Genomic DNA, 72,089 nt, shown 5'->3' on the forward strand with positions numbered 1-72,089 from the left:
TGACTTCGTCCAGGTGGATTAAGACGGGTTTTTACAGTGGGTAAAGGATGTCCATTACGTGGGACATCTGGTCCTCGAGCTCAGTTACCCGAGCACGGAGGATCTCCACTTCCCTCATCAGTTCCTCGACGGAGGGAGATACTGGTGGGGCAGGCGGTGCAGTCGGTACAGGTGGTGCATGTGGTGCAGACAGTCCAGCGCCAGAAGTGGATGGTGCATAACGGTAAGCCTTACGCACGAATGGATCGGTAGGATACGGCACAACCCGCTTGCGGGCGGTGACCCTAGTCCTCAGTCCATGTGCGTTAACGGACGACCTCCCTCCATTAACCTCTGGAATAACGGTACCATCGAAACGATACCGCTTCTTCGGCGGGGTAGAGGGTGGCTGCACGGGCGCCTCCTCAGGGTCCTCGTCGGAATCCTCGTCACTGGAGTCATCAGAGGATGAGTCGTCAGATGATGAGTCGTCGAAAACAGCTGGAGGTGGCTCTGCTCGGCCGGTAGTCATAATCCAATATCTGAAAGGTGGGATCGGTACGACAAGCCCATCAAGAAGGCTTCTAGCCCAATGGTTATGCTCATTACGGAACGGAACATCCCCGTATTCCCCAGGAATCACAACAGCACCGGAATGGTGCTGTGGCTCCGAGGGTCCTGGGATAAGTGGAGCTGGAATCTCCGGTGGATCCTCGTATCCATCTGAGGTGATCACTGGGTCGGGTGCATGGCTACTGGCTCCAGAGGACGAAGTGCCAGAGTCACTAGAGTGTGTCCACGATGGGATCTGTGAATCGGCAACAATGGCAGGCGAGGTGGAGGGTGAGTCTGAGTCGCTCTCCAAAATGATAACGGGCGGGACATCCGACATCTGAACAGGGAAAAATAACTTTTTCCATGTCAGTAAGTCATAAAGCAAGCACGTATTAGGCAAAATAACTACGACAGTCTAGATCATCTATATCAGTAATTAGCATGGCAATAATAGCAAATCGTACAGAAGTATCATGCAATCGAAAGCACATAATAGCATGCAGTAATGAAAATCAAGTAGCAGTATACGTCATATAGCAGTAAAAGTAAGCAGCAGCATGCAGTAAGTTTCACGGAAACAAGTAAACTAGCAAGTTGTAGATTAGTCCTATTAGTGAATCCTACTTGGTCCGGTCTAGACTCACTAATGCAACATAATTCCCTACAACCAATGCTCTGATACCAAATGTGATGCCCCATACAAAACCACCGTGTACGATTCGTCAACAACAGGATCTTTACACGGTTGAATACTACATGCTATTTGAAAACCAGTTTTGCATTCATAAAAGATAGTGTTTACAAAAGATAACGTGACACAAAGGTCGTTACAAAGTCATTACTTGAAAATAACATAAACTACGAATGCAAAAGAAAAGTTCCATGATTGAGACATCTCTAAGTTATGCAACGGAATTCTAGCACAGCAGGTCCTTAACAGCAAGTTTAACACCAAGACAGCAAGTCTAAACAGCGAAAGCAATAAACCTCTAAGCAACTGAGAAAACATGCTTAAAAACGTCAACAATAATGTTGGTGAGCTATAGTTTAGGTTTTAGCAGTAATGTAAGGTAGGCCACAAGATTTCAGCGTTCCAAAACAGTATGAAAAGTATATGTTTAACCGTGGGCACTTGGTAACTAACTTAAAGTTTATAACCCCCTAAAAGTACACTTGGCGAGTGCGTATGTTTACGAAGTATTAAACACCCGTTAAATGCTAGCGCGACTAGCCCAAGTGGGGATGTCAAACCCTATGGATCCATATCTAAGATTCGCGTTCACTGGTTCAAAGACCAATGACTAAACGTTACCGAGCTAAGGGGAAAGTTTATGCCGTTGTATAACCCACACATATATAAAGTTTAAGTACTCGTGCCTAGTATGTAAAACATAAAAAGCGCATGTATTCTCAGTTCCAAAATAGTTAAAGTAAAAAGGGATGCTATAACTCACAGTGATAAGAGCGGTAAAGTCGATAATGAAAGTATGCAAGTAGTAAGTCGTTCCGAAAGGTCGTCAACCTAAGTCAAAGGTCACTAGGTCAGTATGTTATCCTCATAAGTTCTAATAGTGCATAAAATAAGTTTAAGTGTCATCATCATCATCGTTCATCATCATAAAAGCTAAGTAAGTTTGACAAGAATAGAGATCGAAACAATAGGCTGACTTCGATCAGCTGCTACGACCTCTATACAAAACAAAAAGATGCGTAATCAGTGGCTATGGCTTCGTATATGAGTCCCCTAGTTGCTGACCAATTTCCAGAACCAAACTCTTCTTCTTTTGACCGTGGAGATGGTTTAAGTGCGAGTAGGTCAGAAATTTCAGCACAACGGTAATAGGGTGTAGTGACTTTCGGAAGGCCATAAATCCTAAACCATAACTCGGATTAAGACGAGGTCTAAAAGGAAAATCATCTACTCGAACCGAACTAAATGAAAATTAACTTTCCAGTAGCCCAGGTTGTCTGATCAGATCCTGAAAACAGTAAGCAAGGTGCTCCGGTGGGGTTCTTAGTGCTTGATGCTCATCACGGTTCTCATCCTTGATGCTTGTAGCTTCAAGTGTACAACTCGTTGAGGGGTTAGCATCACCTTGACCAAGATTCTACCATCAACACACAATATGTTAAGACCAAGTAAGAACACAACTCATTTAAGAGTCTTAGATGGATGATGAACCAATGTTACATCTTATCCTTAGTCTTAACACAATTACAAGTTACATTTATAACTAAAGCTACAAAATTTACTTCAATCAAGCAAGTATGAACATAATCTAAGTCAAATAAAGTGATGGAACCCTATGCAAGAGAGCTTGGATCCTTTTCACACAAGTTATAAGGTCACAAAGCTAGAAAGCTTGAACCTTAGTGTTCTTGAAGAACTTGAAGCATAAAGCTTAGATCTTTAAGTTATATGAAGACCATAAACACAAGTTTTGATCTATACAACAAAATAATGAGATCATAAGTTAGGAAACTTAGATCCAACAAAAGATATGAAGATTCAAGCTAGAAAGCTTGCATCTTGGTTGTTCTTGAAGATCTTGAAGCATAAAGCTTGAATCTTTAAGTTATATGAAGATTACAAACACAAGTTTGAATCTTTATAACAAAATAACAAGATTAAAGTTGAAAGATATAGATCTACAAAGTAGGTGAAGATTCAAAGCTAGAAAGCTTGAATCTTCCATGTTCTTGAAGGATTCAAATCCATGTTTGAATCTACAAGATGTAATCAAGATCAAAGCTAAAAAGCTAGACCCATGATGATGATGATGATGAATTCGTGAGAGAAAGAGGAAGTATACGAATAAAAATCAATACTTATACTTTTTAGAGAGAGAAAGAACTAGAGAAAGAATTAGAGAGTGAGTGTGTGTAAATTACAAATGAAAGCAAGTGTAAAATGGATGGAATGAGGCTTGTATTTATAGGTGAATGGGGTGAGGGGAGGGGGTGTTGGTCGTGATTTTTGGAGGGGGACAAGGGAGACCAACTTTTACTTTTTGGTTAATGGTTGTCTAAAGTTGGTGCTTATGTTAGGATCCCATGCAACATTAAGGATAATACTTGACATAAATGCTAGTATGTTCCCTCTAATAAATGGGCATTTGTCTTACATATTATTGGGTCACTAGCTATTAATAATTGGGCTAATTAAATAGTCGACTAACTAGTGTAGGGTGGGCTAAGGCCCAACAAGGTAGAAAGTCCAACAAGACTAACTAGTAAGCATAAGTAAATTACTACGCGTAATTAAGCATCCAAAAACCCAAGTAATTATTATTATGAAATAATAATTAAGATTTTGTAGTCATAATATTCCGATTATGACAAAAGTTAAACGTGTACGCAGTACGCAGTTTGTTCGTAACGTCAAGTGACAATAACGGTCATAAAGGCTTCCGGTGATCAAGTTAAGTATCCTACGTACTTAAAGGCACGTTTTAACACATAAGTGAAAGTAAGCCATGTGTATAAAGATCTCAGAGTATAAAGTAGCACAGTACGCACAAATACGCAGTTTCGCAAAAACACAAGGCACAAAAGCAAGTCGAAAAAGTCGGGTCGTTATAGCTTATCATCCACATACAAGTGGACAAGTTGAAAATACCAACCGAGCTTTAAAACGTATTCTAGAGAAAATCGTAGGATCAAATCCGAAGGAATGGTCCATGAAATTGGAGGATGCACTCTGGGCTTTTAGAACAGCCTACAAAACTCCAATTGGAACCACACCTTTTAAACTTATTTACGGAAAAGCTTGTCACCTTCCAGTAGAAATTGAGCACAAAGCATTTTGGGCTTTGAAGACATGTAATCTTGATTTACATGAAGCCGGACGTCTACGGTTAAGTTAATTAAACGAATTAGAAGAATTAAGACATGAAGCATATGAAAATTCGTTAATCTATAAAGAAAGAATGAAGAAATGGCATGATAAAAGAATCAGAAGTTCAAAAGAATTTAAAGAAGGAGACAAAGTTCTTCTTTTCAATTCACGATTCAAGCTATTTCCTGGAAAATTGAAATCAAGATGGTCTGGACCATTCATAGTCAAAAGAGTTTTCCCGTACGGAACAGTAGAATTAATAAATTCAAACGGGGTTGAATTTAAAGTTAATGGTCACAGAGTTAAACATTACATAGATAATCCAATGGAAGTTGAAGATGAAGTTAATCACAATTTCGACACCACAGCTAACTAAGTGTGGGGAGAATCAAGTCTTTTTAAGGATAATATATATTTCTGTTAGAGTTAGATTTTCTGTTTTCGTGTAGTTCTCGAGAATGGAATCCAAATGGTCTTTCCCTAGCAGACCCTAACGAACTAGTCTTCTCCCTCCATTCTGAATTTTTATTTTTTTTAGGTTTTATGAGATGAAGAATTCCTTTGATCTGAACCAAGGTCTACTACTACACGCTATGATTACTAAACGTAATAATAACATCTTCCCGAGTGAATTGGTATCATTCATAAGAGGAAAAATGGACGAAGTGAGGAAAGAACTCAGGAAAGATCATCATAAGACACATTTTGGTAAAGGAAAATCAAAATCCGCAACAAAAAGAAGAGCACGACACCTTGAAAGATGTCATAAATGCGAAAAATGGTCACACGAAGGTAAATGTTCGAACAATCAAACATATTCAAATACCGAATTTGTTACTCTATGCAGAGAAGGACCGTTCATATGTTTAGAAGAAAAATTATTGAAGAATCGAGGTTACGCTTATGTAGCTATGGAAAACCAAATCACACGACTCTCCTATGAGTCGGCTAAAGCAGGTCACTGAGAATTCTTTCTCACGGGTAAGTATGTACAGTTTTTATTTGTTTTTATTGCTTTTAACCTTTTAATAATAAACGCTGAATCGTTCACTATAAAGTATTAAATTGATATTCAATAAAATTAGGTATGCGAAACCAAAATTATTGATATCATACAAAAAATTTATTACATCACTGCAAAATTTACCGTTTATTCATAATGTATAAATATCTTTAATCAATCAATCCAAAATATTTCAAAAATTCGTCAGGAGTAAAACTAGGTAAAATAGCAGAAATTACTTTACCCAAAAGAGGGACGTATATTTTTGATGATATTTGATTGATTAAAGTGGGATAAAAGACCAAAAAGATTTTTAATTTTAATTTTTACCTTGTTTTTAAAATTAATATATAAATATTAAATTAATATTGTAAATTTTTTAAATCAATATATTTAAGTTTGTAAATATCTTAAAAATTAATATTTTTAATATAAGTTTGTAAAACTAATATATTTAAATATTAATGATATTTGTATGAAAGTTTTAATTTTATGCATTTTAAATTTAAGTTTGGTGTGAATTTAAAAATAAAAATTTACTTTATTTCATTAAGTTAAAAATTTGATATTTAAAATTCGTTGTGAGTTGAAGACTAGGTCATTGAACCGAAATTGCTTTACCCAAGGGCGGGACGAGAAATTTTGTTATCATTATTTTTAATATTATTGATCTAAAGTATACCAAAAAAAAATTAAAAAAAAAACCCAAAAATCTTTGCTTTTAAAACAATCGCTTTAAAAACGACAAATTTTAAATTTTGTCGAGGGACGGACTAGGTAAACATACCGAAACTACCTAAAGTAAAAGGAAACAAAATTTTTTAAAAAAATTATTCATTTAAATTGTTTTAATAAATAAAGGTTTTATAAAAAAATATATAATAAAAATATTATGTATGTTTGTATTTTATCTCATGTACACAACAGGGTAAAACAGCGCATTTTCAAATACTGGCATTAAGTTCAGCAAAAGCTATTAATTTTGATGACAAAATAAAAAACAAGTGTGATGTAACAACAGACGGAATGAACAAATGATGTGCAACATTTATCATTCAACACAAACAACAATATGTTTGAAAACTTTGGTAAAATTTAATCATTTTTCTACGCTAATCACCCTCAGTAATTTAAATTGCTACTGATTTCTTGCAAATGAGGGCATTGCAAGATCTTAAGTGTGGGAAGGGGTTAAATTCTTTCAGGTTTTAAAATTTTAATTTAAACACTTGGTTACCATTAAAAATACTAGTAACGCAGTAGTTGTATTAGAATCTAGTGCTCTCTGATAATAAAAAACAGCCCTAGTCTTATATACTGACTACCCAATTCTAGTAAAAATTTTAAAAATTTTCAAATAAATGAATTCAAAATCATGTTTATACATATTTATGAACGATAAAACTAGGTGTTAACACCGAAATTATTGTTACCTCGGAAAGGACATAAATTGAGAAACAACCCAAAACGCTTGAATTCATTTAAAATGGAATAGAGGAGAATAAAAAGGCAAAGAAAGGAAAATAAAAGCCAAGTGTGGGAAAAATTTACCAAGTTATTTAGAACATATATCACATATTTTTGTACAAATAATTGAAGATACTTTTGTTTTGGATGATATTAATCAGTTTTACCCAGTTTATTGTAATATAAATGGAATTTAAAAGGAAGTAAAGTCTTTCGAGAAAAAGATACGCGCTTCTTGATTTAGGTCAGGAAGTTGTCGTCCAGACCAGTTGTAGAGTCTACGAAAAATCTTGAAAAGTTTTCCCAAAAATTAGCTGAAAATTCACAGACCCCAGCATCAAACAGGGTCGCCAAGTAGTCAGACTTATCGTAACCATGAAAGGATCTATCTCGTACAATGGGGGGCACCGTGCAAATTAGTTTATAAGACTAATGAATCAGATCTCCAGAAAGGATAATCTCCTTAAAGATCAAAAATCAGCTTTTAAGCCTGATATTACTCAATCCTTGAGATTGACCTTAAAGATTGAGAATTACAAACTCATGGAATTCAATGATATCTAAACTCAAGCTTGAACGAGAAAATATTTTGATCAAATTACAAACCGATTTGTTTTCTGAAAACCCATTTTTAATGCGTTCATTACCATTGAAGGTAAAATCCTAGGAATTCACCTGGAATTCATTAGGTCACCTGAACCAAATCGGATGTCAACCGTAAGAACGGTGGTTGCATAGCATGGTCGAAGACAAGACCTTGTGCTAGACCAAAAAACTATAGGGTGATCTTTACTATTGCTCCTACAAAGGATAGTAATTGCATCCGACACGATATAGACCATAATCAAAAGCATGTCACGAGACATTGCCTTAATAGTTGCTTGTTCAACGCTTTCCTTTACAACCGGACGGTAGTTTACCGAAAGGTAATATACGAAGCAAGTAAACTGGACATGTTGTTTTCCTAAAACAAGGTTAGCAAGTGGGTGACACAAAACCGCAAGTTTTAAGCTAAAATTTTCAAATCTGAAACCCACCAAACCCACAAAAACATTTTGCAAATACCGGTGAAGGGTTATTCCGAAAAACTTATCTAGGGTAAAAACTAGATTGAATTTTCAAAAGATCAAATGTTTTCATAAAGATCCAATTTCCTAACGGATCTAAAATTTTATAGTCATGAGAGACTGTAAACCACATCGTTACTACCATTGTTCATACCGCCGTATTAAAATCACTGATGTAAAAAGTGTGAAGAATAAAGAAGTGATTCTAGTAAAGTTATATTCAAGTTCTATATTGCTTGAGGATAAGCAACGCTCAAGTGTGGGAATATTTGATAATGCTAAAAACGAACATATATTTCATAGCATTATCCTTCAAGAAAGACAAGCTTTTAGTTGCAATTGTTCTATTTACAAGTGATATTCGTTTAAATATTAAAAGGTGAAGACAAAAGATAGATTCGACGATTTGAAGACGCAAATGACCAAAACGCTAAAAAGTACAAAGTACAATCAAAGTGATTCAATTTATTGATGAGAAACGTCTAGAAATTACAAGAGTACGAGCCGCAAAATGCAAAGTACAAGATATTAAATTGTACGCAAGGAAGTTCGAAAATCCGGAACCGGGACATGAACCAACTATCAATGCGCGACGCAACGGGCCTAAAATTACAAGTCAATGATGCACAAGAATATAATATAATATATATATATAATTATATAAAATTATATATATTATATTATATAATATATTAATACGAGCAGCCCACGTTTAAGTTGCATTGTGAGCAGGGAATGGCGGTCATGCGATCGCATGGCCTAGAGGAACAAACTCCATGCGATCGCATGGAGTGAAAAGTCTGGCCACATCTATAAATAGCCAGCGAATTCGACGTAATTTTTACATCTTTTTCTAATCTATCATCATATTCTCAATATATATTTATATTTATATTTTAATTATAATTTTAATATTAAAGTTTAATAATAATAAGGTTATGTTAGCGAATATTTATTAGTATTTGTATTACAAATATTTATTACTATTAATATTTATATGAACTATTATTATTACTATTATTTGTATTACTATTACTATCGTTTTTATTAGTTTTATGTACTGTTACTAATATTATTAAATGAGTATGTTTTTGGTATCTTTGGTTTTGGATGTATGCATGCTTGCTTGGTTGTTTGTACGTATGCACGTAGGTCCTTGTATGTTTGTATGTATGTATGCATGCATGTAGGTTTTGTAATGAAGGTGTGATGCAGTTACACACGTTTTTGTATGTGAGTTTGTTTTTTATGTATGTATATTTGTAGGTAGGTATGTATGTATGCTTGCTTTTTACTTGTCTGCAGGTGTGGTATATTCACTCATGTATGTATGTTTTGCTAATAGGTTTATGTAGGACTTGGTGTTTATGCTATGTATGTATGGTTGTATGTGTGGCTTTATGCATGTATGTATGTACGTAGGTATGTTTCATACTTGTACGTAGGTATGTCTCATGTATATACGTAGGTATGTCTGGTGTGTATGTAGGTTTAGGTATGTGTGTATGTATGTACGTATGTATGCATGTATGTATGATCAGGTGATTCGCATCGCTCGGTGCATCTTGGGACCATTATGGCTGAGGACGACTTCCCTTGCTCTAGAGCTTGGTTGGTTCCTTTTAGTTGGGTGGTTTCGGGGGTGTCTACCGTAAAGGTGCATGAGTGGTTTTTGGTTTGCTAAGGGTGGTTGGCTCTTTGCTTGCGCAACAACTTCCACCCGGCATGCCCTCGAGTTGCTGTCCACAAGGTCTTTTGGCTCTATTTATTGAGGCAACGACAAGCGTCGTTTTAGTGGCGTCTTGACTGCCGCTCAGAGCCTAAATTGATTCTTAGGCATGCTTTAAACCCCATGAAAATCTGATTCTACCATTTTCATGGCGTCCCCCATGAAAATAAATTAAAAAAAATCTGATTTTTTTTATTATTATTTTTTATTTATCTTTGTATTTTTTAATTTCTATTTTTTAGTTTTAAATTTAAACAAAAAAAAAGTCTTTTTTAGCCGGAGGTCCTCACGGAAGCAATCTCTCTACCCTGGAGTAGAGAGGGGGATAAATTTCCTTTCCCGTGGGTGGAGAATTCTCTCGACTCGTGGTAACAGAAACGACTTCTCTTCTAGTTTAGGGTAGAGGAAGGATTGTCTACATCTTACCTCCCCCATACCTCGCAGGCGCGGGATTGGGTATTGTTGTTGTTGTTGTTGTTGTTGTTGTTATGTTAGCGAATGTTGTAAGTTTGTAAGTCGAAATTCTGTCCGTGTAACACTACGCGATTAATACTCATTGTAAGTTATGTTCAACCTTTTTAAATTAATGTCTCGTAGCTAAGTTATTATTATGCTTATTTAAGCCGAAGTAATCATGATGTTGGGCTAAATATTAAGATTGGGTAATTGGGTTTTGGACCATAATTGGGGTTTGGACAAAAGAACGACACTTGTGGAAATTAGACTATGGGCTATTAATGGGCTTTATATTAACTAAACGATACCTCGTTAATTTAATATAAAAGTTATAATTTGACGTATTTATATATAACCACATACGCTTAATCGGGTACGGTGGGCGGGATATCTATAAATACCAATAATTGTTCATTTTACCGGACATGGGGATGGATTAATAGTCAATGGACTCGTTGAAACAGGGGTGGATTACATTCAAGGGTAATTGGTGTAATTGTTAACAAAGTAGTAAAACCTTGGACTACACGTAGTCGATAACCTAATACATTAAACAAAGTATTAAGACCTTGTTAAAGTTCGAATCCCCAATTAGTTGGAATATTTGACTTCGGGTATAAGGATAAATTGACGAAGATAATCGCACTTTATATTTATGACTGATGGACTATTATGGACAAAACCGTATGGACATATCGAATAATCCAGGACAAAAGACAATTAACCCATGGTAATAAATTAAAATCAACTCGTCGAACATCATGATTACGGAAGTTTAAATAAGCATAATTCCTTTATTTTATATCTCATCGCACTTTTATTTATTGTCATTTTATTTATTGCACTTTTAATTATCGTACTTCTTAATTATCGCAATTTTATTTATCGCACTTTAAATTATCGCACTTTTATTATCGTTATTTAATTTACGCTTTAAATTAAGTCATTTGTATATTTAATATTTTACATTAGATTTTAATTGAGACTTAAGACATAAAATTGACAAACCGGTCACTAAACGGTAAAAACCCCCTTTTTATAATAATAATAATACTACTACTTATATATATATATATATATATATATATATATATATATATATATATATATATATATATATATATATATATATATATATATATATATATACACACAAATATAGTTTAAAATAAAAAAATATAGCGTTAAACTTGGTTAGCTCCATGCAGAACGAACCGGACTTACTAAAAACTACACTACTGTACGATTAGGTACACTGCCTATAGTGTTGTAGCAAGATTTAGGTATATCCACTCTATAAATAAATAAATAAATAACTTGTGTAAAATTGTATCGTATTTAATAGCATTTCGTAGTAAAAATATAACTATTTCGTATACACCTCGCATAACATCAGTTTACTTGTACATCAAACAACTTATACGGAAAAGATTTTAAAACGTTTCAATATGGACAAGGCAAAACCATTAAGTACTCCTATGGTTGTTAGATCACTTAATGTTGACACTGATCCATTTCGTCCCTGTGAAGATCATGAAGATATCCTGGGACCAGAAGTACCACATCTTAGTGTAATTGGAGCTCTTATGTATCTTACAAATTGTACAAGACCGGACATTTCTTTTGCAGTTAATTTGTTAGAAAGGTTCAGCTCAGCTCCTACCAAAAGACATTGGAATGGGATCAAACACATATTTAGATACCTTCGAGGAACTACTGATTTAGGATTATTTTATTCTAATGAATCAAAACAAGATTTGGTTGGTTATGCAGATGCAGGTTATTTATCTGATCTACATAAAGCTAAATCTCAAAATGGATATGTATTCCTAAATGGAGGTACTGCAATATCATGGCGTTCTCAAAAACAAACACTTGTTGCAACATCATCAAATCATGCCGAAGTGATTGCATTACATGAAGCTACTCGGGAATGTTTTTGGTTGAGATCAATGACACAACTCATTACTGATTCTTGTGGACTAGAATGCGATAAAAGTCCAAAAACTATCTATGAAGTTAATGCAGCTTGCATAGCACATATGAGAGAAGGGTATATCAAAAGTGACCGAACAAAATGTAAGACCCGAATAATTATCTTGCTTGCTTGTGTATTAAGACATTCGAGAATGGGCTTCGTGGTTTAATTATATGGAATTAAGATGCACAGGAATCTGGTTCAGCTATGTCGCGCGCCGCGCGGGGTTGGGGCGCGCCGCGCCGTTTGCTGCTGACAGACCCCTTTTCTTTTAAGTGTTTTAAATGAAGGGCAAATGGGTAATTTCACTTGAGGCCGGATTTGTGAGGCATATTAGCTACTTTGGATCAGTTTTGGATCTCATTCACATCCACTCATCATCTTCACCCATTTTTAGAGAGAGAGTAAGAGTTTAGAGAGAGATTGGAGGTTTTGGTGAGGAAGGAGCTCAAATCGTTCAAAGTCTCGGTTTTTAAAGTTGTTCTCCTCGTTCCTAGCTACGTCGTGGTGGTATTGGTAAGCTCAAACTCCGAATTTCATTTGTTTAATTTGATATTCGATTTAGGGTTTTGAGTTAATTGTTGTGTAACCCTTTTAGGTGATGAAATGGGTTTATGGTGACTAGTTATTCTTGTCACTTGGCGGGTTTTGGGTTGGATGACGATTTGGCCTTGATTAGGCTTTGGTTTGGAGTTTAATCACTAGGTATAGTGATTATTGAAGTATTGGAACCCATTTAGGGTATTATGGTTGACTAATTGTGACTTTGGGTCAAATTAGGGTTCGGTGGTAATTATGACCCAATTGGCGATTTAATTATGTTTATAAACTTAAAATGGATTAAGTTGAAGTATAGAACCGAGTTAAATGTGTTTAGGTGTCAAAACTTGTAAAGGATGAGATTTTGACCTTTATGGGTCAAAATTAGGGTTTAAGTGTCAAATGGGTATGACACGTGTTTAACACTTGAGTTCGAGTTTAATTGACATATTGGGACCGTTCTCACTTGTGTTAGTGATTATGGGTTAGTTTGGGCACGGTTTGTGCTTGGAAGTGCATTTGGGTCGAAATTGCACTAATGGTTGAATTGGGTTGATTTGTGAATCCATTCTAAGTGTATTGTTGTAATTATGATAATGGAATAGGTATTTTCCATTGGCGAGTTGCAGATTATTTGGAAGCTTTCATCAAGACTTCAAGGTGAGTGTTAATATCCTATATGCATATGTATGTGTAGGATGGGTGCGGGTCGGGTGAAGTGATTCTCGGCTATAGAGCTCACTTCACATATAGGTGGATTTGATGGACTTGTGCATAGGTCCAATTGGCACGGTTGTGCATTTTGGTTGACTACCTTTGGCAAAGTACACATTTTGGGTGTACGTTATCACGCGTGGTTGTGAGTGGAATAATTATGCGTATGTGTATATAATGTATTTATTTGTGTCGTATGAATGTGGCATTGTCGCGTTGCTTAAGACACCACATTGTAAAGAAGTGGATGTCGCGTTGTTTAAGACACCACATGGTAAAGAAGTGGATGTCGCGTTGTTTAAGACACCACAATGTAATGGAGGGGATGTCGCGTTGTTTAAGACACCATCCATCGTATTGAATGGCATGTGGAATCGTCGCGTTGTTTAAGACGCCACATTGTAAAGGGTGAGTGAGTCGCGTTGTTTAAGACATCACCCGGGGGATTAGTGACTACGCGTTGATTAAGTAGCACTAACGGATGTTATGAACTCCAACGGACTTTCATGTACCGTTCCCTTGTGTACTTGGTTAACCATGGTTGTATGAATTATGTATTGGCATATTTAATTATGAACTATATGCTTTTGGTATTGCTAGCTATTGTGGACTTGCGGTTATTGGTATATGCACGATATGTTGCATGATTGTCGAATTGCTAATTCGTGATTAATGTTGTGTTGTCGTGATGTAGTTAACCCTCCGGGGGTAGTTATTGGCGTTGTTCACATTGACGTTGGTGAACTTACCTTATTGATGGTATTATTAGCTTGTTGCTTAGTGATCGTATGGTATACTTAGGTTAGCTTGCCTTTAGGCTTGGACGCTCCGGTATGCGGTATTTGTTTATTTATGTGGCGTGTCCATTTTATGCATACATATGTATGTAGTATATTATCATTCACTAAGCGTTAGCTTACCCTCTCGTTGTTGACTCTTTTTATAGATCGCTTGTGGATTGGTGGCTCGGGTAAGCGCGAGGACTAGAAGACGTGCATAGTTGCTTTAGTGACTTACTTTTGGATCATTTAGGATTGGGTAGCGTATTCCCAATCGCCATGCTCGGCTTTGTTGTATTAAAAGTCTTTTGGTCAAATATTGTATTTCGGTACTTAAGGTGGTAAAATGGGTCGTTGTGGGACCCGCTTCGTAAACTCAATTTTATTAATTAAACGTGCTAGTTTTATATATATGAATTTATGGTTAAAAGCGTTTTGGCTAAAAATGTCGGGAACTAGTCAAACATTTTCGTTAAATTGACTTCCGGGGACAGCGGGCTGTCCAGGTGGTTTGGCGCGCCGCGCAAATGAACTGCACCAAATTTTTTTTTATGTTGTGAAATTTAACGGGAATTGTCGTGGTTTGGTTTGGGTTGTTATAAGTGGTATCAGAGCATGGTCTAAGGGATTTAGGTGACTTGAGATAGGTGCCTAGACTTAGACTTTGTGTGTGCTTACATTGTTGCGGGACTTGTAGGATTTCGGGTCGGAATGGGTTTAGTTAGTGCCTTGTTTATAGGTCGACTAACGTATATATTAGTAATGCGGATATTATTAATATGCTTTTGTGTTGTGGTAATAATTCTCGCGTGTGTTTGTATCGCGTAGAATTTTGGTTGTGTTTGTTCTTATCATCGAGCGAGGCGGTCGTTGTACTAACGAGTCGATGCGGCGTGTGTGCGTAATAAGAACTTGCAAACCTTATTACGGGTACAAATCGTGTCTAACGAGTGATGTACGACGAGTGTTTAGCAAGAAGGGACGGAGTTGTGCGTGCGATTTTATACGTTCGTGATCTAATCGTTTTGCATTTTGAGATTGACGACGCGAAACGAGATCGAGGCGAATAACGTGGAGTTTAACGCTAGAGTTGCGGCCGCCGTTGCGGAGCAAATGAGAGCGTTTCGAGAAGAAATGGATAGGAAGTATTCCAAACTTCAAAGTAGTGGCGAAATGAAGCGTTATCTTAAGAGGTTCATGAGGACTAAACCACCGATGTACGACGGGAAACCGGATCCATTGGTAAGCACAACTTGGATTTCGGATGTCGAAGGGCGTTTTCGCACGATTGATTGCCCTCCCGAGAAGAAGACGAGGCTCGCAACTAGTTTGTTGCGGGGTAGGGCAAGGGATTGGTTGGATGGTAAGATTGATCTTGTTGGTGGTGAAACGTTTATGGCCTTATCGTGGGACGAATTTAAGGAGGAATTCTTCGAGGAATTCCGGACTTCGGCCGATTTGTGGGAATTGCGTAATGAGTTGCGAAACTTGCGACAAGGATCTATGGATTTGAGTACTCTCAAGACGACCTTTATGGCGAAGGCTCGTTTTTGTCCGGAGTATTTGGGAAGTGATCGTTTAATTAATGGGGGATTTCTATCGGACTTTGAATGACGACTTGAAAAGAAAAATTAGACGTGGTCAAGCGAAATCGTTTTCGGAATTATTCGACTTGGCTAGGGGTTTCGAGTCGCATACACGATCGAAGAAGGGTGAGCCTTCAAGGGATAGAAGGGTTGTTTCTTATGGTGCTCCGAGTAAGAGGACTAAGGGTCCGAGTGTGAGCACGGGTGGTACGCGGACGAGTATATCGAATTCTAGCGCGTCTAGATGTTACAATGGTGGCATGAGGGGTCACAAGTCTTGAGAATGTTCGATGCTGTTTGAGTTTGAGTTGTTAATGCCTTGTGTTGGGCATATTGTTGTTATGGGTGACGTTCCTAATGGAAATACCCTATGGTGACGTTTGTTTGTCGGGCGAAGGGCGTAAGACTTGGTGCAACCAAGCATTCCTTGATATTTGAGAAATGTTTCTACCAAGCCACGGAAATGGTTTTGGTGTTCGATTGTTAAGCGCGCGTTCGCTTTTATGCTGAAGTGATGAACCATGAGGTTCGTCGGGTGGTTGGAACCCTTGAGATCGAGTGTTTTAAATCTCGATGTGTGTTGGTAATGGAGTCTTTATGACGCGACATTAGGTGCCTCTTTTATACCTACTAGCGTGGTGTTCGACTCCGATTGTGTTGCGGTACGCTTTCGTTCAAAGTGTATAAGGATTGGTTAAAATCCTTCGTGTGCTCAAGGTTTGGAGCAAGGTATGGTAACGGGTCGTGTGAACCCAATTGTTTGTAAAGTCTACCTTTGGTAGCATTGTACGGTTGTACGAGTTGTGGATATGGAACGTAGTTCCAAGTGAGGGAGTGGCACTCCCGCACGAGGAGGTTTTAGTGTGAGATTTCGGATGATGCTTTTGTTAGATCCGGAAATTTGGTCGAGACCTAGTTTTGGTCAATTGGTGGTAGAGTACAATTTTTGGCTCATTGGTACTTATGATATTGGATTTGTAAATTACCACCGAGGTGGTAAGTTTGGTGAATCTCTTCGAGAGATAATGGACGTGTTTTGGCGAGCAAGGTGAAATCCCTCGGTTAAGGGATGTGCGTATCGGATTCTCTTCTAGAGAAATATTGTTTTGTGCCTATGTTTGATATAGGTGGTTCTTGCTCGATAGTGTAGACGGTTAGCGGTATCCGTTAGGGTTCACTATAGTGTAGCGGAGCGCGATGTTGCACTACTCGTTGTGTGAGGTATTGTTATAGTGGTGAAGCATGACTTTCGGGGTCCGCTGACTTCATCATGAGGTATTGTTATATCGGTGAAGCATGACTTTCGGGTCCGCTGACTTCATCCGGTGTTGAGTGATCTATCAGTTGTTTTATACTCCTATGGTGGGATCGTGAGGACCGTATTGTGTGATTACTGATGCGATAGCCGTATTTCGCTCACATGTCGTTACGGGCGTGACAATGGTCGATTTTGTACGCCTAGGGTTTTAAGTTGTTATAGTCGATTGGACGCTAGCGGTTCTAGTCGTTCGCTTATGATGTTACGGTAGTTGCGTATTGGTTGTATTATGCGCTACAAGGGATGTTTAGTGATTGGTGTTATCCGTAAGGATTCGTTTGGTTCGGTCTTCATCGTTTCGGATTGTTGACTTTAAGTTGAGACTTGGTTGCTTTTAGCGTTGTCCTTGGTAAAGGTACGCTAAGGAAATTAATATTTCGGTATGAGATTGGTTGAGTTTTCCCGATGTTAGGGAAGGAGTATGGTGTTAGTGCTCGGATTGTGGTTTTGATAAATCGCGGGTGACGATTTAGTTGTTGAAGGCGATTCGTTGGGAAGAATTTCCTGGAAAGTCGGATTGGAACTTATGTTGAGGACCGTAGAGTGGGGTCCATTTGGTCAAGTGACAGGGATCACGAGGACGTGATCGAGTTTAAGTGGGGGAGAGTTGTAAGACCCGAATAATTATCTTGCTTGCTTGTGTATTAAGACATTCGAGAATGGGCTTCGTGGTTTAATTATATGGAATTAAGATGCACAGGAATCTGGTTCAGCTATGTCGCGCGCCGCGCGGGGTTGGGGCGCGCCGCGCCGTTTGCTGCTGACAGACCCCTTTTCTTTTAAGTGTTTTAAATGAAGGGCAAATGGGTAATTTCACTTGAGGCCGGATTTGTGAGGCATATTAGCTACTTTGGATCAGTTTTGGATCTCATTCACATCCACTCATCATCTTCACCCATTTTTAGAGAGAGAGTAAGAGTTTAGAGAGAGATTGGAGGTTTTGGTGAGGAAGGAGCTCAAATCGTTCAAAGTCTCGGTTTTTAAAGTTGTTCTCCTCGTTCCTAGCTACGTCGTGGTGGTATTGGTAACCTCAAACTCCGAATTTCATTTGTTTAATTTGATATTCGATTTAGGGTTTTGAGTTAATTGTTGTGTAACCCTTTTAGGTGATGAAATGGGTTTATGGTGACTAGTTATTCTTGTCACTTGGCGGGTTTTGGGTTGGATGACGATTTGGCCTTGATTAGGCTTTGGTTTGGAGTTTAATCACTAGGTATAGTGATTATTGAAGTATTGGAACCCATTTAGGGTATTATGGTTGACTAATTGTGACTTTGGGTCAAATTAGGGTTCGGTGGTAATTATGACCCAATTGGCGATTTAATGATGTTTATAAACTTAAAATGGATTAAGTTGAAGTATAGAACCGAGTTAAATGTGTTTAGGTGTCAAAACTTGTAAAGGATGAGATTTTGACCTTTATGGGTCAAAATTAGGGTTTAAGTGTCAAATGGGTATGACACGTGTTTAACACTTGAGTTCGAGTTTAATTGACATATTGGGACCGTTCTCACTTGTGTTAGTGATTATGGGTTAGTTTGGGCACGGTTTGTGCTTGGAAGTGCATTTGGGTCGAAATTGCACTAATGGTTGAATTGGGTTGATTTGTGAATCCATTCTAAGTGTATTGTTGTAATTATGATAATGGAATAGGTATTTTCCATTGGCGAGTTGCAGATTATTTGGAAGCTTTCATCAAGACTTCAAGGTGAGTGTTAATATCCTATATGCATATGTATGTGTAGGATGGGTGCGGGTCGGGTGAAGTGATTCTCGGCTATAGAGCTCACTTCACATATAGGTGGATTTGATGGACTTGTGCATAGGTCCAATTGGCACGGTTGTGCATTTTGGTTGACTACCTTTGGCAAAGTACACATTTTGGGTGTACGTTATCACGCGTGGTTGTGAGTGGAATAATTATGCGTATGTGTATATAATGTATTTATTTGTGTCGTATGAATGTGGCATTGTCGCGTTGCTTAAGACACCACATTGTAAAGAAGTGGATGTCGCGTTGTTTAAGACACCACATGGTAAAGAAGTGGATGTCGCGTTGTTTAAGACACCACAATGTAATGGAGGGGATGTCGCGTTGTTTAAGACACCATCCATCGTATTGAATGGCATGTGGAATCGTCGCGTTGTTTAAGACGCCACATTGTAAAGGGTGAGTGAGTCGCGTTGTTTAAGACATCACCCGGGGGATTAGTGACTACGCGTTGATTAAGTAGCACTAACGGATGTTATGAACTCCAACGGACTTTCATGTACCGTTCCCTTGTGTACTTGGTTAACCATGGTTGTATGAATTATGTATTGGCATATTTAATTATGAACTATATGCTTTTGGTATTGCTAGCTATTGTGGACTTGCGGTTATTGGTATATGCACGATATGTTGCATGATTGTCGAATTGCTAATTCGTGATTAATGTTGTGTTGTCGTGATGTAGTTAACCCTCCGGGGGTAGTTATTGGCGTTGTTCACATTGACGTTGGTGAACTTACCTTATTGATGGTATTATTAGCTTGTTGCTTAGTGATCGTATGGTATACTTAGGTTAGCTTGCCTTTAGGCTTGGACGCTCCGGTATGCGGTATTTGTTTATTTATGTGGCGTGTCCATTTTATGCATACATATGTATGTAGTATATTATCATTCACTAAGCGTTAGCTTACCCTCTCGTTGTTGACTCTTTTTATAGATCGCTTGTGGATTGGTGGCTCGGGTAAGCGCGAGGACTAGAAGACGTGCATAGTTGCTTTAGTGACTTACTTTTGGATCATTTAGGATTGGGTAGCGTATTCCCAATCGCCATGCTCGGCTTTGTTGTATTAAAAGTCTTTTGGTCAAATATTGTATTTCGGTACTTAAGGTGGTAAAATGGGTCGTTGTGGGACCCGCTTCGTAAACTCAATTTTATTAATTAAACGTGCTAGTTTTATATATATGAATTTATGGTTAAAAGCGTTTTGGCTAAAAATGTCGGGAACTAGTCAAACATTTTCGTTAAATTGACTTCTGGGGACAGCGGGCTGTCCAGGTGGTTTGGCGCGCCGCGCACCCACCTGGCGCGCCGCGCAAATGAACTGCACCAAATTTTTTTTTATGTTGTGAAATTTAACGGGAATTGTCGTGGTTTGGTTTGGGTTGTTATACAAAACACATACCTCCTAGATTCTTCTCATATACTCAAAATATCATCAAAGACAACCAGATTGAAATGAGATATGTTCAATCCAGCAAAAACTCTGCCGATCTTTTCACCAAATCACTTCAAACTGCTATTTTTAGAACACATGTTCACAATATTGGCATGAAGCATGTTCAAAAGTTTTAAAAGATCAACGATGTCTACTTGAGGGGGAGTCAACTCTATGCTGCACTCTTTTTCCCTTAGCTAAAGTTATTTCCCAATGGGTTTTCTTTAGCAAGGTTTTTAAAGAGGCAGTAATTTATAGTCAATATCCGAGCTAAATAAAATTGTCATCCAAAGGGGAGTGTTGTGATAAATATGGATGACAGCTACTCCTAATCATAAGTCAAATAATGCACAGTAAATCATGTATTATAAATACCCCATCAAATGTAATCATGTAACTTGCTTGAATGATATATATATTTCATATATATACTCTCTCTCTCTCTCTCTCACTCTCCCTCTTTTTATATCTTCTAATAATTATCAATAGTCCACAGTCAAAAACCACGTCACTAAAGGTAGTTATAAGCCTAATGAATTATAACACGTCACTAAAGGTAGTTATAAGCCTACTGAATTATAACATATACTTAATTATAATTATATTTAACGATAAAATTTTATAAAAAAATTATAATTTATAATTAATTATTTTACATACAGTAATATTTTACATAATTAATTATTAATCATATTTTTTATTTAGAATATGATGCCAATTGGCAATTGCCATGGACCATGGTGAGCGATATGGGTAGTGTTTTAAATGATTTATTAAAAGAGTCAAGTTAAGTTGTTCGTGAGCTACATAAACTCGACTCTTTAGAAACACGATTTGAGTCGAGCTTAAATGAGTTCGAACCCGAGTTTAAAATGATTTTGAAATTATTTTTTTTTTTTTGAAAAGCAAAGAATTAATTAACCACGAAACAAGTACAGCGACATCAGGGGACCATTACAAAGCTTGGACACCCCACAACAACAAAACCACAAGAGCTTAAGTAGAGACTAATTAGGCTGCTAAGGGAGCAGCACAATTAAAACAGAAAAACACAAGCCTAGCTACAGCAGAAACACGAAACACGAATTCATTACAAGTTGATATAAGAGATGGGATTAGATAACCACGTAAGCCAATCGAGGTTTTTTCCTTTTGCCCGAGAAGAGATCCACCCGAAGGACTTGATTTGTATATCGCATAACGCCACCGGAGAGATCCAAGAGTTACCATGAAACACTTTGCTATTCCGGTTTTGCCATATCAAATACGAGCAAATCCACTTTAGAGCTTGCCAAATCTTCCTTCCAAAGCACGATGAGGAGGCATGTCCACTGCCACTTAGAAGCTGCTGAATGTCGTAGCAAGAAAAATTTCCCAAACCCCACCAATTGAACACTTTTTCCCAAATCTCCCGCGTGTGCGTATAGAAAATAAGAGAGTGCTCGACTGTTTCGATATCATCGTCACACAAGGGGCAAAGCAAACTGTGCAAATCTATGCCCCTTTTATCAAGTTCGACTCTTACCGACATCCTTTTCTTTAGTAATCTCCACGAAAAGATCTCAATTTTTTTGGAACGAGGTTATTCAGCAATGTTTGCTGTGGAGACGTAAAAGATACAAGTGCCTGCTCGTCAATCACAGATGCGAGTGCTTTGACAGTAAACATACCGTTCTTCGCCATGCTCCAAACCCACTTGTCTACGCTATTTTCGCTGAAAGAAAAGGCTGCAAGTAAGTTACATAAAGAGTCAAGTTCACCCGAAGTGCGACCTGTGGGACTTCTGGTCCAATTCCAAACGAAATTTTTGCAGCCATTAACAGCTTGTACAAGTTCATTTATAGCTGCATCTTTTGAAGCTTCAAGCCTGTAAAGTCTAGGAAAAATGTTACAAAGTTTGTCTTCACCAATCCAATGCTCGTGCCAAAAAGAAGTTGATCCGCCATCTCCTATGGATTTGACGAATGAACTCTTAAAGGGCACCTACAAATCTTCCATCAAGGTACCTGTTAAGATTATGTTATGCCAAGTGCCCCGTGCCGAAGTGTGACTAGAGTCACCCTCCAACATAAGGCCTCCGCATATGCCATAAATACTACGAATTACTTTAACCCAAAGCGCGTCGGTTTCGGTTTTAAACCTCCACCACCACTTCCCTAATAGAGCAAGGTTCTTACTCTTTAGGGACCCAATATTTAACCCCCCATTCCCGTAAGAATTAATTACATTTTCCCATTTAACCCAAGAAATATTTGAACCCGAACCCGACCCACCCCAAAAGAAAGATCTTCTCACACATTCTAAAGTTTTGATCACACACGGTGGAGCGCGGTAGAGCGAGAAGTAGTACAACGGTAGACTAAATAGGACCGATTTAATGAGGACTAATCTTCCTCCAAAGGACAACGAACGCATTTTCCATCCCGAGAGTCGATTGTTAAACTTATCAATAACCACTTGCCAATCCCTCAATTTATTCATTTTCGAACCAATAGGTAACCCGAGGTATGTGAATGGGAGATTTCCTACTTTGCATCCCAAGTATTGTGCAATAAGGTTGACTTCCGAGTGTACAACCCCAATCCCGAACATGTAGCTTTTATGAAAATTAACTTTTAAACCCGAGGCCAATTCAAAACATACAAGTAATTTCCTTAGGTTTAACGCATTCAATCGACTCCATTCCCCGAAAAAAAATGGTGTCATCCGCATATTGAAGATGAGAGACAACCACTTTATCCCGACCGACTTCTACACCTTTTATTAACTTTTTGTCCAAGGCCGCCTTAGTAAGGATGTTCAACCCTTCGGCCACTAAATAAAGAGGAACGGCGACAAGGGATCTCCTTGTCTTATTCCCCTACCGAGAGAGAATTCATTTGTGGGTGAGCCGTTGACCAAAATAGAAATCGAAGCCGACTTGAGACAAGACATGATCCAATTACACCATTTACTACCGAACCCCATACACTTCATTACGTCTAAAAGGAAACCCCATTTTAGGCTATCAAAAGCCTTCTTGAAATCCACCTTGAACACAATTCCTTTCTTATGATTGTTTTTAAGATAGTCCACAGTTTCGCTAGCAATTAGTGCACCGTCCAAGATAAAACATCCTTTTAAGAAAGCGCTTTGTTCTAACCCTATAAGAGAAGGTTAGACTCTCCGTAAACGATTTGATAGAATCTTGGCAACTATCTTATAAAAGCTCCCGATGAGACTAATTGGGCGATATTCGTTAAGACCTTTCGGGTATAATTTTTTAGGGACAAGTGTGATAAACGAAGCATTACAACCTCTCGAAATCTCCCCCTTTTCCCAAAACCACGTAATAGCCTCAACAAGATCAGCCTTAATTACATCCCAAAACTTCTTGAAAAAACGCATGTTGAAACCGTCCGGACCGGTCGCTTTCGTGCTACCACAATCATTAATAGCTTCACGTATTTCAGACTCTTGGAAAGGTTCTTCCAAAGCAGTAGCCTCATATTGAGAAATTGAAGGGTACACAAGATCTTCCAAGGAAGGTCTCATGTTGTTTGGTTCTTCGAATATTTTTTTGAAATGACTGAAAGTTTCGGCCTTGATGTCTTGCGGAGTTTCATTCCAACTTCCATTGATGTTCAAACCCCGGATATTACATCTGTTATTTTTATTGCGAATGATCGAGTGGAAGAATATTGTGTTTTCGTCACCTTCGAGGTTCCATTTAACCCGCGCCTTTTGCATGAGCATACTTGCTTTGATTCTTTCCTTTTCCATCCAACATCTCCTAGCTTCTTTCCATGCCTCCAACTCCACATTATTTAGGGGTACTGATTCAGCTTTTAACTCTAAGGACATAGCTTTGGCTTTGAGAGTCAAGATTTCATTATCTAGATGGCCGAATTTCACTGTACTCCACAACCGTAATGCTTTCTTGACGTTTCTGAGTTTGTTCAAAAAGTGGCAGTCCTTGCGGTTACCTGTAGGAACAGATTCAGCCCATGCATTGGCGATAACCTGCTCAATCTCATCTTCATCCAACCACGCGTCAAAGATCTTAAAAGGTTTTGGCCCGAAATTTTTCTCCTCGTCTTTTAAAACTATTGGGCAGTGATCCGAGCTCGTTCTATCCAATGCTATCGCTGATAAATTCCCCCAAACTTGCACAAAAACATCCGAGACAAGAAACCTATCTATCTTACTAAATTTAGTGCCGTCATCGCTAACTCGAGTGAAAAATCTGCCTCCAATCGGGATGTCAGTTAAATTGCTAGAGAGAATGAAATTATTGAAACGCCTTGCCCTAGCCTCTATAAAAACACAATTGAAGCGCTCTGACTCGTCCCTCACTTCATTAAAGTCACCACCCAACACCCAAGCTTCATCTTGATTCTCTACTAACTTACTTAAGGAATCCCACAGTATTTGCTTTTTAGAATCGTCACGAGGCCCGTAAATATTGAGAACGTTAAGGATCACACCATTACTTTTCCACTTCCCACGGATCCCAATTACACCATCAAACCTAATAATATCAGTAGCTTCGAAAGAGTTGACATCCCATATTAGCAATTGCCCTCCCGACTTCCCAATTTTTTCGCGTTGAATAAAATCACATTCGTTGGACCCCCAAAGTGTCTGGACCCAAATCCTATTAATAGTGTTAAGCTTAGTTTCCTGTAGAGCTAGGAAATTAGGCTTTTCTTTTACAATCATTTGTTTCGTAGGACCGAATTTACCACCTAACCCGAACCCTCTAAGATTATATGAAATAAACTTCATGGATACCAGAAAATAAGCTCAAACTCGAGTTTTATAATTAATAATTATTATTAATAATTTTTAATAATAGTTATTCCATTCGTTTATACCCTTTTAATATATGGAAGTTAGTAAAATATTAAGTTATAATTTATTCTCTCATTTATCTTGTTAAAAAACTAACTAATTCGAATAATCTATAATCTATAATCTATAGGTAATATTAAAATCCTATAATTATAATGTCATTATTAGGCTAATTCTTTTGTTAAGAAAAAATCATAAAGAAAAAGAAAAAAAATTTAAGCATGGTAGGTGATGTCATTAATCTAAATAATTTTGAATTGAAATTAAATCTTATTAATTAATTATCCTATAAACTAAAACACGCGCCGAAATTCTTCATTTCAGTTGTTTTGCATTTTCGTTTTGAGTTTGCGTTCACACTACAAACGTTCCCACAAATTCGGCTCAATTTACACAACGGCCCCTCAACTTTATACTTTTTCAAAGGTAGAAAGTGTAAATATATAATTTTATTAAAATAAAAGAAAAATAATTCCACCCGAATTTTTAACGGGCCCTATCTTCTCGCTCGGTGCGAGTTAAATTTTTCCGAGATCATCGTTCAACTCGAAAAAATCTAACGAACACAACGGGACTAACTACGCGCGAAACGAACATCGTTAAAAAAACACTAAATATTTTGGGCTATATTTCATACATATACATATACGTCAACAAACAACTCAACCTATTAGATATATTATGTACCAAACAACGTATATCCAAAGCCGACCGCGCGTTGAATACAACCGCAGCAACGCGCGGTCGAATTTTTTCTAGTTATTATTATTAAATCTTATTAATAATAATTTTAATAATTTAAAATTAAACAATTTTGAATTATTATAATTAATTATTTTGAAAATTGAGTACAAAAAGGTATAAAAGCTAGGCAGAAGGAAACTAATTCTAAATTTATATTTTAATTTAAAATTTTAAAATAAAATGACAATCAATATTATCTCTTATGATTGGATGTGGATTGTTTAATATATGCATTTTAGGTGTTTGATAAAATGTTCAGCTAACGAGTTTTTTAGTCGAACTTTGTGGTTCCACGGGTCATTAAACTAAATAATTTTAGCATTTACGTTCACTTAATACCTAAAACATATCATTAAACTCTTTCATTTAAACAAATCCGTGGTTCCACGGGTCATTTCACTATTTCTATTAAAATTCTAAAATAATGATGTCATAAATAAACATTTTTCAAGTTTAAAAGAAATTCAAAAAGAAATTAAAAAATTCGTAAGGCACCATAATGATGTCATAAATAACAATTAGTTTTAATTATATTCACTTAATTGATAACAATTAAAGGTAAAATGATAATGATGAAAAATAAATGCAAAAGAGATATAACTTAAACAATTATTCTATTTTTAAATTTTAACAATTTTTTCTTTTACATATTATTTAGTCAGAATTTCAAAATAATATCACCTACCTTCATATTAATGGTTTAGCATTCTCTCTTTAAAAATCTTTGATTATTTCAGATAATGTGTTCCATATAAAATATTTTTGGTACGCTTTCGTTATCATTATTTGCCATATGCATTTTATAAACTTCAATAATTTGATTATCAAGTTTGTGAGTCGAAATATGTGGTTCCACGGGTCATTAAACTAAATGACTTTAGCATTTACATTCACTTAATACCTAAAACATATCATTAAATTATTTTGTTTAAACAAATCCGTGATTTCACGGATCATTTCACTCGTATATTAAATAAAAGATAAAATAGAGATTTTGACGACATATCTTAAATACAATTTTTTGTGGAAACGCTTTTTATTTTTTTGTGAGATGGAGAGAGTATTATTATTAATGATTGTTTAATAATTATTAATTATTAATTATTTTTAATAATTATTAATTATTTTTAATAATTAATAATTGAAATAAATAATAACTATTTTGGTTTTTTTGGTAAAAAAAGTTACGAGCAATTTAATAATAATAATAAAATTAAAATATCGAGTAATTGTTTTTTCGAAAATTAGCTCCCTTTAAAGTTTAATCATCTTTATATATTAAGTCCCACCTTAACGTCTTTAAAAAACGTCTTCAAAAAATCACCGTCTTTTTCATCTCTCTTACACCACCGTGTTAGGGTTTATTTCCATTGAACATCCAAACAACGACGAAGATAAATACAACCCTAGATTTCACAATTCACTCTAAAATTGAACCCAAATCAATCCAATTTTAGTTTCCACTTCTTTCAAATCAGGTAACTTTTGAGCTCTCCACATCAATCTTCAAATTAACGCAATTCTAATCACCAAATTCATTGCTCTGACTTACTAACAAATTGAAGTACAAATTAGTTTTTAATCGATTAAAATATTATAGAATTTGGTAACTTTTTAGTACTAAAAGTGAAAAAAGATTTGAACTTTTATTATGTTAAGAAGTTGATAGATCATAAAGGTTTGCAAAATTGGTTGCTTTTGAATTTTCTTTCGTGGGGTGGTTCTTTTTCTTTATTGGGAATTTGAAAGATTGTAGTTTTTTTGTGACCCATGAGCACATGGCTTATGTGTGTTTTGCTATATATACCTTCTGTTTATAGATGCATACATGGATACATGACTGCGACAGTTTTATGCTTTCTGACCTAATTTTAATGTTTGTATATGTATTGATATAAGTATCTGGTTTTTTGATATTTAAGTAGTAGGCTGACAGATTAATGTACTGATCTAAATAATTCAAATGCTTGCTTCATTTTGGTAAATTTGTCTTTAGGATACTTACTAAAAATATGATATCATATATATGATAGAATTATTTGATGTACTGGCGGGCTACGAATATGTCTATGATTGTGCGCGTTTGTTAATTATATCACAATCTCGGATTTTGAAGACGGATTATAATACATTATAAAGTTTGTAGGTGAAAGGTGATATGGTATATCCTCTTACATGATACTGACTGATGGACCTGGAAAGCAAGAATTTTGGAAAGGGTAAGTTGTAAAGTTTAATACTTTTTTTTGTTTCCCGAGCGTAAAGTTGATATTTTTATGCTTGGTTTTGTATCTTCATTTATTAAGCTTCATTCACATGTCTTTAATCATTTATTTATGTTTATAATGTTGAATTCTGACTCTTTCTGACTATAAAAGATGACCTTTCTGGTTATCTGCAAGATGATTTGGTGCTACCAAAACTGCACTACTAAGTTGCATAAGTCAAATAAATGTCCTTAACAATCTTTTTTATTTACAAACTAACATCAGAATTCATATTATCAACGACTTTCTAATAAAATGTTTGGATTTGCTTTCCATAACAACTTATTTAATTACCGTGACTTCAAATTGCAATAAAGAATTATTAATGTTTGGTTAAACAGATTCAGCTTCTGATGATATCATAATTTATGAGTCAAATTAAAGTTTATTCCGACACCACTCGCTATCCGAATCAAGTGCATAAAATCTGTATTCATTTTTGTCTCATTATTTATCGCTTTTCATACTCTAGGACCAAAGGAACTCACGGGCGCTGTCGATCTTATACGTTACTATAAATTGTTACCCCACTATGAGTTATTCTGCAAGAAGTCACTTCCTATATCAATTTCAGATACGCATTACGTTCATCACGTTGTTGGAGATACCGAAATCAGAAAAGGCGAAGGGATGCAGTTGGATCAACTTATTCACAACACATCCTTCTCTAGAGATACAAATGCACGCATACAACCGTTTGATCTCAACGTTCTTATGGAAGCTTTTCAGCTTAGGGAGACTGCACCTGTTGACTTGCCACCTGTAAGAAATTGTTATGTTTTCACTTTCTATAGACGGATTGGGCAGAGTGGGTATTTTCAATGGGTCAAAATGGGTTGGGTTTGGTTGACTGGAAACATTCATTTCTCAAATTTTCCTAAATAGTTTGTATTTTAAATTTTATAAAGAATATGTTTAGTTATATATTTGTCACATTAGTACTCAATTTATCTAATCATCTTCATAAACCAGGTTATGAGGTTGTATGTGTTAAGTATATAATTCTGGCAAGTTTTGACCCGTTTAATCGATTTGACCTTTTCCTGTTTTCTAAGTGTTTTGGCTTGGACCTTGATAGACAAAATATAACCCAAAGAGACCTATTAGTTAATGAATTGAAATAGTCAAAGCTCCATTTTCTACTTTCAAAATGAGGTTTTTTCTTTTCGGGTTACGTGGGAGAACTATATTTTCTACATTGTGGTGATATTCATATTTTTATGCCTTTTGGTATTTACGTGTTTTATAGTCTGAGAAGGGGATGCCGACTATAGCTGGAAAATCGAGGAGTGAATCAAAGCATAAAAAGCACAAGGATAAAGAACACAAGAAACACAAACATCGGCATAAAGATCGAAGTAAAGATAAGGACAAGGAAAAAAGGAATGATAAAAGTAGTCATCATGACAAGGTTATATGCGTTTTACATCTTGTTCAATTTTCACAAATGAAGTATGTTAAGTTTGATTTCAGAACTGATTTTTATTATGTCAATATATCTAGCTCTTTGAATTAAATGATTCAGGAGAAATTATGCATCAAGAATACACTTGGTGTTGATTTTTGTCTTTTTTTCCTCCTCTTAAGCTATTTTTCTAATTTTACCAGTTTGACCCGTTAGAGATAAAACATAACCCAAATTGACACTTTGATAAGTTATCGGTTCAAAATTGCCCCATCTTGTTTGGTGCTAAATGGTGTCATTTAAAAATGGTTGCAGAAAAGGAAGCATGATGGAATTGAAGATATCAATGCCTTTCATATGCAGAAGAAAACAAAGGTAACGCTACAAGTAAATGTGTAAATTTTGAAGCTTTTTTTTAATAAAATTTTCACACTCCGTAGGCTCATACTGCGGAAAAATATGGCATCAAAAACTCATAGCAGATACTCATGCTTATTAGTGTTAAAATCTTTTACTTTTTTACGCTCATAAGTTAGAAAACTCTTTGATTCTTTCTTTTATGACACTTTTAAGTGTCATTAAGCTTTTTCATTTTTGACACTTCTAAATATTAAGAACTTTATGACACTTGTAATTGTAAGAAGTGTGAATAGTTTTTCATTCTATAAGGCGTCAAAAATCACACAAGCGTCAAAAATTGAACTTTTTTTTGTTTTTTGTAGTTTAACTAAGATTCATGTAAATAGTTTCTTTATTCTTTATGAATTTTATGTCAATTTTGGAGCTCCTTAGATATCTTGTTTATTATGTAGCATAAAAGCTCAAGGATCGATGAGATTGGTGGAATAAAGATAGCAGCTTGAAAGTAGCTTGTGGTAAATATTGTTGCTAATGATATTCAAAGAGGTTGTTACGTATTGTTGTCAAGTTAGCTGAGGTGCAAAACTATTACCATACAAACATAATCACGTCGAGTAACAGTTTGATGTCAGTTTTATCCATCGATATAACTTCGGTTTTGTTTATACCATTTTTATATTTTTATTTATCTGCAGAACAGTCCCAGGACTAACTAAAGAGGTCGAGAAGGTGAATTCACCGTTGTTGTAGATTTTTCCGAGGTACAAGTTGATATAAACCAAAACTTTTTTGTATTAGTTTGTATCATAGTGGGAAGTTTCATATTTCCCAAATTCCATTCCTTTTATTTAGTTTAGTGATACATTGGATATTGCTAATTAGTCATATTAATTTAAAGATACTTTCAGTTTACAAACATTGTATGTATATCTGGTCTTAGTAAAGGATACTTTTGTTCTTTTAATAGGTTGGTTAGTTTTAAGACCTTGTGAATACACGTCACTTGCATTTAGATTAGTATGCACAATATATTTATTTTGGCTATGTTGACCATGTAACTTTCTTTACGTTCGATGTAATTTCTTAGAAATGCATTTATAATGGTAAACGTGTAAACGAATAAGTTTTTTCTTGTTTGAGCTACTCGGGGAGGGAAAGATACCTAGACGTCTGTATCCTAACTGGGTTATCTTGTGAATGTTTTCAACCTTTTCTCTAGTCACCGCAATCAGGCAACTACTAATCTATCTTGAAATGGTTTATAATGGCAAACTTTTATAGTTTCAAAGATCTTCTAAAACATTACGACAATCTCTTATATGTTAATTTATCATTATCCTCGAATATCATTTCTCATTGTATATATAGGTTTTTGTTTTGTTTTGTTTTTTTTTTTTTGTTACTTCTTTTGTAGTATGTTAAGACATCTCACTATGGTTTCGTGATAGGGGGATTATAGCCAAAATGCCCATTCCCAAACAAATTCTTGCGCTGGAGCCCAAAGTTTTTTTTTTTTGCCAGGTTGCCCTCGCAAGACGCAAGAAGACTTGCGTCTTGCCCTCGCAAGGCGCAAGCTTGCGTCCTTGCGTCTTGCGAGCTTGCGACCTTATCTGATCAGAAATACGATTTTGTGGATAAGATTTCGTCAGATATCCTAGATTTTTACGGATAATATTTTGTCCCTATATTTAGATTGACCCTGAGACCTTGAAATCACAATCTCATAACAATTTCAAAAGTTTTCAATGCAGAGCTTATACCCACGTTAAGGTACTATTTTAACCATTTTTCCACTAATTTTTGTCATTATGAATTGTGTTAATGATGATAAATTTGTTGTTAATATATGTTGTGGGGGTTATTTTGAGTACATTAACAACATACCCATATATATGCCACGAGATTGTTTTAGAATTCGGTCAAGACTCCCAATTGCGCCTGTAAAACCAATGAATCGGAGAATATTGTTAAAAAATGTTCTTAAAAAGATTGAATTCCCACCCAATGCAGCTGTTTCAATGAGATACATTTTTAATAATCATGTTTTTGATATTACTGATGATGATGAAGACTTTCAAGAGTTTTTACAATATGCAATTGTAAATGCTCCTATTGATATTTATATTATCGATAGAGTAATAATGCATCAACCACAATGAAATCCAGAAACAAAATACTCGACAAACCAGCCACTACTACAACAAAACCAAGAAACCACCAAAACACCAAAAAAACCAAAACCACCAAAACCACCAAAACACCAACCACAACAATTGTTACTACAACATGATACCGAAGAAAACCTCGCAAGTAACAATTTGGAAGTGGAAGAACCTGAATTGCCACTTCCAAACACAGAAGAGTTTGATTTGCATAACTATGGTCTTGAAAACGTATGTAAAATTAAAGAATTAAACCACCCGTTTGAGGTACCTCTGGTCAAAGATAGTGATTCAGATGGAGGAAAAGACGGAGACGCAGAATTCCAATATGAAGAAGAAAAGCAAGATCCGTTCTGGAATATGCCAACTCTTTTGAGTCAGCATGAGGAAGAGCACGAACATACGACTGAAATACCAACCACGTATAGGGTGTCAGATTTAATAAAAGTTCGTCAAACTTTCTTGAACAAAGAAGAGTTTATAAACACCCTACTTACAAAATGTCTTGAAGAAAACTTCCAAATAAAGCCTGTAAAGTCAGACAAATCTCGGTACACCGCTAAATGTGTGTTGTCAAACTGTGAGTGAAAATGTAGTGCTTACAGAATACGATTCACTGAAAACTTTATGGTAAAGAAACTGCATGACGTACACACATGCTCACGCACACTAATTATGGGAAACAATAAACATGCAACCAAAAAGGTGTTGGGTAGTATGCTTGTGGATTCATTCAAATCTGCAAACCGGGAATATAAAGCAAACGATATACGTGCGGATATAGGCAACCGATTCGGTGTCAACATATCTTACAATCAAGCATGGAGGGCCAAATGTCATACATTACAGATGCTTCGTGGGAGTAGTGAAGAGTCTTACCAAATGCTTCCTATTTACCTATATAACATTAAGATTCACAACCCCGGAAGCGTAACGAATTTGATCACAGACAAAGAAAATAGATTTCTGATGTGTTATTATTCCCTTGGCGTAGTTGTAAGTATCTCTATTACCATTTGTTTGCGTCCTTGCGTTCCTTGCGTATCTATTAAAAAATATTTGTTTTAACATTGTTCATTCCTGCAGGTTCGATCATTTGTTCAACATTGTCGCCCGATAATCATCGTCGATGGAGCGCATTTGAAGGCATGATATTTGGGTATAAATTTAGTTGCTGTTGCGATGGATGGCAATAATGGAATTTTGCCATTGGCTTATGGAATTGCTGGCGGCGAGACAAACGAGTCTTTGGATTGGTTTTTGGGCAACCTACGAGACCATTTAATGACTTGTGGAATGGGTGATCGTATGTCAGAGCTTACTTTTATTTCTGATCGAGGTTTGCCAATAGTACATGGTGTTTCAACCGTGTTCCCCGAAGCGTTTCACTGTTTCTGCGCTCGTCATTTGTTTGCAAGCATTAAAAGTAAATCCAACAAATTCAAATATTTTGAATGACATTATTGGAAAATGGTCAAAGCTTATCGTGCGTCGGATTTTGAGGATCATCTTAATGTATTTCGAAGAAGATTGAAAGCGTCTTACAAAATTTTAAGTGATGTTGAGTTCCACAAATGGTCTAGAAGTAGAGCTGAACATGTTAGGTATTCATACCTTACTAGCAACAGTGTAGAGTCTGTTAATGCACTATCCGTACATGCTCGAAAACTACCTGTTTGCATGTTATTGGAATTTTTTCGCGCTTCGGTACAAGATTGGTATTTCAAACATCGCAACCAATCGGTTAGTCTTACTTCAACTGTTACTCCATATGCTGAACATAAACTAGCCAAGAGGACGAAAAAGTCAAGAAGATGGCAAGCAATTCCATCGACAAACAATCTAGTAGAAGTGCGCGATGGACGAAAAAATGGCCTCGTTAATCTAGCAGATAAAGTTTGTTCATGTGGGCAGTGGCAGGGATCAGGCATACTTTGCGGACATGTTATTGCAGCAGCACGACTCTTTGGAGTGGCTGATGTTACTCAATTTGTATCTCATTGGTTTATGACAGAAACTTATATAAATACATATATGGAACACATCCTTCCTTTGCCCCATCGGTTTGAATGGTCGGATCCGGGGCCCAACGTCCTACCAATTGTAAACCCTCCCATTAAGCCGAAAAGAGCTCCCGGACGCCCAAAATCAACAAAACGTCATCCGTCAACGGGTGAAGACACTGAAAAAACAGTAAGAATATGTACTCATTGTAAAGAAGCAGGTCATAGTAGGGATACGTGCAGATCTTCAGTTGATCGAACTGGTGAACCAACCACGAAAAGGGTAGTAAAAACATCGGCCTCAACTTCAAAGTCGAAGAAGGGTAAGGAGAAACTCACTGACAAAGAAGCGTTTCATGCTTATCAGTCTCAGTTTTATGCAACGTGCAATCTAGCGAGCGATAATTAGTAAACCAATATCCAAGTGTCTGTTTATTTTTCTATTGTATGTTTTTTATGTCATATCGATCGTTGTAATAAATTCTTGAAGTTTATCTATTTTATGTGTGATAATCTACAATAGGGTTTAGCTAGAAAATACGCAAAGACGCAATACACACTTTGCGTACGCAAAACAATATGCAAGGTCGCAAGATAGATCTTGCGACCACATTGTCCCAACACGCAAGGTCGCAATATAGACCTTGCGACCACATTGAACCATACGCACGGTCGCAAATCCATCCTTGCGCCCATTCCAGACTATTAATTATACAAAAAATTACACACTTTTAATTACACAACTTAATTAATTAATTAGTATTTAAACAGTAATAACAATCATACAACCTGTGCAGCCTTTGGAGCATCCTTTTGAGCATCCTTTGTCTGCTCTTTTTCCTTTGGTGGTGGCGGTAGTGTATCAAAACGTGCATGGAAGAACGTCCTTGCCATTCTGTTCCTATATTCATGTGCAGCCTTTTTTGGATCTCCAATGTCATCACACCCCTCCCATGCAAACACCAGTCTCTCCATATGGATGCACACCCAAACACCACAGTCACCGGTTTCACCTGTCTGCACTGGCACATTACGACCAGTTTCAATCATCAACTCCATACTCTCATTGTTTTGGTAGTAATCTTCAAGCTGTGATTCTGACATCTTGTTATAGTAGTCAATCGTGTTCAAGTAGACGGGCAAGTTTTCACACAATATTGTGACAACATGTTGTAGCTGTTCACTTGCAAGACCGGGTAAACTGTCGTACACATAAACTTTCATTTCTTCTAACTTTAATGATAGCAGCAAGAAATGTTCTGGGTGTCTAAAGTGTACTGGGATCAAGATCTGAAACAGAAAGAACGTTTAGTCACAAATCCATCCATACGCAAGGACGTAAAATGTACCTTGCGTCCACAATCACGAAGACGCAAGGACGCAAGATGTACCTTGCGTCCAAGCACATTACCAGACGCAAGGACGCAAGATGTACCTTTCGTCCAAGCACCTTACAAGACGCAAGGACGCAAGATGTACCTTGCTCCTGTTCCAGATTACAGAAAAAATAGTTCTGATCTCTAATTAATAAACAACACCAGATTGAAATTATAAACATTTTAAGAATGTAAGTACCTGATCACAGGTAGACCAAGCTGGATACATTTCATCACTACCATCCCCAAGAGAAATTATATACGTGTAATTTGGTTCCCTAAAGGCAGTGATTCCTTCATTTTCTTGGAAATTAGGATCTTTGGCCTTGGCCTGCTTCAACTTCTCCTCCTTTTGCTTCAACTTCTCTTCCTTCTCCTTCTGAATTAATCCCCAAAATTCTTTAAAATTTGCAAGCTGTGCCAGGAATCCTGATGGCATAATCGTCCATCGAGAACTTGCTTTAACCACCTCATGTGGAAACTCAGGAGTGTTAAACATCTGGCTTGCTCTGGGGAGAAATCTCTGACGATATCTCAAAAGAAATGTAGCCCAGCCATCAATGTGCTAAAAATTAAGAAGACATGTTAAGATATTAACACAAATTAATTCATGAGATAAACACAAAATTAAGAAGATCACTCACCAAGTTCTCCAAATACCCAGCCTCTCCTAACCCCAGCAAGCGAATCCAAAACTCCGTACCAAGGTAAATGAACTGATCACTTTGAAAGATGAACATGCAACGGGTCTCTTGCTTGCTCTGTATAATTGACATGGGATCTTTTGCAGGGGGTGCATGCTTTCTCTGATCTCTCCAGGCTCCAGTTGGTGGTGGTTTAAGACAACCTTCATCATTTATAAGTCTGTCGATCATGGCCCAGATTTCTTCTTCACTAGCCCAGTCCATTTTCTTCATTTTTCTCTTATAACCCACCTTTACAGGTGGCTTACCACTTACATTCTTTGGTCCTTCTGTTTCACCAGATGCAACGTTATCAACTACCATAACATCAGGTTGTCCATCAACAGCTTTCTGATCAACCAATTGCTCATCAACACCTTGCTATTCTGTATCAAGTTTGACAACATTCATGTTGTCCACTTTCTCAATGACATGTCTGGTCAACTGTGCAAAACAGGAAATCTGGTTAAGAAAAAACACAGACGCAAGGACGCAAGATGACCTTGCGAAAACAAGACGCAAGAATAACCTTGCGTCCACATAGCGCAAGGACGCAAGGTTGTGTCTTGCGTCCACATCAGTGCATCAGGAACAACAAATATTTATGATTTAAAAAAAAAAAACACTATTATAATATTATAATGCAACAATTTACCTTCTCAATTGGTTTTCTATTTCTATATCCAGGTAAAGTAAACGGGGACCTTAATGCATGCGTGGGCCGTATTTCTCTTATTCCACGTCGTATTTGCATCGGAGAAGGGTTGACAATCTCATTTTCAGAGAAAGATTTATGATAATACGTATCGTCTTAAGCAAATAACAAATAAAAAATAAAAAATATATAAATTCAGATGAGAACAAATATTCAAATGCAAAAAATAATTAATAAATTCAAAATAAAAATATACCGGATACTCTTGCTCTGAAAAAGGGTTTTCTTCGTATTCCGACAATTTCCTTTTACATTCGGTTAATTCATTTTCAACTTTTTCCATCCGCTCTTTAAATTCTTTTTCACTTTTGTCCACCCGCTCGGTCAACAACGCTACCAAACGATGTAATTCTTGTACCTCGGTATTTTGATGTGTTGGTGTCTGTGTTTGTGTCTGTGTCCGCTCTATAGTTTCTGGTACGACTTCGGTTTCATCTTGCTGGATCTTCTCCTCTTCAACTAATGTTCCAAGAAATAACGCGTCACTATCAATCCACCATTGACACTCCTTCTCTGTATCAGTGGGGAAGAGACCACGTAGAGGTTTCTTGTTCTTGGGACAATCATCCTGCATAATTAAACACGACTTTATACGCAAGATTACAAAAAATACTTGAGACTATTCTGGTCAACGAGTCTAAAGGACGCAAATCTAGGTTTGCGTCTCCTATATAGCACGTACGCAAAGCCGCAAGTACAACCTTGCGTCTCCTATGGTCTTGCGACCTTTCCATATCCTCTCTGTTTACAACAGTCAAAGGTAATTTCAAATATTAAATGCAACTAACCTGAATATCTAAGAGTTTAATGTAATCAGAGATTCCAAAAGTCTCCGCTGTTGTACGCTTTCAAAAAAGAGCCCTCGGTACTCCATTCTTGTCCGTTTTTGTAGCAAATGATTTAATGGTACGACGGTAAGCCTCGAGGATCCAAATCTACAAATTGTTTGTTTTAACAATATCAAATATATATATTATCTTTAAATAATAAAAGTATTTGAAATCAAACATGTCGTTACCTCAAATGCCCACATAAATCCTGCCAAAGTGTACGCCTTGCCGCTCTCTAATTGGCTTTCCAGAACACCAAACCCTTCACTAACCGCTTCGTAAGTCGGTTCCCATATACGAGACCCCCATGGGTACTTATTAACACTTGAAAAATCTTCAACTAAATATAAATACTTCTTGTTCACCACATGGGCAGATTGTTTACCCATAAAAGCTCTCTCTACAACTAAAATGATTGCTAGTCGAACCACATCATCATCTGAAACACCAACCCGACTACTTTTTAGAAGCTTCTTTTCAATATCACCAATCAAAATGTTTGTGCTCTCTTTAATGGACGGAAATAAACGTCGTCTAATTGGAGCGGTCTCTTTTTCATAATATTTAGGGATGTAATGTGCCATATCCGTACGGGTACCAAACAAAAACCCCGTTACTAGACAAAATTCACGTCGACCAAATCTAATAGCAAAATTAGGCTTAAATCTAAACCATATGTCATCTTGCTCCTCGGGGTACTTAGCATCATCAATTCTTTCCGGCCGTACAGTTTTACGTTGGAGCATTGCATGTACAAGTCCGGGATCGTTACCCATGTATTCAAGATCTAACCATACACCAAAACACGTTTCTTTAAATTTTTTTATTTGATTTTCGGTCATAACTTTCTTCACATCACCTATAATAGTTAATTTATTCTTCATCGTCAGTTTACCTTCAACCCATCCCTGTAAAATTAAGAATAACAACATCAGCATAGGATACGCAAAGGCGCGAGATTGGTCTTGCGTGTCAAACCATTCGGACGCAAGGTCGCAAATTTGGTCTTGCGACCACATTGTGACCGGAACGCAAGGACGCAAAATGATCCCTGCGCCTTGACAGTCAGGTAAGTTTGACGAGCAACAAATAGTTGTTTCACCAAATAACTATACAAAACAAGAGATAAGCTATACCCCATTATTAAAAAAAAGCGAGTATACTGTTAAATGTTGATGATTATCATAGAGACATTTCATTGAACAGTTGGTGTGCACGTTTTCACTTTATATATGAACATATGAAATATATATACAACTCCCATAGTACATATATATTGAAGGAAGAACTAACCTGTGGATTTGCCATTGTTGTTAGGTTGATTTCTTGATTTCTTTCTTAGTTAGGAAATGTTTGCAGACGAAGACGATGGTGACGTAGTGGTGATAGACGATGGTGCGTGGTGTGGTGGTGAAGACGATGAACTGGTAGTAGTGGAGGTGGTGATGGTGGTTACGATCTTGATTTTTTTCTTAGTTGGGAAATGAAGCAGACGAAGAGTAGGTGGGAGTAGTGGTGACGTAGACGATGGTAGGTGGTGGTGGTGGTGAAGACGATCAACTGGTGGTAGTGGAGGTGGTGACGGTGGTTACGATCTACTGTACGAACGAGAGAGAAGGTGATGGAGCTTTGCGTATTTGCGTTTGGATTGGTTTGCCGTATTTTGCTTCTCTGCGTATGGGGATATGTGTGTGTGTGTCAAGTGAATGCTGAAAATAGGTTTATAACCTAATATAACCAAGCGCAAGGACTCAAAGATGCAAGGTCGCAAGAAATCAATACTTTGCATCTTGCGTCCATACGCAAGGTTAGATTTGCGTCTTTGCGTATAGTATGATTAAAAAGAGGAATAAAACAGAGAAGCTAAAGTTAAAATACCATTGCATTAACCCGAATGACATACTCCAAAAACACTAACAAAGTAGTACAATAGGCCCTACGACCTAGTTTATTACATGATCAACCCAATTATAAAATTTAAGATGCATACATAATCTCAGCATTCAACACCTCCCGATCAGAGGGATACACCAACTCATCTTCATCAGCAAAGAAGTTGTTCAACAACATGCCATAGGGCAATCCTCTCCCACCAGCTGCAGGCAATCCCGCCATCCGATTAGCAACCACATATGCCAGATTAATTGGGATTTGTTCGAGCAAACACATCAAAATCAAAACTTCAGTTACATATAGCTCCACATCAGCATCATCTAGAAACATGACATTCCTCTTGATGACCGTCATCATCTGTTGATACTGGTCCTGAATATGTTCTTCCCTGATAATGACAGGACCACTGTTTGGCATGTCAAAACCAGGTTTACATAGTCCCGAAACAAACCCAGAAGTTGAGAATGAATTTCCTGTAGCTGACCTCCTCGGGGCATTTTTCACATCCTTGCTAAGACTGAAAAACTTGAAATCTCCATCTGGAATATCCAGAATCTCAGCAAACTCCTCCAACGTCCAATCGTAGGAATAACCAAACATGTTCACGTGAACACATTTTAATTTACGTGGATCAAACACATAGTTTGCATAAAATTCCCTAACAGTTTGGGATAGTACTCATCAACTCGATAGAGAAATGCTCCAGCATATATTCCCCGCCAGTACGCAGAAAAACTACCTTGAGCAGCAACGTAAAAACCAGTAAGAATGGGACGTTCGGCTAATAGTCGTCGTCTTTCAGCAACTTGTTGTTCTGACTCTCCCTGTGAAACTCGATGTGAAGCTCTAGCTCTTCTGTCCATGGATATTAACTGAGATTAACTGTAAATAACAAAATAATTAAAAATAATCATCATTAACACAAATAATAAATACTAAAATTAGTGAAGAAAATGCTTAAATTAGTACCTTAAAGTGCCTTTAATCAATGAATTGCACAAGGTTGGAATTGTTATGAGACTGTGAAATCAAAGTTCCAGGGTCATACTATAAATAGGGTAAAAATCTTATCCGACAAAAATCTAGGAAATCTTACTAAATCTTATCTGAAAATCCAACATTTGATCAGATAAGGTCGCAAGCTCGCAAGACGCAAGGACGCAAGCTTGCGCCTTGCGAGGGCAAGACGCAAGTCTTCTTGCGTCTTGCGAGGGCAACCTGACAAATTTTTTTTTGGGCTCCAGCGCAAGAATTTGTTTGGGAATGGACATTTTGGCTATAATCCCTCGTGATAGGGGATCACTTTATGCTTTATAACTAAAATAACACCATAGACAGGGTGTTAGTTATAGATGATCGCCATACATGATAGTTATGGTTATCACAAAGAGCTTTGTGTATTTGTGTGGGTTCAATGTTAGTCCTATTGTCATGACAAGTAGTGTTTAGTCGATTTATGTAACATGTTCGTTACAACCCGTGTCGCCTATGTTAGTTTTTATGAGGTAAATACATGTATATGTGGTTCAACTGCAAAATTTGGAACTTATTAGTAAAATGTTAAATAAGTTGGGAACCATTCGAGCTTTCTAACTTGGGGTCATATTGATTCTTCTGCTCCCATGGTCACTCGGTCTATAATTGTACAATCTTTACAAAGCACGTGTTTCAGTTTTATCTTTTGAATTTAAAGGTTTGAAGTTAACTGCTATATCTTTATTTTTTACCTATATATTTCATTGAAAAATACTATTTAGAAATTACAAAATGATCAAAAAAAAAAAAAAAAAAAAAAAACTTTACTAACAAATAGTATGAAATTCAAGACCAAAATCCATCGATTTCAATAAAATATTTAAATTTGAACATGGCTAAAAATTGGTCTTATTAGAGCACACGGAGTCGTCGTGTGTGTTTTTTCGTTGTTTAGCAAATTTGATGCCCGGTTTTCACCGTTGTCGACACCGCCCTGCTGCTAAATCGACGTCTCATCTCATCATCGGGCTTCAGTGTCGTCTACACGACGTGAATATTGCTTACTTTTTCTTTCATTATTTATGATCCCCTTGCTGTAATATTTTTGTTGTTGTTGTTGTTGTTGTTGTTGCAGGTGTAACGATGAATAATGTGGAAGACAGTTAGAAAAAATTAGGTTTAAGTTGGGCTAAAAAATTTTAAAAGTAGGCCAAAATCTTTTCTAAGTTGGAGCAAATTTATTTCATATATTTTGTTATTTAAATAAATAAAATGATTCTAAATGAATAATATAACATTAAGAATATTTAAAAAATATATATAATGAATTAGACATTGAAATTAAACCTAAATCATCTTTCCACTTTTAACTTTGTGTTAAATTTTTGTGTTAAATTTCAGTATCTTTTAGAACACTGGAATTATAATAATTATAATTTCAATTTCACTAACACGTCTAAAAATCTGTTAATTTTTAAAAATAAATATTACCATCCATTATTCTTAAGTCAATAATCTTTTGATTTATTTTTTTTTGGATAACATCATTTTATTAATAATTTTAAATAGATAATATAAGTTTTCCTTAACAATATCAAATCAAACTTATTCTAACGAAACAAAAATGCAAATAAGTAAATTTTTTAACGAAGATTTTTTGGCATCAGTAGATCATTTCTTTCAACGACCCTCATCATTTGCACGTATCATACACGTTCGGCCAGAAACCCAAACCCGATCGACGTTAACCGAGAACACATCCATTCGGGCAATGTTCCTGGGTAGAGGTCCGTAAACGAATCCGATAAAACCTCCCTATAGGGTCAATATATACCACAATTATTGATGTTCAATTGTTTTAAAGAAAATAATGTCATCCCTAAGGATCGAACACATGACCTCTCTCTATCACGACACAGAGTATATGGGAGAAACCGTTAGGTTATGCCCACAAGTTCAAATAATAATTTTCGAACACATTTTCCTATCTAAAGTAATTTTCATTTTCAGTGTCTAAAAAGCTACATGAATACTTTTAATTTAGCAGTAACTATTTATTTATGAGTTACACTTAATAATTCAAACCATGTAGTATAATTACTAGATATATATGAAAAAATCATACGGAGTAATATATATACTGTACACAAACATAATATAGAAGCTCAACCACAACCATAAGATTAGATTGGATGATAGATAGGCTTATCTGAACCTCATGCACACTCATTCTAAACACTATAACCTTACAAACACATCTCTTGCAAACAAACCATAACCATGGCTTCTGCAGCCTTTACTATGGCCAATTCTTCTCTTCAGGTTTTTACTTTATCTGTATCTATATCTATATGCATACATTTTCTTCATATTATCAGTTAATGTTATAATTGGTTAACTGCAACATTGGTTAACTATTATATTTATATATAGGTTAATGGTAAAGGATTATCCGAATTTACCGGGCTTCGTAGCTCCTCTGCTCTTCCTTTTGGCAGTCGAAGATGTTCGGACGATTTAATCTCCATGGTTGCCTTCCAAACCTCTTTCGTAAGCATCAATCAATCCAAATTGTCACTGAATATTTGAATTCTTATTGATCCTCATAGGTTAGTCATGTATATTACAGTAACTGTTACTCAAAATATATACTTGATTATGTGAAATACACCCTTAAGCTAGATCATGATCTAGTAGTAGTTTTACAACACCATCAAAAAATACCTAATCCTTTTTATTTTTAATTCTGTTTACAACTTATTTATAATCTTTTTGAATGATACATGTAACACCCCTAAGTCCAAGCATATAGGCTAACCAATAACTTCAGATCGCAAATTAAAACCATGGTGCAAGTTAATAAAAGATCACAACTTTAAGCTTTTAAAGTGATCAAATATTCACTTTTCGAACCAATTTGGGACGTGTCTTTACAACACTAGTGAAATTTAAAATTATTTAACTTTCTTGATTTGTTTTCGAAAAAGATTTTTCTTTTAGGGTAATACTAATGGGGCAAGAATTGGGTTAATATATATATAGGTTGGTACAGGCAAGGGTACTAAAGGACCTGTAGAAGCAAAACTGAAGGTAGCCATCAATGGATTCGGACGTATCGGAAGGAACTTTTTGAGGTGTTGGCATGGAAGGAAAGATTCCCCTCTTGATGTCATTGCCATTAACGACACCGGTGGTGTCAAACAAGCGTCCCACCTTCTCAAATACGACTCCACTCTTGGCATTTTCGACGCAGATGTTAAGCCTTCAGGCGATAGTGCCATTTCTGTTGATGGCAAGATCATCAAAGTCGTATCTGACCGTAACCCCTCCAAACTTCCTTGGGGGTACGTAACTCGACTAATTGCTTTTTAGTTTTATTTTGACAAACAGGTAAATAGAAATCGAACCCTGACCTCCCTTTATGAGAAGTCTAGTTACCACCAATGCACCAACACTTTGCGGTTACCCGCCTATTTCATGGGCCTCGGAGGTTTCGAACGTCTATGCGTTTGAGCCTCACCCCAGGGGGTTTTACCACACCCTATGTCTGTATGGATTGGTCGTGAGAGTTTCCTCCTGAGGGTTGGTAGAACTGTTTGGTTCGTCCTGAGAAATGATCGGGTGGGTGGGTTCCAGCATAGCGTTCGGACCTCCGTCAGTGACTCTAACCGCCTTTCAAAAAAAAAAAAAAAAAAGAAAAGATAAAGTTTCCTAGTCAGGCTACTCGGGTAATCAGGAGAGTATTTTTACTCAGACGTACGCGTCCTAACAGGGGTATCCGGTGACCGTTTCCGATTTTTTTCCCTAATCACCCCAAGACATGCACTTATGAGGTTTGGACCTGAAACCTCTTCCGATCGAGGATATCAGGACCCAAATCACTCTGTTATTTTGGGATGATTACATAAAAATACATTATATAGTTATTACCTACCATATAACATTGTCTTGTTAACAACACAAGCATTATGTGGTTGTGGACTAATTAACAACAAAATACAGTATCCCAACTTAATTTTCTAACTGTATAACTTTATGTGTTGTTAGCTGCACACACGGGCGGTTTTATTTAGGGGCAAGCGGGGGCAGCCGCCCCCAGTGGATTTACAATTTTCAGTGTAAAATTTTTGAATTTTTCGACTTTGTCCCCGGTGGATTTTTTTTTTGCCTCAAAACTTACATATTTTGCCCCAAAACTTTCAGATTTTGCCCAAAAATCTCTAAATTTTACCCCAAAACCTTCAAATTTTGCCCACAAACCTTCAAATTTTGCTCACAAACCTTCAAATTTTGCCCAAAAACCTCCATAATTTGCCTAAAAACCTCCATTTTTTACCCCAAAACCTCCATATTTTGCCCAAAAAATGGCTACTGTTTTAAATTTTTTTTGCCCCCAGTGAAAAAAATCCTGGTACCGCCACTGGCTGCACATATATTTTCGATTACTAATATAATATAATATGAATTGAATTGAATTGTTGATATAACAGTGAAATGGGGATTGATTTGGTGATAGAAGGTACCGGAGTGTTTGTGGACAGAGAAGGAGCTGGTAAGCATATTGAAGCCGGAGCTAAAAAGGTTCTCATCACTGCACCTGGAAAAGGCGATATCCCTACTTACGTTGTCGGTGTCAATGCCGAGTTATACAACCATTCTGAAAACATCATCAGCAATGCCTCCTGCACCACTAACTGTCTTGCTCCTTTTGTCAAAGTTATCGACCAGAAATTCGGTAATTATATATTTCCATCTTCATTTCTTATGTTTTCGTCAGATCACTATTGTAAAAGTCGGCTGAGTCGGCTCAAGCGTCGGTTAGGGGACTAGCCCGTCCCGACTCGCCCAAAAACGCCTTAAAGGTCAGTCAACGCTTAAAAGTCAAGTCAAAGTTGTTCAAAGTTGGGCTGAGTTGGCCGAGTCGGGTCTGATCAGTCGGTCAGAATTAGGTAATTTTTTTTATAATTTTCAAAATAGATTTTGTGCCATATGTCTGTGTTTGAAATACACAACAACAACAACAATAAAAACCAATGCCGCATAAGTGATGTATGGGGAGGTGAGATGTAGACAATCCTTCCCGTATCCGGGAATAAAGACAAGTCATTTCTCCACCCAGAGTGAAAACACTCTCAAAAGTAGAGAAAGTCATCCCTCTCTCTATTCGGCAGATAGAGAGATTGCTTCCGAGTGGACCTCCGGCCAATAAGTAGGAAAAAAGTTTTGAAAAAATAAAATAAAATAAAAATAAAATTGAGACGCCATGAAAATGGTAAAATCAAATTTCCATGGATTTGAAATATTTATGTTTAATATATTTATGTGTAATATATATATATATATATATATATATATATATATATATATATATATATATATATATATATATATACAATTTATTTATTACTAAAACGATGGTCAACGCTAATCGTTCACACTCGTTAAATCATATGCACGGCAAGATATAAACGAGTGACGGACTATGTAAATTTAACAAGCTGAAAGAACAAATATGTTGTTCACTGTATGCAGGAATTATCAAGGGAACAATGACCACTACTCACTCGTACACCGGTGACCAACGTCTATTAGACGCTAGCCACCGTGACTTACGACGTGCAAGAGCTGCAGCGCTCAACATCGTGCCAACATCCACTGGTGCAGCGAAAGCAGTTGCACTAGTGTTGCCGTCACTTAAAGGGAAGCTAAACGGGATCGCACTTCGTGTACCCACCCCGAATGTATCAGTAGTTGACTTAGTTGTTCAAGTTTCAAAAAAGACATTTGCAGAGGAAGTAAATGCTGCATTTAGAGAAGCTGCAGATAATGAGTTGAACGGTATTTTGTCTGTATGTGATGAGCCACTTGTGTCTGTTGACTTTAGATGCAGCGATGTGTCGTCAACAGTTGACTCTTCGTTGACCATGGTTATGGGAGACGATATGGTGAAGGTAATTGCGTGGTACGACAATGAATGGGGTTACTCGCAAAGGGTCGTTGATTTAGCTGACATTGTTGCTAATAACTGGAAATGAAGTACAGAATGAGCTTCGTTTAATCGATCTACATGTTTTTGGTTTATATATATATATTTATAATTATTATTTATAATTTATATATACATATATGTAATATGTAATGTAATGTGATTTAATCAAAGTTATAAGAATCTGTATTGACTATTCAAAGTAAAATAAGATCTTAATTTCTTCCCTTCGTTGTTTAGAGAACTTTATACATACAGAATTAGCAAGTTTGTTGTTAATATGTACATTTATCATACGAATGGTGCAAGCACGATAAGTTAAAGTCAATGAAGAAAACATAGCCGTTAGAATGCTCTCAACTTGGGACTTTGTGCCAGTTGGTATTTTTTGAATTTTCTGGCCACCAAATTGCCGACAACCTCCACCACCGATTTCCACCACCCTCCACCACCGATGTCCGCCACCCCAGCCTTCGATAGCCTTACATCCCACTAACTCATTTTATTCTACCCAACTACCAAATTCACCCATCTCTCTCACATCCCTCTAACTCATTTTATTCTACCCAACTACCAAATTCACCCATATCTCCTATACCATCGCTTTAATACCACAACCACCCAATCTCTTCCATAAAATTCACCTTCACTACAACTGTAGTGACCCGAACTTTTTCATGTTTATATATATTAATTGAGATTGATATTTACATGACTAAATGTTTCCAACGTGTTAAGCAATCAAACTTGTTAAGACTTGATTAAATGAAATAAGTTTCATATAGACAATTGATCACCTATGTTGACCGGCGATTCACGAACATTACAAAATTGTAAAAACTACATGTTGTGGTATATATATAGACATATATATATGGTTGACATAAGATTATGATGAGTAAGTATCGCACTAAGTATATTAACAATGTGTGATATACATAAGAAATGATATTACTAAGTTAAGAAACTCGAAATGATATATATAACGATTATCGTTATGATAACGTCTACTAAATACATATGTATCATATTAAGATATTGATACACTATATTTAACATGATAAAATGATATTTAAATATATCATTAAGTGTGTTAACAATGAACTACATATGTAAAAACAAGACTACTAACCCAAGAATTACGAAACGAGACTTATATGTAACGATTATCGTTGTAACGATATTTTAATGTATATATCATATTAAGAGATATTCATACATCATAATATCATGATAATATAATAATTTAACATCTCATTTGATATAATAAACATTGGGTTAACAACATTAATTGAGATCGTTAACTTAAAGGTTTCAAAACAACACTTACATGTAACGACTAACGAAGACTTAACGACTCCATTAGAATGTATATACATGTTGTGTTTTGATATGTATTCTTACACTTTTGAAAGACTTCAAGACACATATCAAAATACTTCTACTTAACAAAAATGCTTACAATTACATCCTCGTTCAGTTTCATCAACAATTCTACTCGTATGCACCCGTATTCGTACTCGTACAATACACAGCTTTTAGATGTATGTACTATTGGTATATACACTCCAATGATCAGCTCTTAGCAGCCCATGTGAGTCACCTAACACATGTGGGAACCATCATTTGGCAACTAGCATGAAATATCTCATAAAATTACAAAAATATGAGTAATCATTCATGACTTATTTACATGAAAACAAAATTACACATCCTTTATATCTAATCCATATACCAACGACCAAAAACACCTACAAACACTTTCATTCTTCAATTTTCTTCATCTAAGTGATCTCTCTCAAGTTCTATCTTCAAGTTCTAAGTGTTCTTCATAAATTTCATAAGTATAGTTTCATAAAAATCAAGAATACTTCCAAGTTTACAAGTCTACTTCCAAGCTTTCAAATCCATTCCAAGTAATCATCTAAGATCAAGGAACCTTTGTTATTTACAGTAGGTTATCTTTATAATTCAAGGTAATATTCATATTCAAACTTTGATTCAATTTCTACAACTATAACAATCTTATTTCGAGTGAAAATCTTACTTGAACTGTTTTCGTGTCATGATTCTGTTTCAAGAACTTTCAAGCCATCCAAGGATCCTTTGAAGCTAGATCCATTTTTCTCATTTCCAGTGGTTTTATCCAGAAAACTTGAGGTAGTAATGATGTTCATAACATCATTCGATTCATACATATAAAGCTATCTTATTCGAAGGTTTAAACTTGTAATCACTAGAACATAGTTTAGTTAATTTTAAACTTGTTCGCAAACAAAAGTTAATCTTTCTAACTTGACTTTTAAAATCAACTAAAAACATGTTCTATATCTATATGATATGCTAACTTAATGATTTAAAACCTGGAAATACGATGAACACCATAAAATCGGATATACGCCGTAGTAGTGAAACCGGGGGCTGTTTTGGTTTGGATAATTAAAAACTATGATAAACTTTGATTTAAAAGTTGTTCTTCTGGGAAAATGATTTTTCTTATGAACATGAAACTATATCCAAAAATCATGGTTAAACTCAAAGTGGAAGTATGTTTTCCAAAATGGTCATCTAGACGTCGTTCTTTCGACTGAAATGACTACCTTTACAAAAATGACTTGTAACCTGTAATTCTGACTATAAAATTATACTTTTTCTGTATAGATTCATAAAGTTAAGTTCAATATGAAACCATAGCAATTTGATTCACTCAAAACGGATTTAAAATGAAGAAGTTATGGGTAAAACAAGATTGGTTATTTTTGCTTGTTGTAGCTACGTGAAAATTGGTAACAAATCTATATTAATCATATCCTAGCTAACTTATATTGTATTATACATGTATTCTAATATATTATGTAATCTTGGGATACCATAGACACGTATGCAAATATTTTGACATATCATATCGACCCATCTATATATATTATTTGGAACAACCATAGACACTCTATATGCAGTAATGTTGGAGTTAGCTATACAGGGTTGAGGTTGATTCCAAAAATATATATAGTTTGAGTTGTGATCTAGCCTGAGACGTGTATACACTGGGTCGTGGATTGATTCAAGATAATATATATCGATTTATTTTTATACATCTAATTATGGACAACTAGTTGTAGGTTACTAACAAGGACAGCTGACTTAATAAACTTAAAACAGTAAAACGTATTAAAAATGTTGTAAATATATTTTGAACATACTTTGATATATATGTACATATTTGTTATAGGTTCGTGAATCGACCAGTGGCCAAGTCTTACTTCCCGACGAAGTAAAAAATCTGTGAAAGTGAGTTATAGTCCCACTTTTAAAATCTAATATTTTTGGGATGAGAATACATGCAGGTTTTATAAATGATTTACAAAATAGACACAAGTACGTGAAACTACATTCTATGGTTGAATTATCGAAATCGAATATGCCCCTTTTTATTAAGTCTGGTAATCTAAGCATTAGGGAACAGACACCCTAATTGACGCGAATCCTAAAGATAGATCTATTGGGCCTAACAAACCCCATCCAAAGTACCGGATGCTTTAGTACTTCGAAATTTATATCATATCCGAAGGGTGTCCCGGAATGATGGGGATATTCTTATGTATGCATCTTGTTAATGTCGGTTACTAGGTGTTCACCATATGAATGATTTTTATCTCTATGTATGGGATGTATATTGAAATATGAAATCTTGTGGTCTATTATTATGATTTGATAATATATAGGTTAAACCTATAACTCACCAACATTTTTGTTGACGTTTTAAGCATGTTTATTCTCAGGTGATTATTAAGAGCTTCCGCTGTTGCATACTAAAATAAGGACAAGATTTGGAGTCCACGCTTGTATGATATTATGTAAAAACTGCATTCAAGAAACTTATTTTTGATGTAATATATTCTTATTGTAAACCATTATGTAATGGTCGTGTGTAAACGGTATATTTTAGATTATCATTATTTGATAATCTACGTAATGCTTTTAAACCTTTATCGATAAAATAAAGGTTATGGTTGTTTTAAAAATGAATGCAGTCTTTGAAAAACGTCTCATATAGAGGTCAAAACCTCGCGACGAAATCAATTAATATGGAACGTTTATAATCAATATGAACGGGACATTTCAGTTGGTATCCGAGCGTTGGTCTTAGAGAACTAGAAAATTTGCATTAGTGTGTCTTATCGAGTTTGTTAGGATGCATTAGTGAGTCTGGACTTCGACCGTGTTTTCTTTAAAAATGATTGCTTAACATTTTTGTTGGAAACTATATATTATTAACATGTAAATTTTATGTGATATATTAATCTCTTAACGTGTTTGATATTGTGTGATAGATGTCTACCTCTAGTACAAATCCCATTGATTCACCTAATAATAATGAAGAGTCGAATATATTTTGGGAAGATTCACAAATTCCCGAAGAGGAACCGGAAGAGGAGGAATCGGAAGAGGAGGAACCGGAAGAAGAGGAACCAGAAGAGGATGAATCGGAAGAGGAGGAACCAGAAGAAGAAGAGGTTCCGGAGGAAGAAATATTGATACCTATAGTAAATCGATTAAATAAACGAAAATCCTCAACCAACGGACCAAAGTTAATAATGGTCAATGGTGTTTCCGCCGAGGAAGCAAAATATTGGGAAGATTACCAATTTTTTGATGAATTGGATCCTGATGAGGATTCCGATGATGTTATAGAAATTACCACGACCCAATTTAATGAGGCAAAAGAAAATAATAAGGGAAAAGGCATCAAAATAGAGAAATCTGATTCCGACCCCGATGAACTTTATATGTACCGTCAACACCCGTATTTTCAATATCGTGACAATAACCCGGGAACCTCTAAACCACCAGGTTTTTCTAAACCAATGTGGAAAATGACGACTCGTATTAGAGGAACATCATATATTCCTAGAAAATTAGGAAAACGAACCAAGTCCGAAGAAGAAGAAACCAGTGACTCAGATTAGAGGGTTGTAATCATGTTGTATATTATATGTATTGTAGTGTGCTTGTACTTTTATGTTCTATGTAAAAAAAAGTTGCTTGTATTGTTTGTTAATTATCTTTTACGAATCTAATCCTTGTCTATTTTACAGTATAAAAACAAAATGGACGTTAAGGGTAGACAACCGAATATTTTAGAAGACCTACCAGAGGATACGATTGAAAGACTTTCCAAAAATGCCTTAGTTTATAAAAGGCTTTCCTTTGATAGGTGGGGTATATCACATTGGGGAGACCGTAAGTTACGCCGTGTTTTCTTTAAAGCGTTAAATGCGGGGAACCCAAATGCAATTTTACGCTACGAGTTAAGAACCTATTTTGACTCAACATATCCCAACATAGGATTTCATGAATTAGAAAGAGCTTCTAACATGCAACATAAAGAAGCATGTTATGCTTACGGGTTAGTGATGTTCGTTTCTTACCAAAGTGAGAAAAAGAACATCGGATTGTAGCTTTTAAATAAAACTTTCCCACAAGTGACGAATTCAGTAGTTGGGGTGAGAAACAAGGTTTTTAGATTATTACGGGGCTGTTGGACATTAAAAAAAACCCTCGTCCTTTTGACGACATTACAACATGCTGCCTAGCTAATGGTCATAACGGTTATTTTTCACAAGACCAAGGATGGGAAGTCGTCTTAGTAAAACCAGAATGCATGACTTGTTTCTGGACTTATGAATTACGTGTCTTTATTTCCTTTGCTGAACAACTTGCGTATTAACTAGATTTATCTTCAAAACTGTCCTGTATCATAGTGTACTATATTTCATGTTATATGTAATATAGCGAGGTTGTAAGTTTGAAGAATATTTGTATGTGATATATTATTATAATCAGTTTTTCATATGGAATTGTAGTAGTTGAATTGTATATTAGCTACTAAGTATGAACTTAACGGGTAGGTAGTACCCGAATTCAAACTTATAAAACGCTAATATGAAGAAAAAGCTTTTATAAATGAGTTCATATTATGCTACGAGATACTATTGACTACTCTTAATATTCTGTATGATTAACTTGTTTCATTTGACTATTTTGAAGGAAATGGCACCGACTACTCGACACACCTTGAATATGAGCGAAGAGGAATTTCGTGCCTTTCTTGCTTCAAACATAGCCGCAGTACAGGCCGCGCTACATACCAACAATAACTCTGAATCTAGCAATACAACTAACGGCGTAAGAAATCGTGTAGGATGCTCCTACAAGGAATTCACTGCCTGCAAACCTTCAGAATTTGATGGGACCGAAGGACCAATCAGATTGAAACGGTGGACCGAGAAAGTTGAATCGGTGTTTGCCATAAGTAAGTGTGCTGAAGGAGACAAAGTGAAGTACGCTACGCATACCTTCACAGGTATTGCGTTAACATGGTGGAATACCTATCTAGAGCAAGTGGGACAAGATGATGCTTACCCGCTACCGTGGTCAGCATTCAAGCACTTGATGAATGGGAAGTACCGTCCCAGAACCGAGGTCAATAAGCTCAAGTCAGAACTTAGAGGGTTACGAACACACGGATTCGATATTACTTCGTACGAAAGACGATTCACAGAATTGTGCCTATTGTGTCCGAGAGCGTTCGAAGATGAGGAAGAGAAGATCGACGCGTTTGTGAAAGGGTTACCGGAGAGAATCCAAGAAGATATAAGTTCACACGAGCCTGCCTCCATACAAAAGGCATGTAGAATGTCTCATAAACAAGTGAACCAGATTGAGGGAAGAATTAAAGAACAGGCGGCCGAAGAGGCCAACGTGAAGCTAGTCAAAAGAAAGTGGGAGGAAAACGGTGATAAGAGTCACCAAAACAACAACAACTATCCCAACAATCGCAACATCAATCGCAACTACAACAAACGGCACAACAACAACAACAACAACAACAACAACAACTACAACAATCATCCCAACAACAATAACAACTGCAACAACAACAACAATCAGAAGCAGCTATGCCAAAGGAGTGAAAAGTATCACTCAGGGTTTTGCACCAAATTTTGCAACAAGTGTAAAAGAAATGGTCATAGCGCGGCGAAATGTGAGGTCTACGGACCAGGGGTTAACAGAACGACAGGAACAAATGGTGTCGGAACGAGTAATGGCAGAGCAAGTAGTGTCGGAGCAAGTTATGCCAATGTAGTTTGTTATAAATATGAAAAATCGGGCCACATTATTAGAAATTGCCCGAACCAGGAGAACACGAATGGATAAAGCCGCGAAAGAGTTTTCAATATTAATGCGACAGAGGCACAGGAAGACCCGGAGCTTGTTACGGGTACGTTTCTTATTGACAATAAATCTGCTTACGTTTTATTTGATTCGGGTGTGGATAGAAGCTATATGAGTAGAGATTTTTGTGCTTAATTACGTTGTCCATTGACGCCGTTGGATAGTAAATTTTTACTCGAATTAGCAAACGGTAAATTAATTTTAGCAGATTATATATACCGGAATCGAGAAATTAAACTGGGTAGCGAAATATTTAAGATTGATTTGATACCAGTAGAGTTAGGGAGTTTTGATTTAATAGTTGGCATGGACTGGCTGAAGGAGATGAAAGCAGAGATCGTATGTTACAAAAATTCAATTCGCATTGTACGAGAAGAAGGAGAACCATTAATGGTGTACGGAGAAAAGGGCAACACGAAGCTACATCTTATTAGTAATTTGAAGGCACAAAAACTAATAAGAAAAGGTTGCTATGCTGTTCTAGCACACGTCGAGAAAGTACAAACTGAAGAAAAGAGCATCAATGATGTTCCCGTCGCAAAAGAATTTCCCGATGTATTTTCGAAAGAATTACCGGGACTACCTCCACATCGATCTGTTAAATTTCAAATAGATCTTGTACCAGGAGCTGCACCAATAGCTCGTGCTCCTTACAGACTCGCACCTAGCTAGATGAAAGAACTGCAAAGCTAACTGCAAGAACTATTAGAACGTGGTTTCATTCGACCAAGCACATCACCATGGGGAGCTCCTGTTTTGTTTGTCAAGAAGAAGGATGGTATATTTAGGTTGTGTATTGACTACAGAGAGTTGAATAAACTTACCATAAAAACCGTTATCCACTACCGAGAATCGACAACTTATTTGATCAACTACAAGGCTCGTCTGTTTATTCGAAGATCGATTTACGTTTTGGATATCATCAAATGCGAGTAAAGGAGGATGATATTCCAAAAACTGCTTTTAGGACGCGTTATGGTCATTACGAGTTTATGGTTATGCCATTTGGATTGACTAACGCACCAGCTGTGTTCATGGACCTTATGAACCGAGTGTGTGGGTCATATCTTGACAAGTTTGTCATTATTTTCATCGATGACATACTTATTTACTCAAAGAATGATCAAGAGCACGAAGAACATTTGAGAAAAGTGCTAGAAGTATTGAGGAAAGAAAAACTGTACGATAAGTTTTCAAAGTGTGCATTTTGGTTGGAAGAAGTTCAATTTCTCGGTCACATAGTGAACAAAGAAGGTATCCAGGTGGACCCGGCAAAGATCGAAACCGTTGAAAAGTGGGAACCCCAAAAACTCCGAAGCATATACGCCAGTTTTTAGGACTAGCTGGTTACTAAAGAAGGTTCATCCAAGACTTTTCCAGAATAGCAAAACCCTTAATTGCATTAACGCATAAAGGGAAGAAATTTGAATGGAAAGATGAGCAAGAGAAAGCGTTTCAATTGTTAAATAAAAAGTTAACTACAGCACCTATATTGTCATTACCTGAAGGGAATGATGATTTTGTGATATATTGTGACGCCTCAAAGCAAGGTCTCGGTTGTGTATTAATGCAACGAACGAAAGTAATTGCTTATGCGTCTAGACAATTGAAGATTCATGAACAGAATTATACAACTCACGATTTGGAATTGGGTGCTGTTGTTTTTGCATTAAAGACTTGGAGGCATTATTTATATGGAGTCAAAAGTATTATATATACCGACCACAAAAGTCTCCAACATATATTTAATCAGAAGCAACTGAATATGAGACAACGCAGGTGGATTGAACTGTTGAATGATTATGATTTTGAGATTCGATACCACCCAAGGAAGGCGAATGTGGTAGCCGACGCTTTGAGTAGAAAGGACAGAGAACCTATACAGGTAAAAGCTATGAATATAATGATTCACACTAACCTTACTACTCAAATAAAGGAGGCGCAACAAGGAGTTTTAAAAGAGGGAAATTTAAAGGATGAAATACCCAAAGGATCGGAGAAGCATCTTAATATTCGGGAAGATGGAACCCGGTATAGGGCTGAAAGAATTTGGGTACCAAAATTTGGAGATATGAGAGAAATGGTACTTAGAGAAGCTCATAAAACCAGATACTCAATACATCCTGGAACGGGAAAGATGTACAAGGATCTCAAGAAACATTTTTGGTGGCCAGGTATGAAAACCGATGTTGCTAAATACGTAGGGGAATGTTTGACGTGTTCTAAGGTCAAAGTGGAGCATCAGAAACCATCAGGTCTACTTCAACAACCCGAAATCCCGGAATGGAAATGGGAAAACATTACCATGGATTTCATCACTAAATTGCCAAGGACTGCAAGTGATTTTGATACTATTTTGGTAATAGTTGATCGTCTCACCAAATCAGCACACTTCCTGCCAATAAGAGAAGATGACAAGATGGAGAAGTTAGCACGACTGTATTGGAAGGAAGTCGTCTCCAGACATGGAATACCAATATCTATTATCTCTGATAGGGATGGCAGATTTATTTCAAGATTCTGGTAGACATTACAGCAAGCATTAGGAACTCGTCTAGACATGAGTACTGCCTATCATCCACAAACTGATGGGCAGAGCGAAAGGACGATACAAACGCTTGAAGACATGCTACGAGCATGTGTTATTGATTTCGGAGACAGTTGGGATCGACACCTACCGTTAGCAGAATTTTTCTACAACAACAGTTATCATTCTAGTATTGAGATGACGCCGTTTGAGACACTTTATGGTAAAAAGTGCAGGTCTCCGATTTGTTGGAATGAAGTGGGGGATAGACAGATTACGGGTCCGGAGATAATACAAGAAACTATCGAGAAAATCATCCATATTCAACAACGATTGAAAACCGCACAGAGTTGACAAAAGAGCTACGCGGACAGTAAAAGAAAAGATATAGAGTTTGAAATTGGAGAAATGGTCATGCTTAAGGTTTCACCTTGGAAAGGCGTTGTTCGATTTGGTAAACGGGGGAAACTAAATCCAAGGTACATTGGACCATTCAAGATTATAGATCGTGTCGGACCAGTAGCTTACCAACGGGAGCTACCTCAACAACTCGCGGCTGTACATAATACTTTCCACGTCTCGAATTTGAAGAAATGTTTTGCTAAAGAAGATCTCACTATTCCGTTAGGCGAAATCCAAATCAATGAAAAACTTTAATTCATTGAAGAACCCGTCGAAATAATGGATCGTGAGGTTAAGAGACTTAAGCAAAACAAGATACCGATTGTTAAGGTTCGATGGAATGCTTGTAGAGGACCCGAGTTCACCCAGGAGCGTGAAGATCAGATGAAGAAGAAATACCCGCATCTATTTCCAGAAGATTCGTCAACACCTTCAACAGCTTAAAATTTCGGGACAAAATTTATTTAACGGGTAGGTACTGTAGTGACCCGAACTTTTCCATGTTTATATATATTAATTGAGATTGATATTTACATGACTAAATGTTTCCAACGTGTTAAGCAATCAAACTTGTTAAGACTTGATTAAATGAAATAAGTTTCATATAGACAATTGATCACCCATGTTGACCGACGATTCACGAACGTTACAAAATTGTAAAAACTACATGTTGTGGTATATATATAGACATATATATATGGTTGACATAAGATTATGATGAGTAAGTGTCGCACTAAGTATATTAACAATGTGTTATATACATGAGAAATGATATTACTAAGTTAAGAAACTCGAAATGATATATATATAACGATTGTAATACATTTTAATTGAGTCGTTAAGTCATCGTTAGTCATTACATGTAAGTGTTGTTTTGAAACCTTTAGGTTAACGATCTTGTTAAGTGTTGTTAACCCAATGTTTATAATATCAAATGAGATTTTAAATTATTATATTATCATGATATTATGATGTATAAATATCTCTTAATATGATATATATACATTAAATGTCGTCACAACGATAATCGTTACATATATGTCTCGTTTCAAAATTATTAAGTTAGTAGTCTTGTTTTTACATATGTAGTTCATTGTTAATATACTTAATGATATGTTTACTTATCATAATATCATGTTAACTATATATATATATATATATATATATATATATATATATATATATATATATATATATATATATATATATATATATATATATATATATATATATATATATATATATATATATATCCTTATATATGTCATCATATAGTTTTTACAAGTTTTAACGTTCGTGAATCACCGGTCGTTAATATATATGTCTATATATATATATATATATATATATATATATATATATATATATATATATATATATATAGACATATATATATGGTTGACATAAGATTATGATGAGTAAGTATCACACTAAGTATATTAACAATGTGTGATATACATAAGAAATGATATTACTAAGTTAAGAAACTCGAAATGATATATATAACGATTATCGTTATGATAACGTCTACTAAATACATATGTATCATATTAAGATATTGATACACTATATTTAACATGATAAAATGATATTTAAATATATCATTAAGTGTGTTAACAATGAACTACATATGTAAAAACAAGACTACTAACCCAATAATTACGAAACGAGACTTATATGTAACGATTATCGTTGTAACGATATTTTAATGTATATATCATATTAAGAGATATTCATACATCATAATATCATGATAATATAATAATTTAACATCTCATTTGATATAATAAACATTGGGTTAACAACATTAATTGAGATCGTTAACTTAAAGGTTTCAAAACAACACTTACATGTAACGACTAACGAAGACTTAACGACTCCATTAGAAAGTATATACATGTTGTGTTTTGATATGTATTCTTACACTTTTGAAAGACTTCAAGGCACATATCAAAATACTTCTACTTAACAAAAATTCTTACAATTACATCCTCGTTCAGTTTCATCAACAATTCTACTCGTATGCACCCGTATTCGTACTCGTACAATACACAGCTTTTAGATGTATGTACTATTGGTATATACACTCCAATGATCAGCACTTATCAGCCCATGTGAGTCACCTAACATATGTGGGAACCATCATTTGGCAACTAGCATGAAATATCTCATAAAATTACAAAAATATGAGTAATCATTCATGACTTATTTACATGAAAACAAAATTACACATCCTTTATATCTAATCCATATACCAATGACCAAAAACACCTACAAACACTTTCATTCTTCAATTTTCTTCATCTAAGTGATCTCTCTCAAGTTCTTTCTTCAAGTTCTAAGTGTTCTTCATAAATTCCATAAGTATAGTTTCATAAAAATCAAGAATACTTCCAAGTTTGCAAGTCTACTTCCAAGCTTTCAAATCCGTTCCAAGTAATCATCTAAGATCAAGGAACCTTTGTTATTTACAGTAGGTTATCTTTATAATTCAAGGTAATATTCATATTCAAACTTTGATTCAATTTCTACAACTATAACAATCTTATTTCGAGTAAAAATCTTACTTGAACTGTTTTCGTGTCATGATTCTGTTTCAAGAACTTTTAAGCCATCCAAGGATCCTTTGAAGCTAGATCCATTTTTTTCATTTCCAATGGTTTTATCCAGAAAACTTGAGGTAGTAATGATGTTCATAACATCATTCGATTCATACATATAAAGCTATCTTATTCGAAGGTTTAAACTCGTAATCACTAGAACATAGTTTAGTTAATTTTAAACTTGTTCGCAAACAAAAGTTAATCTTTCTAACTTGACTTTTAAAATCAACTAAACACATGTTCTATATCTATATGATATGCTAACTTAATAATTTAAAACCTGGAAACACGATGAACACCATAAAATCGGATATACGCCGTCGTAGTGAAACCGGGGGCTGTTTTGATTTGGATAATTAAAAACTATGATAAACTTTGATTTAAAAGTTGTTCTTCTGGGAAAATGATTTTTATTATGAACATGAAACTATATCCAAAAATCATGGTTAAACTCAAAGTGGAAGTATGTTTTTTAAAATGGTCATCTAGACGTCGTTCTTTCGACTGAAATGACTACCTTTACAAAAATGACTTGTTGTAGTGACCCGAACTTTTCCGAACCTTTCTATGATTATATGTTTAATGAAAACTATATTTACATGATTAAATGTTTCCAACATGTTAAGCAATCAAACTTGTTAAGACTTGGTTAATTGAAACGGAAATTTTGTAAACGTCTGATTACCCAGTTTGACCAATGATTCACGAACGCTATAAGTTGTATATGACATGATGATACATAAATGAATAAATATATATGTTTAACATGATATAATGATCATCAAGTATCTCATTAAAAATAGTAACAATAAGTTATATACTTAAAAAGGAGACTATTGACGTATGAAACTCGAAACGATACATATAACGATTATCGTTATAACCACGTCTTACTAAATATATATGAAGCATATTAATACATTGTTATATTATATATAACATGATAATATGATAATTAAATATATCATTAAGTGTATTAACAATGAACTACATAAGTAAAAACAAGACTACTAACTTAAGGATTTCGAAACGAGACATATATGTAACGATTATCGTTGTAACGACATTTAAATGTATATATCATATTAAGATATATTAATATATCATAATATCATGATAATATAATAATTTAAAATCTCATTTGATATTATAAACTTTGGGTTAACAACATTTAACAAGATCGTTAACCTAAAGGTCTCAAAACAACACTTACATGTAACGACTAACGATGACTTAACGACTAAGTTAAAATGTATATACATGTAGTGTTTTAATATGTATTCATACACTTTTGAAAGACTTCAAGACACTTATCAAAATACTTCTACTTAACAAAAATGCTTACAATTACATCCTCGTTCAGTTTCATCAACAATTCTACTCGTATGCACCCGTATTCGTACTCGTACAATATACAGCTTTTAGATGTATGTACTATTGGTATATACACTCCAATGATTAGCTCTTAGCAGCCTATGTGATTCACCTAACACATGTGGGAACCATCATTTGGCAACTAGCATGAAATATCTTATAAAATTACAAAAATATGAGTAATCATTCATGACTTTTTTACATGAAAACAAAATTACATATCCTTTATATCTAATGCATACACCAACGACCAAAAATACCTACAAACACTTTAATTATTCATTTTTTTTCATCTAATTTATCTCTCTCAAGTTCTAACTTCAAGTTCTAAGTGTTCTTCATAAATTCTACAAGTTCTAGTTACATAAAATCAAGAATACTTTCAAGTTTGCTAGCTCACTTCCAATCTTGTAAGGTGATCATCCAACCTCAAGAAATATTTGTTTCTTACCGTAGGTTATCATTCTAATACAAGGTAATAATCATATTCAAACTTTGGTTCAATTTCTATAACTATAACAATCTTATTTCAAGTGATGATCTTACTTGAACTTGTTTTCGTGTCATGATTCTGCTTCAAGAACTTCGAGCCATCCAAGGATCCGTGAAGCTAGATCCATTTTTCTATTTTCCAGTAGGTTTATCCAAGGAACTTAAGGTAGTAATGATGTTCATAACATCAATCGATTCATACATAAAAAGCTATCATATTCGAAGTGGTAAACTAGTAATCACTAGAACATAGTTTAGTTAATTCTAAACTTGTTCGCAAATAAAGTTAATCCTTCTAACTACACTTTTAAAATCAACTATACACATGATCTATATCTATATGATATGCTAACTTAATGATTTAAAATCCGGAAACACGATAAACACCATAAAACCAGATTTACGCCGTCGTAGTTACAACCGGGGGCTGTTTTGGTTTGGATAATTAAAAACTATGAAAAACTTTGATTTAAAAGCTATACTTCTGGGAAAATTATTTTTCTTATGAACATGAAACCATATCCAAAAATCATGGTTAAACTCAAAGTGAAAGTATGTTTTTCAAAACAGTCATCAAGATGTTGTTCTTTCGACAGAAATGACTACCTCTTTCAAAAACAACTTGTAACTTGTATTTCCGACTATAAACCTATACCTTTTCTGTTTATTTTCATAAAGTCAAGTTCAATACGAAACCGTGGCCGCTTAAATCACTCAAAACGGATTAGAAACGAAGAAATGGCGAGCAAAACAAAATTGGTAAAAACTACTCATTTTAGCTACGTGAAAATTGGTAACAAATCTATTCCAACCATAACTTAATCAACTTGTATTGTATATTATGTAATCTTGAGATACCATAGACATGTATACAATGTTTCGACCTATCATGTCGACACATCTATATATATTTCGGAACAACCATAGACACTTTATATGTGAATGTTGGAGTTAGCTATACAGGGTTGAGGTTGATTCCAAAATATATATAGTTTGAATTGTGATCAATACTGAGATATGTATACACTGGGTCGTGGATTGATTCAAGATAATATATATATCGATTTATTTCTGTACATCTAACTGTGGACAACTAGTTGTAGGTTACTAACGAGGATAGCTGACTTAATAAACTTAAAACATCAAAATGTATTAAAAGTGTTGTAAATATATTTTGAACATACTTTGATATATATGTACATATTTGTTATAGGTTCGTGAATCGACCAGTGGCCAAGTCTTACTTCCCGACGAAGTAAAAAATCTGTGAAAGTGAGTTATAGTCCCACTTTTAAAATCTAATATTTTTGGGATGAGAATACATGCAGGTTTTATAAATGATTTACAAAATAGACACAAGTACGTGAAACTACATTCTATGGTTGAATTATCGAAATCGAATATGCCCCTTTTTATTAAGTCTGGTAATCTAAGAATTAGGGAACAGACACCCTAATTGATGCGAATCCTAAAGATAGATCTATTGGGCCTAACAAACCCCATCCAAAGTACCGGATGCTTTAGTACTTCGAAATTTATATCATATCCGAAGGGTGTCCCGGAATGATGGGGATATTCTTAAATATGCATCTTGTTAATGTCGGTTACCAGGTGTTCACCATATGAATGATTTTTATCTCTATGTATGGGATGTGTATTGAAATATGAAATCTTGTGGTCTATTATTATGATTTGATAATATATAGGTTAAACCTATAACTCACCAACATTTTTGTTGACGTTTTAAGCATGTTTATTCTCAGGTGATTATTAAGAGCTTCCACTATCGCATACTTAAATAAGGATGAGATTTGGAGTCCATGCTTGTATGATATTGTGTAAAAACTGCATTCAAGAAACTTATTTCGTTGTAACATATTTGTATTGTAAACCATTATGTAATGGTCGCGTGTAAACAGGATATTTTAGATTATCATTATTTGATAATCTACGTAAAGCTTTTTAAACCTTTATTGATGAAATAAAGGCTATGGTTTGTTTTAAAATGAATGCAGTCTTTGAAAAACGTCTCATTTAGAGGTCAAAACCTCGCAACGAACTCAATTAATATGGAACGTTTTTAATCAATAAGAACGGGACATTTCAGTTGGTATCCGAGCGTTGGTCTTAGAGAATTAGAATTTTGCATTAGTGTGTCTTATCGAGTTTGTTAGGATGCATTAGTGAGTCTGGACTTCGACCGTGTTTACTTGAAAAATGATTGCTTAACAAATTTTGTTGGAAACTATATATTTTTAACATGTGAATATTATGTGATATATTAATCTCTTAACGTGTTTGATATTATGTGATAGATGTCTACCTCTAGAACAAGTCCCATTGACTCACCTAATAATAATGAAGAGTCAAATGTAAATTGGAATGATTCGTGGACTGATTCATAAGTTCCCGAAGAGGAACCGGAAGAAGAGTCGGAACCGGAAGAAGAATCGAAACCGGAAGAAGAAATAGAACCAGTGGGCGAAATAATAAAACGGTTAAGTAGAAGAAAATCCTCAACCAACCGACCAAAGTTAATTATGGTCAATGGTGTTTCCACCAAGGAAGCAAAGTATTGGGAGGATTACCAATTCTCCGATGAATCAGATCCCGACAAGGATTCCGATGATGTTATAGAAATTACCCCAACACAATTTAATAAGGCAAAAGAGAACAATAAGAGAAAGGGCATAAAAATAGAGAAATTTGATTCCAAACCCGATGAACTTTATATGTATCGTCAACACCCGTATTTCTTAAGTTGTGAAAATAAACCGGGAACCTCTAAACCACCAGGTTTTTCTAAACCAATGTGGAAAATGACAGCTCGTATTAGGGGAACATCATATATCCCTAGAAACTTGGCAAAACGAACCAAAACCGAAGAAGAAGAAACGAGCGAGTCGGAATAAGATAGTTATATTCGTGTGGTGTAATATATGCAATACAGTGTGCTTATGCTTTATGATATATGTAAAAATTGCTTGTATTAATAAGTATTTTTTTTTTTGAATCTAACTCTTGTCTATTTTACAGTATAAAAACACAAAATGGATAGACAACCCAATATTTTAAGAGACCTACCCGGAGACATGATTGATGAAATCTTGTCTAGAGTCGGTCAGAATTCCTCGGCACAACTATTTAAGGCGAGATCAGTTTGTAAGACATTCGAAGAACGTTCCAAGAATGCCTTGGTTTATAAAAGGCTTTCGTTCGAAAGATGGGGGATATCACATTGGGAAATCCATAAGTTACGATGTGTTTACTTTGACGCATATATTACGGGGAACCCAAATGCTATTTTACGCAACGGGTTAAGAAATTATTTTGACTCAATATATCCGAATATAGGACTTGGTGATTTAGAAAAAGCGGCTAACATGCAACATAAAGAAGCATGTTATGCTTACGGGTTAGTAATGTTCGCTTCTCACCAACGTGAGAACAAGAACATCGGGCTACAACTATTAAACAAAACGTTCCCACAATTGACGGAGTCGGTAATTGGGGTAAGAAATGAGGTTTTTAGATTGTTACAGGACTGTTGGACATTACGTAACCCTCGCCCCTTTGACAACGTTACAACACGCTGTCTTATCAACGGCCATAACAGTTATGTTTCATAAGACCAAGGATGGGAAGTAGTCCTAGTAAAACCAGAATGCATGACTTGTTTCTGGACGTATGAATTACGTGTATTTATTGCCTTTGCTGAACGACTTGTGTACTAGCTAGAATTATCTTCACAACCATCTTGTATCAAATTTATTGTGTGCTATATTTCATGCTATATGTAAAATAAGCGATATTGTAAGTTTGTAAAATATTGTGTAAAAGTTTGAACGCGAAATATTATTATAATCAGTTTTTCATATAGAATTGTAGTAGTTGAATTGTATATTAGCTACTAAGTATGAACTTAACGGGTAGGTACTACCCGAATTTAAACTTATAAAACGCTAATATGAAGAAAAAACTTTTATAAATGAGTTCATATTATGCTACGAGATACTATTGACTACTCTTAATATTCTGTATGATTAACTTGTTTCATTTGACTATTTTGAAGGAAATGGCACCAACTACTCGACACACCTTGAATATGAGCGAAGAGGAATTTCGTGCCTTTATTGCTTCAAACATAGCCGCAGTACAGGCTGCGCTACATACCAACAATAACCTTGGATCTAGCAGTACAGGAAATTGTGTAGGATGCACCTACAAAGAATTCACTGCCTGCAAACCTTTGGAATTTGATGGAACCGAAGGACCGATCGGATTGAAACGGTGGACCGAGAAGGTCGAATCGGTGTTTGCCATAAGTAAGTGTACTGAAGAGGACAAAGTGAAGTACGCTACGCATACCTTCACAGGTATTGCGTTAACATGGTGGAATACCTATCTAGAGCAAGTGGGACAAGATGATGCTTACGCACTACCGTGGTCCGCATTCAAGCACTTGATGAACGAGAAGTACCGTCCCAGAACCGAGGTCAATAATCTCAAGACAGAACTTAGAGGGTTACGAACCCAATGATTTGATATTACCACGTATGAAAGACGATTCACAGAATTGTGCCTATTGTGTCCGGGAGCGTTCGAAGATGAGGAAGAAAAGATCGACGCGTTTGTGAAAGGATTACCGGAAAGAATCCAAGAAGATATAAGTTCACACGAGCCCGCCTCCATACAACAGGCATGTAGAATGGCTCACAAACTAGTGAACCAGATTGAGGAAAGAATTAAAGAACAGGCGGCTGAAGAGGCCAATGTGAAGCAAGTCAAAAGAAAGTGGGAGGAAAACGGTGATAAGAATTACCAATACAACAACAACAGCAATTACAACAATAATCGCAACAACTATCCCAACAATCGCAACATCAATCGCAACTACAACAAACGGCCCAACAACAACAACAACAACAACAACAACAACAACAACAACAACAACAACAACAACAACAACAACGACTACAACAATCATCCCAACAACAATAACACCCGCAACAACAACAATAATCAGAAGCAGCTACGCCAAAGGTGTGAAAAGTATCACTCGGGGTTCTGCACCAAATTTTGCAACAAGTGTAAAAGAAATGGTCATAGCGCGGCAAAGTGTGAGGTCTACGGACCAGGGGTTAACAGAACGAAAGGTACAAATGGTGTCGGAACGAGTAATGGTGGAGCAAGAAGTGTCGGAGCAAGTTATGCCAATGTAGTTTGTTATAAATGTGGAAAACCGGGCCACATTATTAGAAATTGCCCGAACCAGGAGAACACGAATGGACAAGGCTGCGAAAGAGTTTTCAATATTAATGCGGCAGAGGCACATGAAGACCCGGAGCTTGTTACGGGTACGTTTCTTATTGACAATAAATCTGCTTACGTTTTATTTGATTCGGGTGCGGATAGAAGCTATATGAGTAGATATTTTTGTGCTAAATTAAGTTGTCCATTGACGCTGTTGGATAGTAAATTTTTACTCGAATTAGCAAATGGTAAATTAATTTCAGCAGATTATATATGCCGGAATCGAGAAATTAAACTGGGTAGCGAAATATTTAAGATTGATTTGATACCAATAGAGTTAGGGAGTTTTGATGTAATAGTTGGCATGGACTGGCTGAAGAAGGTGAAAGCAGAGATCGTATGTTATAAAAATGCAATTCGCATTGTACGAGAAGAAGGAGAACCCTTAATGGTGTACGAAGAAAAGGGCAACACGAAGCTACATCTTATTAGTAATTTGAAGGCACAAAAACTAATAAGAAAAGGTTGCTATGCTGTTCTAGCACATGTCGAGAAAGTACAAACTGAAGAAAAGAGCATCAATGATGTTTTTGTCGCAAAAGAATTTCCCGATGTATTTCCGAAAGAATTACCGGGACTACCTCCACAACGATCTGTTGAATTTCAAATAGATCTTGTACCAGAAGCTGCACCAATAGCTCGTGCTCCTTACAGACTCGCACCCAGCGAGATGAAAGAACTGCAAAGCCAACTGCAAGAACTATTAGAATGTGGTTTCATTCGACCAAGCACATCACCATGGGGAGCTCCTGTTTTGTTTGTCAAGAAGAAAGATGGTACATTTAGGTTGTGTATTGACTACAGAGAGTTGAACAAACTTACCATCAAAAACCGTTATCCACTGCAGAGAATTGACGACTTATTTGATCAACTACAAGGCTCGTCGGTTTATTCGAAGATCGATTTACATTCTGGATATCATCAAATGCGAGTAAAGGAGGATGATATTCCAAAAACTGCTTTTAGGACGCGTTATGGTCATTACGAGTTTATGGTTATGCCGTTTGGATTGACTAACGCACCAGCTGTGTTCATGGACCTTATGAACCGAGTGTGTGGGCCATATCTTGACAAGTTTGTCATTGTTTTCATCGATGACATACTTATTTACTCAAAGAATGATCAAGAGCACGAAGAACATTTGAGAAAAGTGCCAGAAGTATTGAGGAAAGAAAAACTGTACGCTAAGTTTTCAAAGTGTGCATTTTGGTTGGAAGAAGTTCAATTCCTCGTTCACATAGTGAACAAAGAAGGTATCCAGGTGGACCCGGCAAAGATCGAAACCGTTGAAAAGTGGGAAACCCTAAAAAATCCGAAGCATATACGTCAATTTTTAGGATTGGCTGGTTACTACAGAAGATTCATCCAAGATTTCTCCAAAATAGCAAAACCCTTGACTGCATTAACGCATAAAGGGAAGAAATTTGAATGGAAGGATGAACAAGAGAAGGCGTTTCAGTTATTGAAGAAAAAGCTAACTACGGCACCTATATTGTCATTGCCTGAAGGGAATGATGATTTTGTGATATATTGTGACGCCTCAAAGCAAGGTCTCGGTTGTGTATTAATGCAATGAACGAAGGTAATTGCTTATGCGTCTAGACAATTGAAGATTCACGAGCAAAATTATACGACGCATGATTTGGAATTAGGCGCGGTTGTTTTTGCATTAAATACTTAGAGGCACTACTTATATGGGGTCAAAAGTATTATATATACCGACCACAAAAGTCTTCAACACATATTTAATCAGAAACAACTGAACATGAGGCAGCGTAGGTGGATTGAATTGTTGAATGATTACGACTTTGAGATTCGTTACCACCCGGGGAAGGCAAATGTGGTAGCCGACACCTTGAGTAGAAAGGACAGAGAACCCATTCGAGTAAAATCTATGAATATAATGATTCACAATAACCTTACTACTCAAATAAATGAGGCGCAACAAGGGGTTTTAAAAGAGGGAAATTTAAAGAATGAAATACCCAAAGGATCGGAGAAGCATTTTAATATCCGGGAAGATGGAACCCGGTATAGGGCTGAAAGGATTTGCGTACCAAAATTTGGAGATATGAGAGAAATGGTACTTAGAGAAGCTCATAAAACCAGATACTCAATACATCCTGGAACGGGGAAGATGTACAAGGATCTCAAGAAATATTTTTGGTGGCCAAGTATGAAAGCCGATGTTGTTAAATACGTAGGGGAATGTTTGTCGTGTTCTAAGGTCAAAGCGAAGCATCAGAAACCATCAGGTCTACTTCAACAACCCGAAATCCCAGAATAGAAATGGGAAAACATTACCATGAATTTCATCACTAAATTGCCAAGGACTGCAAGTAGTTTTGATACTATTTGGGTAATAGTTGATCGTCTCACCAAATCAGCACACTTCCTGCCAATAAGAGAAGATGACAAGATGGAGAAGTTAGCATGACTGTATTTGAAGGAAGTTGTCTCCAGACATGGAATACCAATCTCTATTATCTCTGATAGGGATGGCAGATTTATTTCAAGATTCTGGCAGACATTACAGCAAGCATTAGGAACTCGTCTAGACATGAGTACTGCCTATCATCCACAAACTGATGGGCAGAGTGAAAGGACAATACAAACGCTTGAAGACATGCTACGAGCATGTGTTATTGATTTCGGAAACAGTTGGGATCGACATCTACCGTTAGCAGAATTTTCCTACAACAATAGCTACCATTCAAGCATTGAGATGGCTCCGTTTGAAGCACTTTATGGTAGAAAGTGCAGGTCTCTGATTTGTTAAAGTGAAGTGGGGGATAGACAGATTACAGGTTCGGAGATAATACAAGAAACTACCGAGAAGATCATCCAAATTCAACAACGGTTGAAAATCGCCCAAAGTCGACAAAAGAGCTACGCCGACATTAAAAGAAAAGATATAGAATTTAAAATTGGAGAGATGGTCATGCTTAAGGTTGCACCTTGGAAAGGTGTTGTTCGATTTGGTAAATGAGGGAAATTAAATCCAAGGTATATTGGACCATTCAAGATTATTGATCGTGTCGGACCAGTAGCTTACCGACTTGAGTTACCTCAACAACTCGTGACTGTACATAACTTTTTCCACGTCTCGAATTTGAAGAAATGTTTTGCTAAAGAAGATCTCACTATTCCGCTGGACGAAATCCAAATCAATGAAAAACTTCAATTCATTGAAGAACCCGTTGAAATAACGGATTGTGAGGTTAAGAGACTTAAACAAAACAAGATACCGATTGTTAAGGTTCGATGAAATGCTCTTAGAGGACCCGAGTTCACCTGGGAATGAGAAGATCAGATGAAGAAGAAGTACCCGCACTTATTTCCAGAAGATGAGCCAACACCTCCAATCGCTTAAAATTTCGGGACGAAATTTATTTAACGGGGTAGGTACTGTAGTGACCCGAACTTTTCCGAACCTTTCTATGATTATATGTTTAATGAAAACTATATTTACATGATTAAATGTTTCCAACATGTTAAGCAATCAAACTTGTTAAGACTTGGTTAATTGAAACGGAAATTTTGTAAACGTCTGATTACCCAGTTTGACCAATGATTCACGAATGCTATAAGTTGTATATGACATGATGATACATAAATGAATAAATATATATGTTTAACATGATATAATGATCATCAAGTATCTCATTAAAAATAGTAACAATAAGTTATATACTTAAAAAGGAGACTATTGACGTATGAAACTCGAAACGATACATATAACGATTATCGTTATAACCACGTCTTACTAAATATATATGAAGCATATTAATACATTGTTATATTATATATAACATGATAATATGATAATTAAATATATCATTAAGTGTATTAACAATGAACTACATAAGTAAAAACAAGACTACTAACTTAAGGATTTCGAAACGAGACATATATGTAACGATTATCGTTGTAACGACATTTAAATGTATATATCATATTAAGATATATTAATATATCATAATATCATGATAATATAATAATTTAAAATCTCATTTGATATTATAAACTTTGGGTTAACAACATTTAACAAGATCGTTAACCTAAAGGTCTCAAAACAACACTTACATGTAACGACTAACGATGACTTAACGACTAAGTTAAAATGTATATACATGTAGTGTTTTAATATGTATTCATACACTTTTGAAAGACTTTAAGACACTTATCAAAATACTGCTACTTAACAAAAATTCTTACAATTACATCCTCGTTCAGTTTCATCAACAATTCTACTCGTATGCACCCGTATTCGTACTCGTAAAATACACAGCTTTTAGATGTATGTACTATTGGTATATACACTCCAATGATCAGAACTTAGCAGCCCATGTGAGTCATCTAACATATGTGGGAACCATCATTTGGCAACTAGCATGAAATATCTCATAAAATTACAAAAATATGAGTAATCATTCATGACTTATTTACATGAAAACAAAATTACACATCCTTTATATCTAATCCATATACCAACGACCAAAAACACCTACAAACACTTTCATTCTTCAATTATCTTTATCTAAGTGATCTCTCTCAAGTTCTTTCTTCAAGTTCTAAGTGTTCTTCATAAATTCCATAAGTATAGTTTCATAAAAATCAAGAATACTTCCAAGTTTGCAAGTCTACTTCCAAGCTTTCAAATCCATTCCAAGTAATCATCTAAGATCAAGGAACCTTTGTTATTTATAGTAGGTTATCTTTATAATTAAGGTAATATTCATATTCAAACTTTTATTCAATTTCTACAACTATAACAATCTTATTTCGAGTGAAAATCTTACTTGAACTGTTTTCGTGTCATGATTCTGTTTCAAGAACTTTCAAGCCATCCAAGGATCCTTTGAAGCTAGATCCATTTTTTTTCATTTCCAGTGGTTTTATCCAGAAAACTTGAGGTAGTAATGATGTTCATAACATCATTCGATTCATACATATAAAGCTATCTTATTCGAAGGTTTAAACTTGTAATCACTAGAACATAGTTTAGTTAATTTTAAACTTGTTCGCAAACAAAAGTTAATCTTTCTAACTTGACTTTTAAAATCAACTAAAAACATGTTCTATATCTATATGATATGCTAACTTAATGATTTAAAACCTGGAAACACGATGAACACCATAAAATCGGATATACGCCGTCGTAGTGAAACCGGGGGCTGTTTTGGTTTGGATAATTAAAAACTATGATAAACTTTGATTTAAAAGTTGTTCTTCTAAAAAAATGATTTTTCTTATGAACATGAAACTATATCCAAAAATCATGGTTAAACTCAAAGTGGAAGTATGTTTTCCAAAATGGTCATCTAGACGTCGTTCTTTCGACTGAAATGACTACCTTTACAAAAATGACTTGTTGTAGTGACCCGAACTTTTCCGAACCTTTCTATGATTATATGTTTAATGAAAACTATATTTACATGATTAAATGTTTCCAACATGTTAAGCAATCAAACTTGTTAAGACTTGGTTAATTGAAACGGAAATTTTGTAAACGTCTGATTACCCAGTTTGACCAATGATTCACGAACGCTATAAGTTGTATATGACATGATGATACATAAATGAATAAATATATATGTTTAACATGATATAATGATCATCAAGTATCTCATTAAAAATAGTAACAATAAGTTATATACTTAAAAAGGAGACTATTGACGTATGAAACTCGAA

The 72,089-nt window shown here is 35.7% G+C and overlaps 3 protein-coding genes across 9 annotated transcripts; 2 read left to right on the forward strand and 1 right to left on the reverse strand.

Moving 5' to 3' along the window:
- Window positions 1-21,306: 21,306 nt before the first annotated feature.
- LOC139841310 (uncharacterized) lies at window positions 21,307-21,747 on the reverse strand. The gene has a single exon (XM_071831534.1). It carries the CDS (start codon window positions 21,745-21,747, stop codon window positions 21,307-21,309), a length of 441 nt encoding a protein of 146 aa, XP_071687635.1.
- Window positions 21,748-27,115: 5,368 nt separating this feature from the next.
- Window positions 27,116-30,842, forward strand: LOC139842917 (probable mediator of RNA polymerase II transcription subunit 19b). 7 transcript variants are annotated; one of them, XR_011757456.1, is made up of 7 exons: window positions 27,116-27,271; window positions 27,933-28,012; window positions 28,533-28,822; window positions 29,310-29,471; window positions 29,781-29,840; window positions 30,278-30,452; window positions 30,521-30,842. XR_011757456.1 is itself a non-coding variant. In XM_071833016.1 (7 exons), the coding sequence occupies exons 2-6, from the start codon at window positions 27,982-27,984 to the stop codon at window positions 30,326-30,328; spliced, it is 594 nt and encodes a 197-aa protein (XP_071689117.1). In that variant the 5' UTR covers window positions 27,116-27,271; window positions 27,933-27,981; the 3' UTR covers window positions 30,329-30,340; window positions 30,521-30,842. The 7 variants fall into 7 exon arrangements, 2 of the variants coding, with proteins under 2 accessions (XP_071689117.1, XP_071689116.1); XR_011757455.1 differs by having other exon boundaries at window positions 30,526-30,842; XR_011757452.1 differs by having other exon boundaries at window positions 30,278-30,402.
- An 11,784-nt stretch (window positions 30,843-42,626) lies between these two features.
- Window positions 42,627-46,675, forward strand: LOC139904426 (glyceraldehyde-3-phosphate dehydrogenase A, chloroplastic-like). Its single transcript, XM_071886362.1, has 5 exons — window positions 42,627-42,784; window positions 42,896-43,012; window positions 43,505-43,806; window positions 44,953-45,197; window positions 45,995-46,675. Exons 1-5 carry the CDS (start codon window positions 42,743-42,745, stop codon window positions 46,495-46,497), a joined length of 1,209 nt encoding a protein of 402 aa, XP_071742463.1. The 5' UTR covers window positions 42,627-42,742; the 3' UTR covers window positions 46,498-46,675.
- The last annotated feature ends 25,414 nt before the right edge of the window (window positions 46,676-72,089 follow it).

Source organism: Rutidosis leptorrhynchoides, chromosome 4 (assembly GCF_046630445.1).
Source record: "Rutidosis leptorrhynchoides isolate AG116_Rl617_1_P2 chromosome 4, CSIRO_AGI_Rlap_v1, whole genome shotgun sequence".
Lineage (NCBI taxonomy): Eukaryota > Viridiplantae > Streptophyta > Magnoliopsida > Asterales > Asteraceae > Rutidosis > Rutidosis leptorrhynchoides.

What these genes read in the sequence shown, in the direction of transcription:
- LOC139841310 (XM_071831534.1), bottom strand. Translation starts at nt 21,747, where the DNA reads ATGTCGGTAAGAGTCGAACTTGATAAAAGGGGCATAGATTTGCACAGT.
- LOC139842917 (XM_071833015.1), top strand. Translation starts at nt 27,982, where the DNA reads ATGGACCTGGAAAGCAAGAATTTTGGAAAGG. An exon ending in CACCTGTTGACTTGCCACCT is followed by an intron (nt 28,823 to 29,309) that starts GTAAGAAATTGT and finishes CGTGTTTTATAG; the next exon opens with TCTGAGAAGGGGATGCCGAC. An exon ending in AAAGTAGTCATCATGACAAG is followed by an intron (nt 29,472 to 29,780) that starts GTTATATGCGTT and finishes AAATGGTTGCAG; the next exon opens with AAAAGGAAGCATGATGGAAT.
- LOC139904426 (XM_071886362.1), top strand. Translation starts at nt 42,743, where the DNA reads ATGGCTTCTGCAGCCTTTACTATGGCCAATTCTTCTCTTCAG. An exon ending in TTGCCTTCCAAACCTCTTTC is followed by an intron (nt 43,013 to 43,504) that starts GTAAGCATCAAT and finishes ATATATATATAG; the next exon opens with GTTGGTACAGGCAAGGGTAC. An exon ending in AGTTATCGACCAGAAATTCG is followed by an intron (nt 45,198 to 45,994) that starts GTAATTATATAT and finishes CACTGTATGCAG; the next exon opens with GAATTATCAAGGGAACAATG.